General features: G+C 42.8%; 1 protein-coding gene across 1 annotated transcript; it reads left to right on the top strand.

Moving 5' to 3' along the window:
* Window positions 1-34944: 34944 nt before the first annotated feature.
* LOC140204662 (intestinal mucin-like protein) lies at window positions 34945-70558 on the top strand. Its single transcript, XM_072271355.1, has 13 exons — window positions 34945-35017; window positions 36126-36195; window positions 36308-36417; window positions 36775-36806; window positions 36912-37089; window positions 41691-41795; window positions 41915-41955; window positions 44056-44178; window positions 44258-44356; window positions 52461-52589; window positions 52677-52716; window positions 62422-62539; window positions 70256-70558. Exons 1-13 carry the CDS (start codon window positions 34945-34947, stop codon window positions 70449-70451), a joined length of 1314 nt encoding a protein of 437 aa, XP_072127456.1. The 3' UTR covers window positions 70452-70558.
* Window positions 70559-72089: the final 1531 nt, after the last annotated feature.

Here is a 72089-nt window from a genome sequence, read left to right as displayed (position 1 = left end):
CTTGTGATTCAGATCCTTCAGAGTACCTTTCGGTAACTAACCCATTACTGACGTCAGGATCACCAGCCTATAATATCCTGGCATATTCTTGGAGCCCTTCTTAAACAACAGAAGAACATTAGCTATACTCCAATCCTGTGGTACCATGGCTAAGGACACTTTAAATACCTGTGGTAGTGCCTCTGCAATTTCTGCAGTAGGGTTCCACAAGGTTCAAGATTATACATCGTCAGGCCCTTTGGATTTATCCACCCTAATTTGCCCAAGACAGCAAGCATCTCCTCCTCTGTAGTCTATATACAGTCCATGACCCTACTGCTGTTTTGCCTCTGTTCTATAGTTTCTGTGTCCATCTTCTGAGTAAATACAGATTTATCCACTTCAGATCTCCCCCCATCTCTTTCAGCTGCAAGGGAGATCACCAAGCTGATTTTCAAGCCCACTAATATTGTCCCATGCTATCCCTTTGCTCTTAATATATCTGTAGAAGCCATATAACCATATAACAATTACAGCACGGAAACAGGCCATCTCGGCCCTTCTAGTCCGTGCCGAACTCTTACTCTCACCTAGCCCCACCGACATGCACTCATCCCATAACCCTCCATTCCTTTCCTGTCCATATATCTATCCAATTTAACTTTAAATGACAACATCAAACTTGCCTCAACCACTTCTGCTGGAAGCTCTTTCCACACAGCTACCACTCTCTGAGTAAAGAAATTCTCCGTCATGTTACCCTTAAACTTTTGCCCTTTAACTCTCAACTCATGTCCTCTTGTTTGAATCTCCCCCATTCTCAATGGAAAAAGCCTATCCACGTCAACTCTATCAATCCTCCTCATAATTTTAAACACCTCTATCAAGTCCCCCCTCAACTTTCTACGCTCCGAAAAATAAAGACCTAATTTGTTCAACCTTTTTCTGTAACTTAGGAGATGAAACCCAGGCAACATTTTAGTAAATCTCCTCTGTACTCTCTCAATTTTATTGACATCTTTCCTATAATTTGGTGACCAAAACTGTACACAATACTCCAAATTTGGCCTTACCAATGCCTTATACAATTTCAACATTACATCCCAACTCCTATACTCAATGCTGTGATTAATAAAGGCCAGCATACCAAAAGCTTTCTTCACCACCCTATCCACATGAGATTCCACCTTCAGGGAACTATGCACCATTATTCCTAGATCCCTCTGTTCTACAACATTATTCAATGCCCTAGCATTTACCATGTACGTCCTATTTTGATTAGTCCTACCAAAATGTAGCACCTCACATTTTTCAGCATTAAACTCCATCTGCCATCTTTCAGCCCACTCTTCTAACTAGCCTAAATCTCTCTGCAAGCTTTGAAAACCTACTTCATTATCCATGACAGCACCTATCTTAGTATCATCTTACCAGCCACCTATCTTACCAGCCCTTGGAATTCTCTTTCATCTTGTCTGCTAGAGCAACCACATGCCTCCTTCTAAACCTCCTGATCTCCTTTGTTTTCGTGAATTTTTATCAGAGTCATATATAAAGTTAAAATCACCTATTATACTCCTCAAATACCTCATTTCTTCCTTGCTGCCTATATCTGATACGCACAACCTTCTTAACCAGGGCTTCAATCAGTCCCAGTAAGAGATCCGATATTGCACTCTCTCATTTGGAACTCTATACCTGTATATTGACGAAGAAAACTTCCCTGATCACATCTGAAAAACTTTGTCCATTGAGCTCTTTTACAGTATGGGAGTCCCGGTCAATATGTAGAAAGTTAAAATCACCTATTATCACAACCTTATTCTTCTTATAGTGTCTGTGGTCTCTCTGCAAATTTACTCTTCTAAATCCTACTGAGTTTCAGATGTCTATAACAATTCCATTAACATGGCCATCTGTTACTTATTGCAATGCACACAAAAATGCTGGAGGAACTCTGCAGCTCAAGCAGCATCCATAGAAATGAATAGATCGTCAATATTTTGGGCCGAGACCCTTCTTCGGGATATGAAGGGTCTCAGCCCGAGGCGTTGACTGTTTATTCATTTCCATAGATGCTGCCTGACTTCCTGAGTTTCTCCAGCATTTTCTGTGTGTTGCTCTGGATTTCCAGCATCTGCAGATCTTCTCATGTTTATTCATTACTTATTCCTCAGTTCCAGCCAAATAGCCTCAGTAGACTGTAATGACATTTCTTCTACCGGCCACTTTATCCTGTCTACAACAACAGAATCATGAAACGTTGAGCTGTCAGTCCTACCCCGCCTGCAGCCAAGTCTCACATATGGCTGCAATGTCATTATTCCATGTGGTGATCCATGCATTTAGCTCATCTGCCTTGCCTAAAATACTGCAATTTAGAATATTCCCATCATCATATCTTTGTGTGTACATTTAACAACATTTTTCCCCACAACGACTCCACTGTTTGCCCTGGCACTCTGGTTTCCAAATCCCTGCAATGCCAGTTTAAATCCCATCCCCCGGAGTAGCACTGACAAACCTTATATCGATTATAAATTATATCGATGTCCCTCCAGTTCAGATGAAAACCATCCTGTATGTACAGGTCCCACCTTCACTGAGAGAGGGCCCAATGATCCAATACATAATATCAGCAGTAATACTGATGCCTGAAGAATGAATACTGAAAGTGCCTTCTCTTTTTATAATATGACAGTTTTTTTCTTGTACAAACTTAATTCACATATAAAGCATAATTTCTGTTGCTTTGGCATGCAGGGCAGGTCATCGTGACTTCTGATGATAAATCAGGCCAATGCACTTATGTGCAATGCACTCCAGGTTGTAAGATTGTGACATCTTCGAGACAGTGTGACACTACCTCTCCATTCACTGCATCCAGTACAGCCAAATCCACAACAGTCGAATCTACAACTCTCAGTCCACCAGCTACATCAAGCTGCTTCTGCACAGTCAATGGGAAATTAATATTACCAGGTGAGTATATTGGTTGTTGATAAAATCTAGAATAAGTAACTAAGGAAAACAATCATTGAATCATACCATTCCCGTGACAATCCAATCCCTTTCAGAACTTGTGTCACACTCCATGACTGTTTTTAAGACGTTTATACAAGCTTGGCAGGTGAAATGATACAAATTACTGTTTCATGTAATTTCCACAGTTACTGTATGCATGGTCCAGAGCAGTAGAAGCGGGACTTACTGCTCTTCCCATGTGTGAAGTCATCTACCTCAGTCGTGTACTTCTCTTTGTTTATTATGACTTTTACTTTAGTTGTTTGTTTCCTGTTCTGGCCTTGTTCCCATAGAACACAGGCGTAAATGGACAGGTAGCACGTAAGTAACATCAGTAAGCATGTCTGGATCTTATTGTCAATGATGACATTCGAGAAGGGTAAGTTACTACATTGTCACACTGAAGCTGCCAGGAATTTGTTGGGAGCAGCTGTTATCAGGGAAGTCCACAGGTCTCATGCGGAAAATTGTTTAAAGACAGCTGATCAGAATTCAGGTCTGCCATGTTCCAGTTGGACAAGCAGCTGCTTCCCATTCCCATTCAGATATGTCCGTACATGTCCTCCTCTACTGCCATGATGAGGTTAAACTCAGGTTGGAGGAGCAACACCTCATATACCGTCTGGGTAGTCTCCAGCCCCTTGGTATGAACATAGAATTCTCCAACTTCCGGTAATTCCCTCCCCCTCCCTTCCTCTATCCCAGTTTCACACTGCCCCCTCTCAGCTGCCTATCACCTCCCTCATGGTTCCACCTCCTTCCACTACCCATTGTGTTTTCCCCTATTCCTTCTTCACCTTTCCTGCCTATCCACTCCCTGCTTCCCCTCCCCTACCCCTTGATCTTTCCCCTTACTGGTTTTTCACCCGGCACCCACCAGCCTTCTTCCCACCCTCCCCCCACCTTCTTTATAGGGCCTCTGCCCCTTCCCTCTACAGTCCTGACAAAGGGTTCCGGCCCGAAACGTCGACTGATCGTTTCCATGGATGCTGCTCGAACTGCTGAGTTCCTCCAGCGTGTTGTGAGTGTTGCTTTATGTAGACAGTGTCTGCTACCTGGTATTATCAGTCAACTTCATTATCTTCTCAAAATATATCAAAACTTTTCAAAAGCTGTGTAATGATCAGAATAGAAGAGAAGCTTTTCACTGTATCTTGGTATATGTGGTAATAATAAACCAGTACCAGTACCATTACTCAAGGATAAATGAGTACTTAAGGAAATTAGGAATGCACACAAAATCATGAAATATACTGAGAAATCTGAAGTCATTCCATGTTCATTAGGATCAAGAGAGCACCTGGGCAAAGTGTATAATGTCCATTGGAACCAGGAGAGCAAATTATAAGTGAAGCCAGGAGATGTGGGTGAGGTCCTAAGTGAACATTAGTCACGTGTGTTCACCAAGAAGGATATGGAGGATGCTGAATTCAAAAATGCAAAGCCAGCTCTATTGCAGTGATGATAACCCCTAACTCAGAGGGGCCCATGAACAATTGCTGCAGATAATGTTCCCTGGCAAATACAGTAACTATTAAAAGCTTGCAATTTTGTCCTCTCTACATACTATACCTGACCATAGTTATTCATGTCTCTGTCCTCACCGCAACAAGTAAAACAATTGGCCTGAAGAAGAGGTGCAATTCATAATTGTTGTGTGTGAGATTTGGATCCCAAATATACCAATTAATATTCCAATGTACAACATATAAATAGGTATTCCCTGTGATGCAATGTGTCAAATATAAGGGACTATATTTTTACCTAAATGCTGTAATGCAGTGTTTTCAGGACTTACAGAATTTGTGTTTGTATTTCTTTCCAGGGAAGAAAATCTACTATACCAGTGATAAAGCAGGCTGGTGTTATTTTGGGCTCTGTTCCAAGACCTGTGAAATTGTGAAACACACGATACCATGTGTAACCAGCACGTCATCTCCACCAGCCACAGAGTCACCTGTACCAACAACAACTCCGAGTGGTTGCTCAGCTCTCCACCCACCTAGAGCTGTGAGTAATCTTTGTGATATTAGTAATTGTCGTTAGAAGGAGGTGTTGCTGTATTGATGAATATTAAGGCTGGTAAGTCCCCAGGAACCCCTGGTGAGATGCACCCAGGTTTATTGAGTAAAGCAAGTGATAAAACTATTGGGGCCATGACAAAAATTTTGGTGTCCTCCCTGGCTACAGTCAAGGTCCCAGAAAATTAACAAGTAGCTTGGTTCAAAGAAGGAAATTGGGGTAATCCTGGAAACTAATAGACTAATGAATCTCGGGGTGGAGAATCTATTGAAACAGACTCTTAGGGACAGGATTCATGAGCACTTGTAAAACCATGGCCTAATTAGACAGTCAGCATGGCTTTGTACAGGGGAATTTGTGTCTTATGATCTTGTTTGCAGAAGGTTGCCAAAGGACACAGTGAGATATAGATCAATTGCCCATAAGGGTTGTTATAAGAATCACCACTTGTAACAATGATCAGATAGACACAGAGAGAATCTGTATTTACCGACAAGGATTCTTTATTGTCTGAACTAAGAAGTATGGGGTTCACCTGTCCTTGATTAATCTGAATCCACTAATTTGTAGACTGTAGTTCTTTCTGGCCAACAGGGTGGAGAAACGGCAGATGGAGGTTCATCCAGCCAAGTGTTTGGTGTTGGGAAATCAGATGTAAAGGGAACACACGTATATACTTAATGGCAGGACCCTTAACTGTGTTCATATACAGAAGTTTCTTGGGGTCCAATTCCCTTGCTGCCCGGTGGCGGCTATGCAGGTTGATAGGGTGGTAAAAGAAGGCATATGGCATGCCTTCAACCTTATTAGTTGAGGAACAGAGTTCGAGAGTCAGGACTTTTGTTGCAGCTTTATAAAACTCTGGTTCACCCTCATCTGAAGTATTGCATTCTGTTCTGGTCACCATTATAAGAAAGATGGAGTCTTCGGAGAGGGTGCAGAAGAGTTTTACCAGGATGCTGCCTGGATTAGAGGGCATTTGCTAGAAGGAAAGATTAGACAAACTTTGGTTATTTTCTCTGCGACAGTGAAGGCTAAGAGGCCGTAGTTGGTGTTTATAAAATTATGATAATACAAGTGCCAACTCAAGGTAACTTGATTTTTCAGTCCATATCATCTCTAATATTCTGTATTCTCAGCTTGTTTATTTGCTTTCTTTTTTCTCTCTGGAAGTGGAAGACATGCACAGCCTGAACATCTGAACATGTGCTCCTATCCGTATTTCACAACTATCACTTTATTCTTTGTTCTCACAATTTTACTGCTCCCACTCACACACTGACACCCATTACCTTGTTTGCAGCTTAACCCCGCAGTGACAACCATTTTACTTTGCCTGGGGCATGCCCATACCCACCCTTGGGTTTACAAACTTCTTTTCTCTCCTTTCCAATTCTGTTTCTCTTCCCATGGATGCATACTGACCTGCTGACTATGTCTAGCATCTTCTGCTTTTATTCTACTTGTTTTCCCTCTGATTCTTTGAGTTACAGCCAATGAACCTCATGGGTGTTCCCTCAAAGGTGCTGATGCTGGTTATTGATAGAATGGAAACCTGGATAGGCAACCAGCTGGCAATGAGCAAGTAAGACTGAAACTAGTAAATCAGATCTCCCTCCTCACCCGCCCAGCTCTCCCACTCCAAAGACAACAAGCACACCATTTCAGTCCGTCCTTGTAACCAAAGCATTGCATTCCACCCCAGGCAACATCCAGGTGAAGTTCCTCTGCATCTTCTCCAATGTAAACATGTCCTTACTGTTGTGCGATGACCAGAACAACTATGGCCTAACCAGTGTGTCATATAATTGTAATGTTACTTTCTATTCTATATTTCTATTTACTCTTTCCTCAACGCAAATAGATCCAGCCCCTCTAATCTGTCTTCATTGGTGTTGAAGAAGTTCGCAGATGACATGAGGGTGCAGTTAAGCCGCCTAACTAATTAAACAGATTAAATTAATTAATCATAGTAATTGCATTGGAGATGATGCAGAGGAGGTTCCCCTACATGATGCCTGGGATGGAATGCTTCAGCTACAGGGAGATACTGAAGTGGTCTGTTTGTTTTCTATCAAGTGGAAGAGCTAAGATCTAATCTTTGTGTTTCAGTTTTGCTTGCATTATTGCCGGAACCACAACTCCCAAAGTCCTCTGCATATATACCCTATACCCCTACACCACTTAGAACACAGAACAATGGTCCTTCATCCCTGCAAATGCTGTTATAATTCTTTTCGGGATCATTGCAGATGGCTTCATTTTCCTGCAATACAGTGCCCAGAACTAAGCACAAAATCCCCAGCTGAGGTTGCCCATCATTCACAACATGCACCTCCTTACTTGAGGTGATACCAGAAAGCCAGAGGGAAAAATCTCAAGTGCTGATTGAGGTTATAAGGTTTTATAACAGCATAAAAATATTAGCATGTTTTTCACCTATGGGTTCTTTTGCCTAGTCCAATTGGAGCATCAAAGAATCCTCTTTTTGTTTCAAGTTCATAGTTTTCTTGACCAATTAGTTTCAACGTACATGTCTTCAGAAAACTTTAATAAGCCATTTAGCCTAAGTCACAGTACAGTATTTCAAAGGAAATAGTTTTAAGGGAAATCCGGGAACATCTTCTTTCTAGCTCTCATCACAAAATTTTCTATCTCTTTCTCTTTATATCTATATATCTATCTATATATATATTTGGTTATCGATACTGTCTATACTGTTCTTAAAACATAGAACAGTACAGGACCTTCAACCCATCATGTTGTCCCCAAATAATTAAGCTAATTATTTAAACTGATCCTCACTGGCTGCACATGGTTCATATCCTTCTATTCTCTGCACATTCATGTACACATCTAAGAGCTTCTTCAACAGTTCTATCCTATCTGCCTCCACCACCACTCCTGACTCCTGGTAGCACACTCCAGGCCTCCACCAGAAAATATCCTCACATACCCTTTGAATTTAACCCTTCTCTCCTTAAATGCATGCCCTCTAGTTTTAGACATTAGAATCCTGGGAAAATGATGTCATCTTTTTATGTTATCTATTCCTCTCATTACCTTTTTTTTTATCAGATCTCCGCTCAGCCTCCACTGTTTCAGAGAAAACAATCCTAGTTTGTTCAAACTCTCTTTACTGCACGTTTGCTTATCCAGACAGTATCCTTGTAAACCTCTTGAGCACCCTTTTCAAAGACTCTACGTTCTTCCTGTAATGGGGCAACCAGAATTGAATACAATATTCTAGATGAAGACTAACATGGTTCAGGAAGCTATGATGTAACTTGACTGATGAAGACAAGTGTGCTATACGGCTTCTTTAGTACCCTGTCAACTTATTCAACCACGTTCAAGTAGTTGAACCAAGGTTTGACCTTGTGATCTGCTAAAATTCCTGCCATGAACTGTGTACTTTCCCTTAACAATTGATCTCCCAAAGTACAATATGTTATACTTCCCCAGATTAAACGCTGCCCGTTACTTCTCCACCCATATCTTTAATGATCTATGTCCTCCTGTATCCTTTGGCAATCATCTACATTATAGACAAAGCTACCATCCCACCCATGCACATTTTCATCCAGATCATTTATCTGTATATCACAAAACAGTAGATTTCCTAGTACGGATCCCTGCAGAACACCTCTAGTCATAGGCTCTGGCTAGAAGAAATTCCAACAACCACTCCCCTCTGTCTTCTATGGAAAGGGTAATTATGAATTTAAATAACCAAGTCACCATTGATTCCATGTATTTTATTCTTCTGAATAAGCTTACCATGTGGGACATTGTGGGGTCTTACAAAATTCCATGCAGATAACATTCACGCCTCTGTCTTCATTATCATCTTTGTCATCTCCTCAGAAATACTTAATCATAAGTAAGACATGACTTATCTCCCAAAAGGACATGCTAAATGACCTAATTAGTCCATAGTTTACCAAATGCTTACTGTATAAATCCTATTCCTAAGAATCTTCTCGGATAGCTCACTATCACTGACATGAGACTTGCTGGTCTATAGTTTCCAGGAATCCTTATTTTCCTGCTTGAGGAAAAGAGCAATCTTAGATTTTCACCAGTCCTTTGAGACCTGGCCTGTTGTTAGAGACTTCTGACCCTGCCTACAATTTAGAGTTATGATCTGAGTTAGTGGTTCCTGGCACAGTCAGCTTCAAAACTGATGGGTTTTATCTCCTCTTCAGCCACAGGAACTTGGTAAGTTCTTACAAATATTATTTTCTTCCCATAAATTACAGATGAATGAAACTTGGAAGATTGACAACTGCACAATAGGAATGTGTACAGGGAATAACACCATTTCAATAGTGCCAATGAAATGTCCAAAAGTTAAACCAGTCACTTGTCAAAATGGACTGCAACCCAGTAAAACCTATGACCAGTCTGGCTGCTGCTATCAGAATCATTGTAACTGTGAGTATTAAGGAAGAACATTCCTTAAGTTAAATGTGCTGTAATGTGTGGAGGGATGGAGGCAATATGTTGGAGGAGCACATTGTTAGTTATAGGCAAACTGAGGATTACAGTTCCTCAAATTAATGAGAATTCACAAATCACCACAGAGAAATTTGAGACATAGATTCAAATTCACTGAATTTATGCAAAAAAACCCACAAAACTTACTACTTAAAAATTTGCTTTTCTTGATGCATATGCATACGCATGGACAGTTTTATAGGAAAGCAATAGCCCTGTAATGCGAAGGTTGCCTGTATTCGCTGTGCTGGCTTGGTTTATGATGCACTGTCTGAACAGTTCCCACCAGCTGAATTACCTCAGCTTTATCTTTGAATGGTTTTGTCTATGTAACTCATTGCACTCCAACAAAACCTGGATTCAGACAGAGGCAGGGTGATGGGTGTACAGTAGGTAGGAAGTGGGGGTGAGGAATATTGAGAAAATAATCCTTCCTCCAGTCTGGAAAATCAGAGCACCATGTCCAAGGTTCAGAACATAGCCAGTGCGAATCTGTGATCGGAAGAGAGATTTTGTGGAATTATTTCACCAACCTGGTTGGTGATATTTAAGGAATTCTCTTGGGGATGAGTTGCTGATAACTTAACTACTTGCAAAATAATTTGCAAGTAATTAATGTGGGGATGCATCAAGAATTCCTTCTGAAGGGACCTAGATTTCAGTAGGTAAGAACTACAAGTTGCCAGATTGTGCTTGAACAGGTTGAAGCCGGCTCTTTCACTTTAGAGAACTCCTGCTCTACAGCTCTGAATCTCTCCTCTACAGAACAAGCAAATGTGTTTTAATTCAATGCTTGCTTAATGTCTCATTTTAAAGACACCACTTCTGCAGTATGATGTTCTCCCAGTAACACATTGGAACCTTGATTGCTGAGTGGGTCCTCAACCTCCACCCACAAAATGCTGGAGGAACTCAGCAGGCCAGACAACATCTATGGAAAAACATACAGTCAACGTTTTGGGCTGAGACTCTTTAGCAGGACCTTCAGAGACCCTTCTCCAGTCCTGCTGAACGTTCTTGGCTGAAACATCAAGCGTAACTCCTTTCCATAGATACTGCCTGGTGCGCTGCATTCATCCAGCATTTTCTGGGTGTTGCTTGGATTTTCAGCATCTGTAGATTTTCTCTTAGAACCATAGAACATTACAGGACAGAAACAGGCCTTTTGGCCCTTCTTGGCTATGCCGAACCATTTTACTGCCTAGCCCCTCTGACCTGCACCTGGACCATATCCCTCGATACATTTCTCATCCATGTACCTGTCCAAGTTTTTCTTAAATGTTAAAAGTGAGCCTGCATTTACCACTTCATCTGGCAGCTCATTCCACACTCCCACCACTTTCTGTGTGAAGAAGCCCCCCCAATGTTCCCTTTAAACTTTTCCCCCTTCACCCTTAACCAATGTCCTCTGGTTTTTTTCTCCCCTAGCCTCAGTGGAAAAAGCCTGCTTGCATTCACTCAAACTATACCCATCATAATTTTATATACCTCTATCAAATCTCCCCTCATTCTTCTACGCTCCAGGGAATAAAGCCCTAACCTATTCAACCTTTCTCTGTAACTCAGTTTCTCAAGTCCCGGCAACATCCTTGTAAACCTTCTCTGCACTCTTTCAACATTATTAATATCTTTCCTGTAATTTGGTGATCAAAATTGCAAACAATACTCTAAATTCGGCCTCACCAATGCCTTATACAAACTCATTATAATATTCCAACTCTTGTACTCGATACTTTGATCTATAAAGGCCAATGTACCAAAAGCTCTCTTTACGACACTATCTACCTGTGACGCCACTCCTAGGAAACTTTGTATCTGTATTCCCAGATCCCTCTATTCTACTGCACTCCACAGTGCCCTACAATTTACCTTGTATGTTCAACCTTGGTTTGTCCTTCCAAAGTGTAATACCTCACACTTGTCTGTATTAAACTCCATCTGCCATTTTTCAGCCCATTTTTCCAGCTGGTCCAAATCCTTCTGCGAGCTTTGAAGACCTTCCTCACTATCTACTACACCTCCAATCTTTGTATCATCAGCAAATTTGCTGATCCAATTTACCACATTATCATCCAGATCATTGATATAGATGACAAATAACAATGGACCCAGCACTGATCCCTGTGGCACACCACTAGTCACAGGCCTCCACTCAGAGAAGCAATCCTCCACTACCACTCTCTGACTTCTTCCATTGAGCCAATGTCTAATCCAATTTACTACCTCTCCATGAATACCTAGCGACTGAATCTTCCTAAATAACCTCCCATGCGGGACCTTGTCAAAGGCCTGACTGAAGTCCTTGTAGACAACATCCACTTTCCTGGTAACCTCCTCGAAAAACTTTAATAAATTGGTTAAACATGACCTACCACACACAAAGCCATGTTGACTCTCCCTAATAAGTCCCTGTCTATTCAAATATTTGTAGATCCTATCTCTTAGTACTCCTTCCAATAATTTACCTACTACCAACGTCAAATTTACCGGCCTATAATTTCCCAGATTACTTTTAGAGCCTTTTTTAAACAACGGAACAACATGAGCTATCCTCCAATCCTCTGGCACCTCACCCGTAGATACCGACATCTTAAATATATCTGCCAGGGCCCCTGCAGTTTCCACACTAATCTCCTTCAAGGTCCAAGGGAATACCCTGTCAGCTCCTGGGGATTTATCTACTCTGATTTGCCTCAAGATAGCAAGCACCTCCTCCTCTTCAATCTGTATAGGTTCCATGACCTCACTACTTGTTTGCCTTATTTCCATAGACTCCATGCCAGTTTCCTTAGTAAATACAGATGCAAAAAACCCATTTAAGATCTCCCTCATTTCTTTTGGCTCCATACACAGCAGACCACTCTGATCTTCAGGAGGACCAATTTTATCCCTTACTATCCTTTTGCTCTTAATATACCTGTAGAAACTCTTTGGATTATCCTTCACCTTGACTGCCAAAGCAACCTCATGTCTTCTTTTAGCTCTCCTGATTTCTTTCTTAAGCATTTTTTTGCACTTTTTATACTCCTCAAGTACCTTATTTGCTCCTTCTTTCCTATACATCACATACATCTCTCTCTTCTTCTTTATCAGAGTTCCAAAATCTCTTGAGAAAATTAAAATCCCCTACTATCACAACTTTATGTTTCCTATCTATAATGCAACCCCATTAATGTTTGTAATTGGGTCCCCATCCTACTGTCCTCTCAGCCAGCGGCATAAATTCAGCTGACAGAGCAATACTGCTAGTTTCATGGGAAGTTAGAAGCTCTTGCCAGCAGCTGGATGCTGTCTAAAACCTTTAGAAATGACCAATGAGGATAGCAGTCAAAGTTGGTTTGCAACATCAACAGTCTGGACTGATTTAAGCTAGAATTTTAAATTGCCATGTCCTTCTGCATTTCTAAAATGAAACTTCAGATTCTCTTTAAATTGCCAATCAATTGTATAATCTCAGTGAATATTTCACTGCATTTTCAGTTTCAGTAAAGAATTAATAAATTCTTATTCATTAACCTGAAAAACTAACTGTCCTCTCCCCACATTTGCTGCTTGACCTGCTCAATACCTCCAGCATTTTCTGATATTATTTCAGATATTCAGTACCTGCATTTTATTTTACCTCTTCATCTTAAATAATTATTCTTGGCAACTCCAAATATGACCTTGAAATTCCAGGTTTCTGCAACGGATGGGCTGGTTCTCACTACCGTACATTTGATGGAACAGACTATATATTCCACGGAAACTGCACCTACATTCTGGTGAAGCAAATCACAGAAAAAATCAAGAACTTCAAGATTTACATTGATACAATCAATACTGAACCAGATATGACATTTCCAAAAGCCATCAAAATATTCTACAAATCTTGGCAAATATCACTGGTTCAGGTGACTGTGAACAACTTGAAAAAAATCAAGGTACGTGGTTCTGTATTTTCTGTTCATTGACAAAGAGGTAGAAGGTTTCGTCATCCACTTATGGGCTCTCATACCATTTGTAAATAAAGCTGTCAGATTAAGGTTGGGATAATTTTTGGAGTTTTGGCCTCTACAACACTGAACTACCGTAGAAGAGGACTTTTGTTCCACCTCAATGCCCACTGATATAGAATTTGAGGGATTATCATTTCAGGTCAAAACAATTTAGAAACTGGCCATTTGACCCAATTGGTCTTTGCCAACCAAATGCCCATCCAAGCTAATCTTATTTGCCTGCATTTGGCACACATCATACTAAATCTTTTCAACCCATGTATCTGTCTTCTCAACCACCTACTCTAACAGTTCAGTCCACACACTGAAAACCTTCTGTGCAAAAATGAAATTGCCCTCATATTCCTCCCCTCTCACCTTGAATCTATGGTTTTTGGTTCTTGATGTCCCAAACCTGGAAGAAAACACTATTTACCTAACTTTGCCTGTGAAATTCTCCCTATAACTCAGTCCTTCAAGTCCAGAAAATGTCCTTATAAGTATTGTCTGCACTCTTACCAGTTTAATAACATCTTTCCTTAGCAGTGTGACCAAACTAGAACTCTATTATCCAAGTGCAGGCTTATCAGGGTCTTGTACAAGCCCACCTAACATTTGTACTCAAATGCCCTGACTAATGACAGCCATAGGATCGAAAGCCTTCTTCACCATCCTGTCGGCCAGTACCTCACTTTCAGGTAAACATTTACTTGTTCCACAATTAAACCTCAGTTGCCATGTCTTGGGTGACTTATTCATCTGATCAAGATCCCTCTGTAATTCTTGATAACCAAGAATTAATCCATTCATCAGACATCACACTACTAGTTACTACTAGCAGTTGAAATGTAGTCAATCAAAGGTGAAAAGTTAAGAAATAAACAAAGCACAAAACTAAAGATAATAAATTATCTAAGCTGTGTAGTGTTTAATTTCCTCCCCACACCACAATGAGGAAAACTAGATCACGTGCACCAGACATTTAATTCAGCTGCTTCGCCAGAACATCTCAGCAATTCTAGGTTTAGATCATTTCAAATGGAAGCCACTTTTAGTTGGAGATTGATTCCTGATACTGGAGAAAAGAGTCAACCGATGATGCATTCAATACTGTGTTGTCACAGACTTTTCCCACAAAAGGTGGGAGCGACTAGAACTAAGTCAAGTGTTTAAGGAGAACATGAGGGGGAACCTCTTTACTCAAAGGGTAGTATGAGTGTAAGTGAGCTATCAGCAGAAGTTGAATAGGTATATGGATGAGTGGGGTATGGAAGCCTTTGATCTGGATGCAGGTCAATAAGACTAGGCAGATTAATAGTTTGGCACGGACTAGGTGGACCAAAGGGCCTATTTCTGTGCTGTAGTGTTCTAAGAATCTATGATTTGTTACCACGTTATTAATTCCCTTATGTGTCATATGTGTCATCTCTGCTGAAGAATTATGTGCTGTTTCATATGATGCGTGGAATCATGGTCTTCCATCTGTTGACCACGATTGTTGTTATCAAATTTTTCGACAAAAATGGTTTGCCCTTGCCTTCTTCTAAGAAGTATCTTCATAAGACAGGTGAGCCCAGACATTAACAATGCTCCTCTGGTCACATAACCAGGAATTGTGATGTGCACCAGCTGTTCATGGGTCCATCCACCACCCGATCCCATGGCTTCACGTAACCCCGAACAGGGAGGGGGTAAGTGGTGCTACACCTTGTCAAAGGGTGACCTGCAGGCTAGCAAAGAGAAGGAATACCTTACACCTCCTTTGGTAGAGATGCATCTCCACCCTGCCATCCTTATTAGAAATATAGAAACATAGAAAACCTACAGCACAACACAGGCCCTTCGGCCCATAAATTTGTGCCGAACATGTCCCTACCTTAGAAATTACTAGGCTTACCTATAGCCCTCTATTTTTCTAAGCTCTTCTATCCAAAAGTCTCTTAAAAGACCCTATTGTATCCGCCTCTGCCACCGTTGCTGGCAGCCCATTCCATGCACTCACCACTCTCTGAGCAAAAAACTTTCCCCTGACATCTCCTCTATACCTACTCCCCAGCACCTGTGTCCTCTTCTGGCAACCATTTCAGCCCTGGGAAAAAGCCTCTGACTATCCACCTGATCAATGCCTCTCATCATCTTATAAACCTCTATCAGGTCACCTTTCAAACCTCCATCGCTCCAAGGAGAAAAGGCTGAGTTCATTCAACCTTTTCTCATAAAGCATGCTCCCCAATCCAGGCAACATCCTTGTAAATCTCCTCTGCACCCTTTCTATGGCTTCCATAGTCTTCCTGTAGTGAGGCAACCAGAACGGAGCTCAGTACTCCACGTGGGGACTGACCAAGGTCCTATAAAGCTGCAGCATTATCTCTCGGCTCCTAAATTTAATTCCATGATTGATGAAGGCCAATACACCATACGCCTTCTTAACCTCAGAGTCAAACTGCGCAGCTGCTTTGAACGTCCTATGGACTTGGACCCAAAGATCCCTCTGATCCTCTACACTGCCAAGAGTCTTACCATTGATACTATATTCTGCCATCATATTTGACCTACAAAAATGAACCACTTCACATTTATCTGGGTTGAACTCTATCTGCCACTTCTCAGCACAGTTTTGCATCCTATCAATGTCCCACTGTACCCTCTGACAGCCCTCCACACTATCCACAGCACCTCCAACCTTTGTGTCATCAGCAAACTTACTAACCCATCCCTCCACTTCCTCATCCAGGTCATTTATAAAAATCACAAAGAGTAAGGGTCCCAGAACAGATCCCTGAGGTACCCCACTGGTCACCGACCTCCATGCAGAATATGACCTGTCTACAACCACTCTTTGCCTTCTGTGGGCAAGCAAGTTCTAGATCCACAAAGAAATGTCCCTTTGGATCCCATGCCGCCTTACTTTCTCAATAAACATTGCATGGGGTACCTTATCAAAAGCCTTGCTTGAAATCCATATACACTACACCTACTGCTCTTCCTTCATCAATGTGTTTCGTCACATCCTCAAAAGATTCAATCAGGCTCCTAAGGCATGACCTGCCCTTGACAAAGCCATGCTGACTATTCCTTATTATACCTCTCCAAATGTTCATAAGTCCTGCCTCTCAGGATCTTCTCCATCAACTTAGCAACCACTGAGGTAAGACTCACTGGTTGATAATTTCCTGGGCTATCTCTGCACCCTTTCTTGAATAAAGGAACAACATCCGCAACCCTTCAATCCTCTAGAACCTCTCCCGTCCCCATTGATGATGCAAAGATCATCGCCAGAGCCTCAGCAGTCTCCTCCCTCACCTCCCACAGTAGCCTGGGGTACATCTCATCCGGTCCCGGCAACTTATCCAACTTGATGCTTTCCAAAAGCTCCAGCACATTCTCTTTCTTGATATCTACATGCTCAAGCTTTTCAGTCTGCTGCAAGTCGTCACAACAATCACCAAGATCTTTTTCCATAGTGAATACTGAAGTATTCATTAAGTACCTCTTCTATTTCCTCCAGTTCCATACATACTTTTCCACTGTCACACTTGATAGGTCCTATTCTTTCACGTCTTATCCTCTTGCTCTTCACATACTTTTAGAATGCCTTGGGGTCTTCCTTAATCCTGCCCGCCAAGGCCTTCTCATAGCCCCTTCTGGCTCCCCTAATTTCCTTCTTAAGCTCCTTCCTATTAGCCTTATAATCTTCTAGGTCTCTAACTTTACCTAGCTCTCTGAACCTTTTGTAAGCTTTTCTTTTCTTCTTGACTCGATTTATTACAGCCTTTGTACACCACAGTTCCTGTACCCTACCATAACTTCCCTATCTCATTGGAATGTTCCTATGCAGAACTCCACACAAATATCCTCTGAACATTTGCCATATTTCTTCCATACTTTTCCCTTAGAACATCTATTTCCATTTTAAGCTTCCGATTTCCTGCCTGATAACCTCATAATTCCCCTTACTCCAATTAAACGCTTTTCTAACTTGTCTGTTCCTATCTCTCTCCAATGCTATTGTAAAGGAGATAGAATTATAATCACTTATATCACACTATATCAGAAATCTTCTGAAAGTCCATGTACTGACATCTTAAAACATTGCCCTCATCAACTCTCTTTGTGAGGCAAGGAAACTTGCATTAGCCTTAAAGCCCAATGAGTTCTTTATGCCATTCTTAAATTTTACAGCTGATTTTACCTCAGCGATATTTTCCAGCATTAACATGATATATCTGGAATTCCTCAGTAACCTGAAATTCAGAATCAAAATCAAATTTATTATCACTGACATAGAAACATAGAAACATAGAAAATAGGTGCAGGAGTGGGCCATTCGGCCCTTCGAGCCTGCAACGCCATTCAGTATGATCATGGCTGATCATCCAACTCAGAACCCTGTACCTGCCTTCTCTCCATAACCTCTGATCCCTTTAGCCACAAGGGCCATATCTAACTCCCTCTTAAATATAGCCAATGAACTGGCCTCAACTGTTTCCTGTGGCAGAGAATTCCACAGATTCATCACTACCTGTGTGAAAAAGTTCTTCCTCATCTCAGTCCTAAAAGGCTTCCCCTTTATCCTCAAACTGTGAACCCTCGTTCTGGACTTCCCCAACATCGGAACAATCTTCCTACATCTAGCCTGTCCAATCCCTTTAGAATTTTATACGTTTCAATAAGATGCCCCATCAACCTTCTAAATTCCAGAGAGTATAAGACTAGTCGATCCAGTCTTTCATCATATGAAAGTCCTGCCATCCCAAGAATCAATCTGGTGAACCTTCTTTGTACTCCCTCTATGGCAAGGATGTCTTTCCTCAGTTTAGGGGACCAAAACTGCACACAATACTCCAGATGTGGTCTCACCAAGGCCTTGTACAACTGCAGTCGTACCTCCCTGCTCCTGTACTAGAATCCTCTTGCTATGAATGCCAGCATTCCATTCACCTTTTTCACCGCCTGCTGTACCTGCATGCCCACTTTCAATGACTGGTGTACGATGACACTCAGGTCTCGTTGTACCTCCCCTTTTCCTAATTGACCACCATTCAGATAATAATCTGTTTTCCTGTTCTTGCCACCAAAGTGGATAACCTCACTTTTATCCACATTAAATTGCATCTGCCATGAATTTGCCCACTCACCTAACCTATCCAAGTCACCCTGCATCCTTTTAGCATCCTCTTCACCCAGCTGTCGCCCAGCTTCGTGTCATCTGCAAACTTGGAGATGCTACATTTAATTCCTTCATCTAAGTCATTAATATATATTGTAAAAACTGGGGTACTAGTCACTGCCTGCCATTCTGAAAAGGTCCCGTTTATTCCCACTCTTTGCTTCCTGTCTGCCAACTAATTCTCTATCAACACCATACCCCCAATACCGTGTGCTTTAAGTCTGCACACTAATCTCCTGTGTGGGACCTTGTCAAAAGTCTTTTGAAAATCCAAATATACCACATCCACTGGTTCTCCCCTATCCAGTCTACTAGTTACATCCTCAATAAATTCTATGAGATTCGTCAGACATGATTTTCCTTTCAGAAATCCATGCTGACTTTGTCGGATGATTTCACCGCTTTCCAAATGTGCTGTTATCACATCTTTGATAACTGACTCTAGCATTTTCCCCACCACCGATGTCAGGCTTACCGGTCTATAATTCCCTGGTTTCTCTCTCCCTCCTTTTTTAAAAAGCGGGGTTACATTAGCCACCCTCCAATCCTCAGGAACTAATCCAGAATCTAAAGAGTTTTGAAAAATTATCACTAATGCATCCATTATTTCTTGGGCTACTTCCTTAAGCACTCTGGGATGCAGACCGTCTGGCCCTGGGGATTTAACTGCCTTTAATCCCTTCAATTTACCTAACACCACTTCCCTACTAACATGTATTTCCCTCAGTTCCTTCATCTCACTAGACCCTCGGTCCCCTACTATTTCCGGAAGATTATTTATGTCCTCCTTAGTGAAGACAGAACCAAAGTAATTATTCAATTGGTCTGCCATGTCCTTGTTCCCCATGATCAATTCACCTGTTTCTGACTGTAAGGGACCTACGTTTGTCTTAACCAATCTTTTGCTTATGTTCCCTGCCAGCTTTTTCTCTCTTATTTTTTTCCCCTTTCCTAATTAAGCCCTTTGTTCTCCTCTACTGGACTTTGAATTTCTCCCAGTCCTCAGGTGTGCCACTTTTTCTGGCTAATTTGTATGTTTCTTCTTTGGAATTGATACTATCCCTAACTTCCCTTGTCAGCCACGGGTGCACTACGTTCCCTGGTTTATTCTTTTGCTAAACTGGGATGAACAGTTGTTGTAGTTCATCCATGCGATCTTTAAATGCTTGCCATTGCATACCCACCATCAACCCTTTAAGTGTCATTTGCCAGTCTACCTTATCACATCTCATACCTTCAAAGTTACCCTTCTTTAAGTTCAGAACCTTTGTTACTGAATTAACTATATCACTCTCCATCTTAATGAAGAATTCCACCATATTATGGGCACTCTTACCCAAGGGGCCTCGCACGACAAGATTGCTGACTAACCCTTCCTCATTGCTCAATACCCAGTCTAGAATGGCCTGCTCTCTAGTTGGTTCCTCGATATGTTGGTTCAGAAAACTATCCTGCATACATTCCAAGAAATCCTCTTCCTCAGCACACTTACCAATTTGGCTCACCCAATCTATATGTAAATTGAAGTCACCCATTATAACTGTTCCTCTATTGCATGCATTTCTAATTTCCCATTTAATGCCATCCTCAACCTCACTACTACTGTTAGGTGGCCTGTACACAACTCCTACCAGCGTTTTCTGCCCCTTAGTGTTACGCAGCTCTACCCATATCGATTCCACATCCTCCCGGCTAATGTTCTTCCTTTCTATTGCGTAAATCTCCTCTCTAACCAGCAATGCCACCCCACCTCCTTTTCTTTCATGTCTATCCCTCCTGAATATTGAATATCCCTGAACGTTGAGCTCCCATCCTTGGTCACCCTGGAGCCATGGCTCTGTGATCCCAACTATATCATATTCATTAATAACTATCTGCGCATTCAATTCATCCACCTTGTTACGAATGCTCCTTGCATTGACACACAAAGCCTTCAGGCTTGCTTTTACAACACTCTTAGCCCTTATACAATTATGTTGAAAAGTGGCCCTTTTTGATTTTTGCCCTGGATTTGCCGGCCTGCCACTTTTACTTTTCACCTTACTACTTTTTGCTTCTACTCTCATTTTACACCCCTCTGTCTCTCTGCACTTGTTCCCATCCCCCTGCCACATTAGTTTAAATCCTCCTGAACAACAGTAGCAAACGCTTCCCCTAGGACATTGGTTCCAGTCCAGCCCAGGTGCAGACCGTCCTGTTTGTACGGCTCCCACCTCCTCCAGAACTGGTTCCAATGCCCCAGAAATTTGAATCCCTCCCCCTTGCACCATTTTTCAAGCCATGTATCCATCTGAAATACCCTCCTATTTCTACTCTGACTAGCACGTGGCACTGGTAGTAATCCAGAGATTATTACCTTTGTGGTCCTACTTTTTAGTTTATCTGCTAACTCCCTAAATTCACCTTTTAGGACCTTATCCCATTTTTTACCTATATCGTTGGCACCTATGTGCACCACGATCACTGGTTATCTGTTTAGGAGGGAGATGACCTCAGGGGACTCCTGCACTACCTGCTTACTGCTATGCTGTTTAGTGGCCACCCATATGTCATGAAATTTGTTGTTTTGCATCAGTAGTACAGTGCAATATATTAGAAATTCCCATTAGTTACAGTACAAAATTTAGTTAAAATAAATAAGTGCAAAAAGAGAGCAAAATGTGAGGTAATGTTCATGGGCTTGTAGTGATATCTGATGGTGGAGGAGAAGAAACCGTTCCTAAAACATTAAGTGTGTGTCTTCAGGTTCCTGTCCCTCCTCCCTGACAATAGCAATGGGAAGAGGACATGTTCTGGATGGTGAGATCCCTTAATGATGCATGCCACCTTATAGAGCCTATGGTGGCATGGAGCCTTTGGAGCCTATGTCACCCTATTAAAGATATCCTTAATCTCTGCCGTGAGGAGCTCAGTGGATTAAGGGTGACCAGGGATATCTAGTAATGAAGAAGGAAAGGCACAATGGGAAAGGACACAGAGTAATGTTATTACACCTCTTATGAGGGTAGAGTGTCTGGGAGAGTGGGGCTTGGAGTGGAGGGATGAATGAATTATGAAGTTACAGAGAGCACATTCCCTGTATGAAGTGGAGAGGAGAGGGAGGGAAGGTATGCCTGCTGGTGGAATCCTATTGTAGTTAGGAAGAAGAGTATATCAGGTGCAAAGGGTGGCCGTGCAGTAGGTGAGGACCAAGCAAAATCTGTCCACATTTTGTCTAGTGTGGGGATTTAGGATATTGTTTTGTGAGTTGACTTTGATAGATTGGAGAACAATAATTTTAGGATTGACAATGACAAGCATTTAAAGACCACATGGATGAATTGTAAAAAATATTCATTCCTGCCTAATGCAAAAGTGGAACAGAAAGGGAGGCTCAAGCATGGATTTTAAGAGATATTAACAGGAGAAATATAAAAAGTCAGAAAATGATTCATACTGCTTCATTCATATGAAAGATCCAAATGATAGCCAAGGCTGGAGGTCTACCAGGCCAAGTCTCCATGCAATTAGGGACATATCGCCAACAAATTGATCAAAAGCCTAAACGGAACTGTTTGCTACATGAATTCAGACTGATGTTGTGTCAAGCTTATGAAACAAGTCATTGATTTTCATTATACAGGCACTGGTTAATGATCAGGAGATTATCCAACCTTATTTCCATGATGGGATAAGGATCAGTTCTTCGGGGATCACTGAAAAGGTTGAGATTATTGCTATAAACACTACTATTACATTTGATGGCCTGGAATTTACAATTGACCTTCCTTACAAGCTCTTTGAGAGAAATGTTGAAGGACAGTGTGGTATGTATCATGGACCTTACTAACTCAGCGATCAGAACTGTAAGATGTTTTTTGATGAAATGTAATATCACTGTGCATGGATTGACGCTCTCGAAGTTTATTTTCCTTTCCTTCGGTCTAATGGAAATAATGTAACCCTGCTCTCCAACATAGCTCTGCAGTTTTTTCTTATTCATGTGCCTATAGTGGCCCCTATTGTATCTGCTGCTACCACCATACCTGGCAGAGCATTCCATGCACTCACCATTCTACGCGTAAAAAAACTTACCCCTGGCATCACCACCCCTCCTCCACATAATTTCCTTCAATTAACTTAAAATTATGGCCCCTCGTGTTAGCGATTTCTGCACTGGGAAATTGTCTCTAGCTATCCACTCAATCTATGCCTCTTATCTTTCTGCAAACCTATGTCAAGTCAAAATCAATCCTCATCCTCCAAAAAGAAAAGTCCTAGCTCAGTCATCCTATCCTCAAAAGATACACTCAGTGGCAGCGCCAGAGATTTTTTCTTGCTGGTGCTACTGTGGGGCTGAATTATTCAGTGATGGTGCTGAGGGATGTACTATATGGTAATATGTATTCGCAAGGCCAGACGCGTAGCATTCAAAAGTCAGTTTCAAGCATTACGTGCCTACTATAAATGCTGATTCACTATAATACTATAAATGTTGACTCACAAGCAACAGCAATTGATAGATATAATATAGGCATGAACTGTGACAGTGTCAACAGCATCGGAGACAACCCGGGCTACACAGAGCATAAACAAACAAACCAGCAGAACATCCAAACCACAGCGCACAACGTGAATCATGCACAAGTCCCACAATCAGCAGCAAATGCGTGCTTTTCAATTGAAAAACACAACACCATCCCACAATGTCCACTGCTATTTGCATTACATAGACCGACAATGCCAAAAGATACACCGGTATTAATGTCAAATAAGGCAAACAACAGATGCAAGTCTTTACCAGGAGTTGGACAAATCGTACTCTGACCATGCAATACCTCAATTAATTTGACTACTGAATTTAAAACAAAAATCAACAGAATCACCGCTTGGAAGTCTAAGCAAAACCAGTAGGCTTTATAGCAGTAAATGTAATATTTTAGGATTTGCAAGAATCATAAGGACTATGGGGTATCCACCACAAAATAATAAGCATCAGCATTAGTCTTGGCCCAAATTTTTAAAAAATCAACTGCACTCACCATTGATGTTTTGAGAGAAGCACAATTCATCTGTTGTTGTGATTGGTGGCGAAAGCATCAATGATTTTCTAGATGTCAAGTGCTTTGGTCCTCCGGCTGTTTATGGCCAACAGGGCCAAGTTGCTGTTCCGAGCATCACCGCTGCTATTCCTTAGGTAGTTTTTGAGGCATCTGAGGCAAAAGAAACTCCATTTGCATGAGGTAGATGTCACAGGTACAGTCAGTGATAATGCAGATTAATTTGTATAAATCTATGAATGCATTGCAGTAGGGTCTCATTAGAGCTAGAAATTCCACTGTGTAATTCGCTGTCTGCCCTTGTTTTGTTTCTAGCAGATGCTGAACCTGATGTAGCTCTGCAGTCAGGTTCACTTCAGTCACTCCATACTATTGGGCCATTGGCCAAAGACAATTCTTGTCTAGGAAGAACTTGTGTTTGGGACTCAATGCTGACACTCCAGTTAGAACACTCCCAGCCTCAACTAAGAACCGTCTTTTCATTTCAGTCAGAAGTCTGTCTATAACTGGATAGAAACAGTGCTTGCGAAGGTCATCAGAGGATGTGACAGGTGTGCATTCAGTTTGGGCCTCAGCAACAAAATCATGTAGGCGGCGAGGTGGCTGGGCCTGTCTCCTTTCATGTGGTCTGCTCTGCATACCGGCTTTGATGCACAGGTCCCTAGCTCTTGCCTGAATTTCACTCCATGATTTCTCTCCCCGTTTTGCTGAGAGTGCATCGATAATAGACTGAGCCAAGTCCACAGCGGATAAAAGCACCAAACTGGGAGATTGTAGCTGGTCTGACATGAACTTGGTGACTCGGAATAAATCCTCAGAGTGAGAAGTAAAGCAAACCGCTCATCAATCAGTTCATTTACAGCTCTTTTCCTCCCAGCATTTGGTTGACCCATAATTTCCTGCAGTGTGGCTAGAATGGCAGGGAGTAATTTGCTTATAGTCCACAAAGCTGTATACTGCCATGCCCAGCGTGTATCTGATCATTTCTTCAACTCCACGGGCTGTGCAGTTGGTTCCAGTTCTCTTGGTTTCTTCATGAAAAGATTGTGGGCAACTGAGTTTGAAAAGAAGTTATAAAGCGGCTGCACAGTTCAAAAAACTCACCTGCCCACTTGTTGTGCATTGCTCACAAGGTTAAGTCTGTGAGCATGGCAGTGTATATATAATGCCTGTGGGACCTCTTTCCTGAACCTCTCTTGTACCTCATTATTGCACCTGGACATCGCTGCCGCCCCGTCATAACACTGACCTATGCACGCACTCGTTCTTATCAATAACTCACTGGGCGAGTGTTTGTTCAATGTTTTTAAGAAGCGACTCTGTGTCCAACCCTTCTGCTGGAGTGAAGTGTAAGAAATCTTCAAGCACTGTTTCGTTATTCAAATACCGCACCACCACTGATATTTGCTCCTTTTTACTTGAGTCTTTACTTTCATCCACCATGATGGCAAAATGTCCAGCCTCCTCGATTTCTGCACTTATTTGATGTCTGACCATATCTGCCATAATACCCATAATTTCATTTTGGATATCGTGATGGGTGTTTTTTGCATTTCCAGGATTTTGCTCTATTTTTTAGCTACATTCTTATCAAACTGTCCAATTACACTGAGCAACTCAACAAAGTTTCCCCATTGCCAGATTCATCATCCTCCCAGTGACCTCGCTGGGCAATGCCTTGGCACGCAGTATAGCGTAGAGACTCAACCACTGCTCTTATATACTCGCGATTTTCTTGGACAATCTTTGCATGTCCTATGTCAAGCATATTTCCCAATCTTGAACCGTCTTGTTTTCTCAATCTTAATTCGGTCCATGCCTCCTTAGCCAACTTATGAGCTGCACTTACATGGTGGATTATGAAAAGGAAATGCCTGCATGCGAAGCAGAATGTAATCTCTTTCGTGATCGAATATTCCAGCCAGTCAAACCAGCCACGAATAAAACTCCTTTGCTGATTGCCAAACTGTTGCGAGCAGCGAAGGGTACTTTTTCAATGCTGGCCAACGGGGTCCTTCCTCAGGCTGCTGGCTAATATCGCTAACAGTATTCCCACGAGCACTAAGAGCAGGTTCATCCACGTTCTCTTCCGAATCCAGCTCCATTTCTTGTTCCTCTATTTCACTCTCACACTCCTTCAATGAACTGCTGTCGTCTTCATCCCCACATACTTCTTTCTGCATGTCCATAAGACCATAAGCCAAAGGAGCAGAAGTCAGCCATTTGGCCCATCGAGTCTGCTCCGCCATTTTATCAGGAGCTGATTCATTCTCCCATTTAGTCCCACTCCCCTGCCTTCTCACCATAACCTTTGATGCCCTGGCTACTCAGATACCTATCAATCTCTGCCTTAAATACACCTAATGACTTGGTCTTCATGTCCGCCTGAGGCAAAAAATTCCATAGATTCACCACCCTCTGGCTAAAAAAAATTTCTTCCCATCTCTGTTCTGAATGGGCGCCCTTCAATCCTTAAGTCAAGCCCTCTCGTGCTAGACTCCCCAATCATGGGAAACAACTTTGCCACATCTACTCTGTCCGTGCCTTTCAACATCCGAAATGTTTCTTTGAGGTCCCCCCTCATTCTTCTAAACTCTAAGGAATACAGTCCAAGAGAGGACAAATGTTCCTCATATGTTAACCCTCTCATTCCCGGAATCATTCTAGTGAATCTTCTCTGTACACTTTCCAACGTCAGCACATCCTTTCTTAAATAAGGAGCCCAAAACTGCCCACAGTACTCCAAGTGAGGTCTTACCAGCCCCTTATAGAGCCTCAACATCACATTCCTGCGCCTATACTCTATTCCTCTAGAGATGAATGCCAACATTGCATTCGCCTTCTTCACCACCGACTCAACCTGGAGGTTAACCTTAAAGGTATCCTGCACGAGGACTCCCAAGTCCCGTTGCATCTCAGAACTTTGAATCCTCACCCCATTTAAATAATAGTCTGCCCGTTTATTTCTTCTGCCAAAGTGCATAACCATACACTTTCCAACATTGTATTTCATTTGCAACATTGTATTTCATTTCATGTCACTTTCAATTAAGACAGCAGCATGCTGAGACACCACTGATTCCTCTGAATGAGGTCATTTTCTCACTAAAAATCTATCCATTTTTCACGCTGGCCAAAATAATGCATGTGCCAGGCCCACTCTAGCTTGTAAAAGCACAATGTCTGTGTGTGTGTGGCATCCGTTAGTCTCACGAGACCACGGATCGGTGCCTGGATGTATACTATCAATCTCTCGTGTGAGTGAGAGTGAGTGACATCACTACCTTAAGTTATCTTAGATCAGCTTAACTGATCTGAGGACAGCAACGGCAAGACACTGACAATGAATGAGTAAACAGAAGTGTAGAGTGGACACATTTCAGTTAATTTCTTGGTGGTGCTATTGTAATTTCTGCTGGTGCTATAGCACCAGCTAGCACCTCCTTAGTGCCACCCCTAGACACACTCTTTAAACCAGGTAGTATCCTGGTAAATCTCCTCTGCACGCCGTCTAATGCTCCCAACATCCTACCCCGATGAGGTGATCAAAAGTGAGCACAATATTCTAAGTGTTTTATAGAGCTGCAACCTCACCTCAAAGCTCTTGAACTCAATAATCCAACACACCATAAGCCTTCTTTAACAATGCTATCTAATTGTCATTAACCATGTAATTTTCCTTAAAATTCAACTTTCCAAAATGCATCACTTCACACTTTTCCAGATTGAAATCCATCTGCTACTATTCAGCCCAGCTCCGCATGCTATCAATGTCCTGTTGTAACCTGCAACAATTTTCTGCCATATCCAAACTTCAATAACCTTCATGACATCCGCAAACTTACTAACCCATTCTTCCATTTTCTCATCGAAGATATTTATAAAAATCACAAAGAGCAGAGGTCCCAGAACAGATCCCTGTGGAACACTGATTTCCAGGCAGAAAACACTCCATCTACAATCACACTCTGCTTTCTCTGACAAGCCGATTCTGTATCCACACAGCCAAGTTTCACTGGATTCCATGCCTCCTGACTTTCTGGCTTTCTGAATGAACCTAACCTCATCAAATAGAGTCATAGAGAAGTACAGCACAGAAGCAGTCCCTTTGGCTGATCTGGTCTACACCGAAAACCATTTAATTCATTTGGAGAGGTATAATATGATTAGGAATAGTCAGTATGGCTTCGTCAAGGACTGGTCATGCCTTACGAGCCTGATTGAAGTGTTTGAGGATGTGACTAAACACATTGATGAAGGAAGAGCAGTAGTGTAAGTGGATACGATAGGATCTTTTAAGAGACTTTTGGATAGGTACATGGAGCTTAGGAAAATAGAGACTATAGGTAACCCTAGTAATTTCTAAGGTAGGGACATGTTCGGCACAGCTTTGTTGGCTGAAGGGCCTGTATTGTGTTGTAGGTTTTCTATGTTTCTAAACCAACATCATAACCCTCCATATCCTTACTATCTATGTGCCTATCCAAACTTTTCTTAAATGCTCAAATCGAGTTTGCATGAACCACTTGTAGTAGCAGGTCACTCCACACTCTCACCCACCATAGACCATATGAAATAGGAGCAAAATTAGGCAATTAACCATATAACCATATAACAATTACAGCACAGAAACAGGCCATCTCGGCCCTTCTAGTCTGTGCCGAACTCTTACTCTCACCTAGTCCCACCGACCTGCACTCAGCCCATAACCCTCCATTCCTTTCCTGTCCATATATCTATCCAATTTAACTTTAAATGACAACATCAAACCTGCCTCAACCACTTCTGCTGGAAGCTTGTTCCACACAGCTATCACTCTCTGAGTAAAGAAGTTCCCCCTCATGTTACCCCTAAACTTTTGCCCTTTAACTCTCAACTCATGTCCTCTTGTTTGAATCTCCCCCACTCTCAATGGAAAAAGCCTATCCACATCAACTCTAACTATCCCCCTCATAATTTTAAATACCTCCATCAAGTCCCCCTTCAACCTTCTATGTTCCAAAGAATAAAGACCTAATTTGTTCAACCTTTCTCTGTAACTTAGGAGATGAAACCCAGGCAACATTTTAGTAAATCTCCTCTGTACTCTCTCAATTTTATTGACATCTTTCCTATAATTCAGCGACCAGAACTGTACACAATACTCCAAATTTGGCCTCACCAATGCAAATTCAGCCCATCGAGTCTGCTCCGCCATTCCATCTTGGCTGATTCCAAATCCCACTCAGCCCATACACCTGCCTTTTCGCCATATTCTTTGATACCCTGACCAATCAGGAATCTATCAATTTATGCTTTAAATATACCCATGGACTTGGCCTCCACCGCAGTCTGTGACAGAGCATTCCACAGATTCACTACTCCGGCTAAAAAAAATTCCTCCTCACCTCTGTTCTAAAAAGTTGCCCCTTAATTTTGAGGCTGTACCCTCTAGTCCTGGATACCTCCACCGTAGGAAACATCCTCTCCACATTCATCTTATCTAGTCCTTCCAAGATTTAGTAGGTTTCAATGAGATCTGCTGGCATTCTTCTAAATTCCAGTGACTACAGACCCTCTGAGTGAAGAAGTTTTCCCTCATGTTCCCCTTAAACTCCTCACCTTTCAGCCTTAACCCATGACGTCTGGTTGTAGTCCCACCCAACCTCAGTGAGAAAGCCTGCTTGCATTTACTGCATCTAAACCCCTCATAATTTTGTATACCTCTATCAAATCTCCTCAATCTATGTTCTAAAGAATACAGTCCTAACCTATTCTATTTTTCCTTATAATTCAGGTCCTCCAGACCCAGGAACATCCTTGTAAATTTTCTCTACACTCTTTCAACTCAATACTTCAGTCACAAACAAGAGAAAATCTGCAGATGCTGGAAATCCAAGCAACACACACAAAATGCTGGAGGAACACAGCATGCCAGGCAGCATCAATGAAAAAGTGTACAGTTGATGTTTCAGACCAAGACCATTCAGCAGGACTGGAGAAGGACCTCTGAAGGTCCTGCTGAAGGGTCTTGGCCCGAATCGCAACTTTACTCTTTTCTATAGATGCTGCCTGGACTGCTGAATTCCTCCAGTGTTTTGTGTGTGTTACACAATACTCCAGATTAGGCCTCAGCAGCGTCTTATACAACTTCAACATAACGTCCCATCTTCTGTGCTCGATACTTTGATCTATGAAGTCCAATGTGCCAAAAGCTTTCTTAACGACCTTATCTCCCTGTGGTGCCACTTTCAATGAATTCTGTACCTGTATTCCCAAATCCCTTTGTCTACCACACACCTCAGTGCCCACCATTCAAAGTATAAGACCTACCCTGATTGGTCCAACCAACGTGCAAAACTTTGTGCTTGCCTGCATTAAATTCCATCTACCATTTTCCAGCCTGTTTTTCCAGATGATACAGATCCTTCTGCAAGCCATGATAGCCTTCCTCACTGTCCACTACACCCCCAATCTTAGTGTCATCCGCAAAATGATAATTCTGTATACCACATTATCATCCAGATCATTCAGAGATTACAAGCAACAAAGGACCTGTGGTACTCCACTAGTCACGGACCTCTAGACAGAGAGGCAACCTTCTGCGACCCCCACAAAGCCAATGTCTATTCCAATTTACTACTTCATCTTGACTGCCGAGTAACTGAACCCCTGCAGGACCTTGTCAAATGTCTTACTAAAGTCCATGTAGAAGGCCTTGCCTTCATCCACTTTCCAGGTAACTTCCTTGAAAAACTCTATAAAACTCTATAACTCTACCATGCACGAAGCCATGCTGACTATCCTTAATCAGAGTATGTCTATCCAAGTACTTATATATCCTGTCCCTCAGAATACCTTCCAATAACTTTCCCTCTACTGAAGTCAGATTCACCGGCTTATAATTTCATGGTTTCTCTTTCACCTTTTTTAAACAGCAGAATAGCATTGGCTATCCTCCAAACCTCTGGTACCTCTCCTGTCGCTAAGGATGATTTAAATAACTCAGCTTGGGCCCTGGCAATTTCTGCACTTGCTTCCTGTAGGGTTCGAGGGAGCACCTTGTCAGACTCTGGGGATTTATCCACCCTGATTTGCCTCAGAGTAGCAAACACCTCCTTTGTAATTTGTACAGGGTCCATGAAGTTGATGCTACTTTGCCTCACTTCTGTAGACTCTTTATCTGTTTCCTAAGTAAACACAAATGCAAATAATGCATTTAAGATCTCCCCCATCTGTCTTAGCTCTGCACTGTGATTACTGTCCTGATCTTCCAGAGGACCAATTTTGTCCCAGCAATCTTCTTGGCTCTTAAACATACCTGCAGAACCCCTTAAGATTCTCCTTCGCCTTGTCTGCCAGAGCAAATTCATGTCTTCTTTTACTTTTCTGATTTCTTTCTTAGGTGTTCTCTTACATTTCTTGAACTTCATAAGCACCTCATTTGTTCTCTAAACCAGAGCCTCAATATCTCTTGAAAACCAAGTTTCCCCATACTTGTTATCTTTTCCTTTCATTCTGAAAAGCACATACAAGCTTTGTACTCTCAAAATTTCATTTCTGCAGGTCTCCCACTTTCCAAGTACACCTTTGTCAGAAACCAACCTGTCCAAACCAAATCCATACTTCCCAGACAATTTCTGATACCAGCAAAATTGGCCTTTCTCCAGATTAGAATCTCAACTTGCAGACCAGACCTATCTCTTTGCATATTTACTTTGAAACTAATGGACATTATCAGACTTTATCCACTGTTCTACCTTCATCAATGTGCTTTGCTGCATCCTCAAAGAATTCAGTCAGGCTCGTGAGGCATGACCTGCCCTTCATAAAGCCATATTGACTATCTATAATCAAACTATGCATCTTCAAATACTCTGAGGTCTCTTCTCTAAGAATCCTCTCAAATAATTTGCTCAGCAGTCGTCCATAATTCACATGGTTATCCCTACTCTCTTTCTTGAATAAAGGAATATTTGTGTGTGATCTCCAATCATGTGGTCTTACTCCTGGTGCCAATAACACAATGATCATTGGCAAGAGTGCCACAATCTTTTCCCTTGTTTCCCAAAAAAAACCTAATGGGTATGCCACTGGCACCCAGGATTTACTTAACCTTCTTATTTACAAAAGTTCTGGCACATCCTCTTTCTTAACATCAGCAGATTCAAGCATATCAGTCTGTTTTACAGTCATCAAGGAACCACACCCTGGTGAACACTGAAGCAATTTATTCACTAAGGACCTCCTCTACCTCCTCCAACTCCAATCACATGTTTCATCTTCTATCCCTTAATCAGTCCTACCCTCACACTAGTCATCCTCATTGTCCTGTTCTTCACGTAGTGTAGAATTCCCTGAGGTTTTTCTTAATCCTTCCTGCCAAAGCCTTCTCATGCTTTCTTCAGCTCCTTCCAGGCTACCTTATAACTCTCCAGAGCCATGAATGCCCCTTGCTTCCAAAGCCCTAAGTATGTTTCTTGCTTCCCCTTTTCAGCCCTCTTCATCCTCTTTTCATCTCTCATCAGCCATGGTTTCTTCGCTCCACCACCTTACCTTGCCCTAATAGGACATACCTATCCAGAGCCCCATTCAAATGCTCCCTAAACAACTTCCACATTTCTGTGATGCATTTCCCTGAGTACATCCATCTGATCCAAGTTTATGCTCCTAAATTCCTGCCTAATAGCTTCATAACTCCTCCTCCCCAATTAAATTATTTAGTTTAATAAAGTATAATATTTTTAATATGCTCTAATCCATCTCCAAGCCTATGGTAAAGGTTAGGGAGTTGTGGTCACTCTCTGAAATGCTCATCTATGGAGATATCTGACACTATCGTGCACTCAACCCAGTATGGCCCCTCCTCTAATCAGCCTGGATGCACGTAACAAATTTCACCTCATCTAAACTTTTGCACTAAGAAGGGGCAAATCAATATCACATAAGTTGAAGTTACCCATAACAACAACCCTGTTATTTTTGCATCTTTTTAAAACCTGCCTCATGATCTGTTCCTCAGTGTCTCTTTCATTATTGGAGTTCTATAGAATACTCCCTGTAGTATGGTTACTCCCTTCCTATTTCTGACTTCTACCCAAACTGTCTCTTCCACAAGCTCCTCTCTTTTTGTTGCTGTGATAATTCACTGATTAGCAATGCCACTTCCCACCTCTTTTACCTCCCTGTCTGTCCTTCTTGAAACATCTACAGAATATCCAGCTGCTTTTCCTGCCCTTGTGACAGCAAGACTCTGTAATGGCCACAAGGTCACAGTTCCATGTACCAACACATGCTCTAAGTTTGTTCCTGATCACCTTTGTTCCTGATGCTTCTTGCTTTAAAATAGGCACACTTCAACCCATCCCACTGCCTATCCTTTCTCACAGCCTCTGTACACATTACGTTTACCTATACATCAACTGCCCCATCCTCTGTCCTATTTCTCTTGTTTCTATTGAGGACAACAGCCACAGCGATATTCTGCACTGTCTGATTATTCTCTTTTCCTCTTCTGACAGTCACTTAGCTACATGCCTCCTGCAACTTAAGGTAACTACCACCCTATACCTCTTATTTATCACCTCCTTGTTTTCTCAGATGAGCCGTATGTTAACCTGCTGCAGTGCCAGTTCCCTAATATGATCTGAGAGGAACTGCAGCTGGATGCACTTCATGCAGATGTAGATGTCAGGAAGATTGAAGGTCTTTCAGATCTCCCGTATCAGACATGAACAACACACCACTGACCATCCATCCATTCTTCCTACTCTAGCAAGACACCAATAGACAAATAAAAAAAGAAACTTACCTTAGCCTCCACTTCTTCTTCCCAAAGACCCTTAAGCCAAAGCCTCAAGCTCTCCATTCTAATAATGCCTGCAAAATTTCCTTATGAAATTTACTAAATTAAGAAAAAAATATTGTTTATCATCATGGTCAGATCTTCTACTTAGTGAGGCTTTTTTCTCACTTTTCCACTATCACTGGTTTCCCAGAATGTTGTTTGTTTGAGAGAAAATACAGCAACTGAGGTATGATCTCGTGGAAGTGCCTCTCCCAATGTATCTGACCTTCCACTTTGGGATCAACATGTTCAAACCAGAGCCAGGACTGCAAGTAAACAGATTATGAAATTCTTCTTAAAACAATGACATATACATTGAATATCAAAAAGAGACGCTCACTGGACAGGTGAGGACACTAGACACTAGACCTGGATGGATGTGGAAATGGAGTGGAGCAACTTCTTCAGTTATGACTATCTTACGATGTTGTAAGTACATTTGGAATAATGTCTCAATTTTCAATTCTCACTTGCATAGGTACCTGTACCAACAACAAGACAGATGACTGCAAATTGCCTGATGGAACCATAGCATCTTCTTGCTCTGATTCAGCTGTTCACTGGAAAGTTACAGACAAGAACAAGACATTTTGTGAAACAGGAACTACAACCCCAGTGCCAATTCATCGTTCAACTACACTGCCTGCGGAAAGCACATTCAGCCCTATAACAGTACCGCCTAGCCCTTGCGCAGCATCAAACATCTGCATGATTATTTACGGCCCGTAAGTATATCCGAGCATGAAGGTCAAGGGTTGGATTGTAGTCAGTGGACAGCAATAATTAACCATCTACTTCTTGCCCTTCATGTGGCCACCTAGTCAGAGATATTTAGTAATTTTAACAAACAGAATTTTATTCTCAAAGATGAGTCGCTGTCGTCTCTTTGTGTTCTTCATAAGTGGATAGCCCCAGATGAGATCAATTAGCGATGTCTCATGGTCCCCAGCTTGAAACAGTTGCCCACGAGCTCCAGCTAACCTCAGTGACCAATGTTTGTAACACCCACCACAAACTCTCTAGCTACCAATATTTGTTCACAAATTTCTAGTTTCTTCAGGGATTTCTGCCCTATTATATGTTTTACAAGCATCTCTGTTGACTGGGGTCTTATAACATTTTATCAGGTGTCAATGAATGGTCTGAATACTAATACTCAGAGAGTAAAAGAAATGGATCAGTAAAGGGAACAGTGGGCTTGGGATGGAGGGACAGAGCAGAGGGAGATGGACATTGCATGAAGGTAGACAGTTACAAGCAGAACCTCTTGGATTCTAACATCATTATTCTTCCCTTAGCATCTTTTCAAAATGCCACGACAAGGTTCCTCCAGGCCCATACTATGATGCATGTGTATATGATGGATGCCATGCCAAGAATGATACAATAATATGTTCCAGTATAGCGATGTATGCTAAGATGTGCAAGAGTAAAGGTGATGTCTGTGTGAACTGGCGAGATCACACCAATGGAACATGTGGTAAGTAAGTAGTAATGTCTTCATAGAAGGAGCTTTTTCAGCTCAATCTTTCCATATCCAGACCACTGTTCTCTCTTTATGACCTTGCTAAATAAATTCCTTGCATGTAGTTTTCCAAATTCTTTACAAAAGTTATTGTTGCATCTGCTTTTGTCATCCTTTGCAACGGTACGTTCCAGAGCAAAATAATTCAGTTTTGAAAGATGGTACAACTAGAAATTTTATTGCTATTTAGGTTTCATGCCATGTAATTTTAAACATATTTTCTAAAACACGGCAATAGTTGTTTTATGTCAGCTCAGAAACTGGACCAACCCCTTGCAGGTTTCAGTCATACAACTAATGATCTACATGAGATACACACAAGAGATTAAATTCTTTGCTGTGCAGTCCTCCTTTTGGAGAACAACAGGACAGCTTGGACTGCATTGCCTTTGCAGTGGTTGTTGGGCCAACCAGAGCAATGTAATCTTTCCTGTGCAGGGTTGACCTGAGTCTTACAGTACATCACCTCCTGCCTTCCCAAGACTCCACTACCACTTTAAAAACCGGCACATCTTGACTTCAGGGCCAAATACTCATGATCTTCAGATCCTGTCTCAATTCTCTGATCTCTCACTCCATCCAAAATACTACTACCACTTTATCATCTTCCCTTTACTTCCCCTTCAACTGACCCATAAACATCATATAGTTCATCTCTGAACTTCATCTCTCACCGCATCTCTTAGGAAACAGACCTCCTGCTCTGACTGTTTACCCTCCTTCTACCACTGTGAGAGTATAGCATATCACCCCACATTATCCCCCACCCTACTAACCTCCATCATTTCAACACATGTTTCCCCACCCATGGGATGCCTTTCCAGCTTGTGATTCTTTTGTCATTTCTTAAAACATTTCTCCTTTGGTGATCAGTGTGTTTGCCATGGGAAACTAGCTTCCTCCCTTGCTCCTCTGCTACATTCATGTTCTGAATCTGGGTATTTCAAGTGTGGTGGAGTGCCAGACATTGCAACCATTGACAAAAAGTGTTGTGTTGTGTAATAGTGCAATCTTATGTAGATCTAATGTTTAATTTCGTGTATTCTTGTTCACTTTAATCCAGTATATCACTGCCCTGGAACAATGGAATATAAACCATGTGCATCAAAGGAACAGCCAACTTGTAGTTTGAGGTTTGTTGTGTTTATTTAACCAAACATTCCTAATGGCTATTCAAAATATTATTTTCTTCACCTTTCTCTCCTTTACTTCATATATTATAATTTTCACACTCTTTTTGATTAGGCATGCTGACAGCAATGCACCCGTTGATAACAGTGATGTTGATGAAGGCTGTTTCTGTCCCGATGGAAAGTTCCTTTTTACGCCATCAGACATCTGTACAGATAGCTGTGGTAGGTGTTTTATTATGCAACCTTAAAGTCTGTGAAGTTCAATCAACAGTACCTTGCTTTCAACAACAGAAGAAATATCTGTTGCTGAAGACAAGGTACTATTCATAAGATAAAAGTAGGTAATTGAAATTGAACAATGCACACTGAGAGGGTTAGAATGCATTGTACAAGAAAATCAAGGGACACAGCTCAGCTCAAGCTGCACTGTATTGAGCAGACCAATTTGCGTGATAGTATTATGCTGGACTGAAATATGTTGACCCATCTGATCAGCATTCACTTTATTGTATCATTCACCTCTTTCTTCATTCATTCAATAATAACAATAATAATGATTTTACTTTCTGCCTGTTACAGACTGTATTGGGCCTGATGGAAAGCCAAGGCAGGTTGGTATTTCAGATAAGCAGGCGAGATCTATCTTTGAGATTTATATTAATTTCATCTTTCATCTTTATAGAAACCTATTGCATATCACTGTGTGTTTGTGACAGGTTGGTGAAACATGGCAAAGCAATTGTCAAGACTGTTCTTGCAACAATGTAACATTGAGTATTGTCTGCAAACCACATAAATGCCCACCATCACCATCAATCATATGCAACGATCAAGGATACGTACCAGTTGTTCAAAGAAATGAACATGACTTGTGTTGTACAGAAACCAAGTGCAGTAAGTAAATATCTTATAAATTATAAAAACAGAAAATGCTGGAAATATGCAATAGATCAGTCTAAGAAATACAGTTAACACTTCAGTTCTTTGATCCTTCATTAAAATTGGAAATAACCTATCATCAAAACTTTTCTAATTCTGTGGAAGGATCATTGACCTGAAAATATTCTGCTTCTCTTTGTAGTTTTTGATGATCAATCTTGCAAGTTACGGTGTATATGAATATTTAATTTTCCAATACCAGGATGAATTGTTCTGTTATCTTCATGTGCATTATGAGTTTGCCTGTTTGACTGGAGGGAGTTTTGTTTATTGATATCATTCTTAGGAGATATGAATTTCAAAATCAGGATGGCAACGTGGATGCGTTTAAATCAATTAACTTCAGAAACTGTCATTGTGTAATATATACTTGTACTAAAGTTGGGTTTGCAGTCCTATACAGAAGTACATGCATGCACAGGTGCAATAGACAACTCACAGCAACATCACAGATACTCTACATAACATCAGATACACAATATTCACAATTAAATCAACTTAAATTGTACATATTTTTATAAAAAGAATATCATTATAACACAGAAAAATAAAGTTAATTGTAGTGCAAAGTGATCCTAGTGTTGCTAATCACAAACACAAGGAAGTCTGTAGATGCTGGAAATCCTGGGCAACACACTTAAAATGCTCAACAGGTCTGACAGCATCAATGGAAGTGAATAAACAGTCACTGTTTCGGGACAAAACCCTTCTTCAGGACTGTACTGAGATATTGATTGGAGTTTTGCTGGTTAGTTCAGGAGCCAGAACAGTCACCTATATTATTATTTTATTGGAAAGTAGGCTGAATTTCACTTCATTCTGCTTATTCATGAAAAAAAAACAGGAGAGCACAAAAGGAAGTCATTTGGACCTTTCTGTCAATGCAGCACTGTGTAGAGCTATATTCTGGCCTTTTCCCTTGCTGTATTCTCATTCAGTGTCCTTCTGAACTCATTAAACATTTGCACTCCCTCACCCTTGTCAGTGAGTTGTAGGTCACTAGTTCTAACTATGTAATGGAGTTACTCCTCGTATCCCAGCCTATCTTTTGCACAGAACATAAAATCTTTGTTCCCTCTTCCCTTGGTGTTTGGTTAGTATCTGTGCATTCACTGATCCTTCTTCCCCATAACCCTCATACTCAAGGACCCTGCTGAAATTAGTTAGCCCAACAACTGGGTATTTACCTTGAAAAAGAGTTAGCTCGATAATAAATCTTTTTTACCTTGAAGAACAGTAAAAGTTGGGAAGAGGTATGTGGAAAAGGAGAAGATGAAGAAGACTAAATTTAAAGCCTTGAACTTGCTGGAGGAATTCAACAGTTTGTGAACCAACTGTGGGAAGAAAGGAATTGCCAGTGCTTCGCCTGTTGTTCTGGGTTCCTGCATGTTTCAGTCTCTTGCTTCTCAATTTTTGAAGCATGATGTATATAAAACAGAACATACTTTTAGGTAAAATAAAGTGAGAAAGACGATATTGAAAGGCACAAAGCTTACACAAAAATAGCATGGGTACAATTAAACCTGCAAATTATTCTTGTAGGATATTCTTGTAGGATAATCAATCTGAGTGTGAGGTGGGTGGAGTTGAGTGGCTGTAGTGTATCTGAAATTTCCGAAAGCATTTGAGAGCCATTCCTCTTCAAGATTCAGCATGGTTTCATGTTATGACCAGTCAACATTCCCTCTAAATAATTTACAGCTGTGTAAACCAAGCATAAAACTTTAAATGTTTTTCTTTTGTAATATGCACATCAAAAAGACCCAGACCATAAGTAAACAATGTCAGGCAGTCAAACCAACTGACAGGCACAATGGCAAAAGTAAAATGTTTTGACTGGTCAGTGGACCAGCTGTTTACTAACAATGAGTTACTGACATTCAGTTGGTATTTATTGTTACAATTTATAACAATGTTTTAACTTCCACATCCTTCTTGTAGTGAGGCGACCAGAACTGAGCACAGTACTCCAAGTAGAGTCTGAACAGGGTTCTATATAATTGCAACATTACCTCCCGGCTTCAAGATTCAATTCCACGATTGATGAAGGCCAATACACCATACGCCTTCTTAACCACTGAGTTAACCTGCGCAGCTGCTTTGGGCATCCTGTGCGCTCAGACTACAAGATCCCTCTGATCCTCCACACTGCCAAGAGTCTTACTATTAATACTATATTCTGTCATCATATTTGACCTACCAAAATGAACTACTTCACACATATCTGGGTTGAACTCCATCTGCCACTTGTCAGCCCATTTTTGTAGGCTATCAATGTCCCGCTGTAACCTCTGACAGCCCTCCACACTATCTACAACACCTCCAACCTTTGTGTCATCAGCAAACTTACTAACCCATTGCTCCACTTCCTCATCCAGGTCATTTATAAAAATCACGAAGAGTAAGATCCCAGAACAGATCCCTGAGGCACACCACTGGTCACTGACCTCCATGCAGAATATGACCCGTCTACAATCACTCTTTGCCTTCTGTGGGCAAGCCAGTTCTGGATCCACAAAGCAATGTCCCCTTGGATCCCATGCCTTTTTACTTTCGCAATAAGCCTTGCATGGGGTACCTTATCAAATGCCTTGCTGAAATCCATATACGCTACATCTACTGCTCTTCTTCATCAATGTGTTTCGTCACATCCTCAAAAAATTCAATCAGGCTCATAAGGCACGACTTGCCCTTGACAAAGCCATGCTGACTACTCCTAATCTTATTATACCTCTCCAAACGTTCATAAATCCTCCCTCTCATGATCTTCTCCATCAACTTACCAACCACTGAGGTAAGACTCACTGGTCTATAATTTCCTGGGCTATCTCTACTCCCTTTCTTGAATAAAGGAACAACATTCACAACCCTCCAATCCTCTGGAACCTCTCCCGTCCCCATTGATGATGCAAAGATAATTGCCAGAGGCTCAGCAATCTCCTCCCTCACCTTCCACAGTAGCCTGGGGTACATCTCATCCAGTTCCGGCAACTTATCCAACTTGATGCTTTCCAAAAGCTCCAGCACATTCTCTTTCTTAATATCTACATTCTCAAACTTTTCGGTCTGCTACAACTTATCACTACAATCACCAAGATCCTTTTCCATCGTGAATACCGAAGCAAAGTATTCATTAAGTACCTCTGCTATTTCCTCCGGTTCCATACATACTTTCCCACTGTCACACTTGATAAGTCCTATTCTTTCACATCTTATCCTCTTGCTGTAGAATGCCTTGGGGTTTTCCTTAATTCTGCCCACCAAGGCCTTCTCATGGCTCCTTCTGGCTCTCCTAATTTCCTTCCTAAGCTCCTTCCTATTAGCCTTATAATCTTCTAGATATCTAACATTACCTAGCTCTCTGAACCTCTTGTAAGCTTTTCTTTTCTTCTTGACTCAATTTATTGCAGCCTTTGTACACCACGGTTCCTGTACCCTACCATAACTTCCCTGTCTCATTATCCATACAGAACTCCACACAAATATCCCCTGAATATGATGGCAGAATATAGTATTAGTGGTAAGATCTTGGCAGAGTGGAGCATCAGAGGGATCTTGGGGTCCAAGTCTAAAGAACGTTCAAAGCAGCTGAGCAGATTGACTCTGTGGTTAAGAAGGCATACGGTGCATTGGCCTTCGTCAATTGTGGGATTGAGTTTAAGAGCCGAGAGGTAATGTTGCAGCTATATAGGACCCTGGTCAGATCCCACTGGAGTACTGAGCTCAGTTCTGGTGGCCTCACTACAGGAAGGATGTGGAAACCATAGAAAGGGTGCAGAGGAGATTTACAAGGATGTTGCCTGGACTGGCGAGCATGCCTTATGAAAAAAGGTTGAGTGAACTTGGCCTTTTCTCCTTGGAGTGATGGAGAATGAGAGGTGACCTGATAGAGGTGTATAAGATGATGAGAGGCATTGATCGTGTGGATAGTCAGAGGCTTTTTCCCAGGGCTGAAATGGTTGCCACAAGAGGACACGGGTTTAAGGTGCTGGGGAATAGGTACAGAGGAGATGTCAGGGGTAAGTTTTTCACTCAGAGAGTGGTGAGTGCGTGGAATGGGCTGCCGGCAACGGTGGTGGAGGCGGATACGATAGGGTCTTTTGAGAAACATTTAGATAGGTACATTTAGCTTAGTAAAATAGAAGGCTGTAGGTAAGCCTTGTAATTTCTAAGGTAGGGACATGTTCGGCACAACTTTGTGGGCCGATGGGCCTTTATTGTACTGTAGGTTTTCTATGTTTCTAAAACAGAAGCTGACTAAATTTCCACAGAGTGAACATTGGTTATCAGATGTAAAACAGAGTAGGTATAAACAAATCACTTCCACATTCATCACTGTCCACCAGAAACTTTGGCCTCACCATTGAATGATATAAAGGAGACAGAAAGAGTTAATCATGGTCGAAATTCAGAATCCTCTGGTGAATCAAGAACTGGTCCAAAGGACTAGTATTGGGGGAAAAATCTTGTTCAACCTGTAATTGAAACCTCTCTAATTAATATCTCTCACAGTCAAAGAAGTTGTACTTAACAAGAGTCAATTGTTTCTCATTCAGAATGTAATGTGACTCACTGTCCTGCTGTGAAACCTCTTTGCAAAACTGGATATGCACCAGTGATCCATATGCGTGAAGGCAGATGTTGCCCAGGATATACTTGTGGTAAGCACTTCACTTTTCTCAATCTGTAGCTTCACATTCATTACCTTGATGATCTGAATCAACATACTTCGTCTGAAGTAAATGAACTGTTAAGGTAATGCTTACTATTTTATTTTCAGAACCAAATGCCGTCTGTGTGTACAATGATACTGAATACAAGGTAAGATATGCTGACGTACACTGAGATATTAGTGAGATCATCATTGAATCACAGAACCATCTAGCATGGAAACAGAGCAGTTAGCCTATACCAGTCTTACTCCAATCACACAGCATGTAGTCCATACTCCTCCATGTAGTCCATATCCCTCCATGGTCCATAACTCCCCAGGTAATCCATACCCCTCCATGTAGACCATATCCCTCCATGTAGTCCATATCCCTCCATGCCTCAAGAATTAAAGCACTCAGCCTACCTTCCATTACTTGGTTTATATTTTTCATGTTTCTGTCTCATCTTCCAGTTCATGAATCTGCAGAGATAATATTCATTTTAATGCAGAAGAGGATAAAATGTCAGAAAAAAATGTGAAAATGTAGTGAGATGAAATTGGAATAGAGCTACGTTCATGAGGACATTAGTTGAAAACAAAGGAGTTTGAAATTGTGGTCAGCATTTAATTAATGGGTAAAGGAAGTTGTGAGGAAGCTATCAAGAAGATAGAGTGACATTGTTTGGTTCAGTGAAGAGAGAATCTGCAGATGCTGGAAATCCAAGCAACACACAAAATGCTGGAGGAATTCAGTAGGCCAAGCAGCAACGATGGAAAGGAGTAAACAGTCGATATTACAGGCCAAGACCCATCATCAGGACTGGAAAAAGAATAAGATGTTGGAGCAAGAAGATGGGGAGAGGGAGAAGAAGTACAATTGATAGGTGAAATCAGGAGTGGGGAGAGGTAAAGTAAAGAGCTGGGAAGCTGACATGTGAAAGAGATAAAAGGCTGGAGAAGGGGGAATTTGATTGGATGGGGTAGAAGACCATGGAAGAAAAGAAAGGGGGAAGAGCACCAGAGGGAGGTGATGGGCAGGTAAGGAGATGAGGTGAAAGTGGGAAATGAGAATGGAAATGGTGAAGGGAGTGGGGCAATTACTGGAGATTCAAGAAACTGGTGTTCATGTCATCAGGTTGGAGGCTACCCAGATGGAATATAAGGTGTTAATCCTCCATCCTGAGTGTGGCCTCATCATGGCAGTAGAGGCAGGTGGCGGGAGGATGGGATGAGGGCAGACTTGCGCGAGATGGAAGATATGTAGGTGAGGGCAGTGTTGATGGTGGAGGATGGGCAGCCCTTTTCTTTGAAGAAGGAAGACATCTCTTTAGTTCTAGAATGAAAAGCCACATCCTGAGAGCAGATACGGCAAAGATAGAAGAAACATAGAAAATAGGTGCAGTAGTAGGCCATTCGGCCCTTCGAGCCTGCACCGCCAATGAGAAAACAATGAGAACTGAGAAAAGGGATGGCATTCAGATAGGTTGAGTGAGCGATCAAGGATGTAGTAAATGCAATGTAACAAGGAAAATGGTCTCATTCAACAAAGAAAATAAAGCACATTGTCTGAATGGTAAATTATTGCAGAGTTCTGAAATTTCCAGAGATGCAGTTGTCCAAGTGCAAGATTCACAGGAGGCTAGCAGGAAAATCAGCAGAAAATGAAGAAGCTAACATTGTATTGAAATTTATTGCCTGTTGAATGGAAAATGGAATTGGAGGAATTATGCTTCAGTTACAATGGGCATAGTTGTGATCGCATGTGTACAGTATAACTTGCTGCTGGAAGGATGTTACTGCTTTGGTAATAGTTTATTAGACTAATCCCCGGAATAGTAGGGTTGATAAATGAGGAAAGTTGGACAGGTTAGACTGGTAACTAGGAAAACTTGACTAGGACATATAAGACCAAAAAGTAAAGAATCACTCATTTAAGGCAAAAGTGAGGTATTTTTCCTTTGCCAGAGTCACATATCTTTCCAATCTGCAGAGTCTGAATATTGCTAAGGCAGCTTCTCCATCAGCGAGGGGATGAAAGATAAAAGTGTTGATTTACAATCAGAGTAGCTGTGACATTTTTGAAAAGTGGAGTAGGCATGATGGCAAGCTCCTGTTTCTGACTTTTAAACTAATAACTCTGAATTTCACACAATACTTGAGGACCAGGATATATCTAATACTCCAGAGGCTTATTACTTTGTGAAATCTAACAGTTCCACAGCACAAATTGAAAACATATCTCTACATAAACTTTACTTGCGTTCCAGCCAGGAATGATTGTTCCTCAGGATACCTGCAAGAATTGCAAATGTACTGATAAAGTGGATCCATCTACCAAGCACAATATTATTGAATGCACTGCTGTGAAGTGTGATACTCACTGTGCAGAGGTAACTATCCACTCCTCAGATCTTTAATTATTCTATTTATAGTCAAAGAAAGGAGACTAATTATTGATGTCTTCCTCAGGGCTTTGAGTATAAGATGAAGGAAGGACAATGTTGTGGAAATTGTACACAGGTTTCCTGTATAATTGAAATGCCAAACAAACCACCAATTATTCTTCAGGTATGTATTACACACATTGAAAGTTGATTACCATAATTATTTTCATCTGCTAAAGTATGTGAGGAAAAGATGAACTAGAAATAAATTAACTTGATTTAGAAGACCAAGATGTAGAATCGTTAGGATGAAGAAAAGAAAGATGTCTATAGCGCCCCCTTCCCCCCCACCCAAAGTTCAGCAAAGTGTATTTCAGTATCTATGATGGTTTAAGGTAGTTGCTACAATAATCATGAGTACCCTTAAGCTTTACACAGATTAGGCAAACCAAAGTAGCAAAGCTAGTGTTAGAGACCAGTTCATTAAGTACATTTGGGACCAAAAGCAAATATGAAAGCAGAAAATAGGAGCTTCTTCAATTATATCTATAAAAAAAGATATAATGTAATTATTACTTCCTTACCAGTTAAAATTCTGGAATTATCAGGGGAATAAAAAAATGGCAGATATGCTGAATAAATAGTTTACGAAAAGGAAAAAAATGTAGAAAACACTAGAAATAGCCAACAGTAGTAGAATATCAGGGAAATCGAGTATAATCACTGTTCCTTAAGGGTTCAAAAAACTAATAGGACAAAGGCTGCCAGTCTTCAAAGTCTGAGGATATAATGGATCTTGAAAAGAAATGATCACAGAGATAGTGGATGCGTTGATTGTGATTTTCCAAATTTACAAATCTCTATAAGGTGCCAGTGTGGTAGAAAACAGCCAAAGTAGTATCTTTACTAAAGAAAGGTGGAAAATTAACCTAACAGCAATAATCTGTAAAATGTAGAATCTGTTATAAAGGAAGCAGCAGACAGATATAGAGAACATAGTGAAACAGGCATTATGAAAAGGAAATTGTCTTTAATAGTTTTATTGGACTTCGTAGAGAATGCAGCCTCTAAAATGAGGTACATTAAAATCTGATTATACAGCATGTTGGTACTTGGCTAGTTCTCAATGGATGGATTCTATGGATTATTGGATTGATGCACTATCAATTACTCCAAAAGACCAAGTAGAGTAAATACTGAAAGGCTTTTATTAACAGTAAATGGATCCACGTCCATGCACAATATCTGTCCTAGACTGAGGGAGGAGCAGTGACACAATCGCCTTTATTCAGGGGTCTGTGGGAGGAGCCACAGGAGCAGTCAGCAGAGGGGCGTATCCAGACAGGTAGCCCAGTTACAACCTATATACATGGTTTACCACATTCACCCCTCCTTTGTAAAAAAAAAAGGAGAGTCCCGCGGGGTGAAGTGATTGACAATATTTAAAACAAGTATACTTACAGGTCAAGACTATCAGGTGGTCGAGTCCGTCGCTGTGATCCACGTAGCACCGGTGGTGATTGTACCGGCAACGGTGGTTGTGCTGGCTCCGGCCTGACTTGAGGTGTCAGCATGTTAGGCGTCAGTAATCCCTCGTGCGTGTGCGTCCCACCGGGTATCGGAGTGTCGTGTGGTGTCTGTGTAGGGCTTGGAGTGCGCGGTGTCTCATGGATATATATATCGGTGGGTACGGGGTTAATAGTCACTATGGAGTGTTCGGGGTAGGGGCCCGGTGCTCCTGCGGGCGCCAGGTCGCGGATGGAGACCGTGTCCTCCCGCCCATCAGATAAAACCATGTAGGCTCACTGGGGGTTCGCATGAAGTAAGTGAACCCTCTCGACCATCGGGGAGTATTTATTGCTCCTCGCATGTTTCCGGAGCAGCACTGGCCCCCGGGATGTCAGCCAATTTGGTAGGGTTGTCCCGGTGGTCGACTTCCTGGGAAAAGAAAAGAGTCACTCATGAGGGGCGGCATTGGTGGACGTGCATAACAGGGAGCGGATGGAGTGGAGTGCCTCGGGAAGTTTCTCCTGCCAGCGGCAGTCCTCTTAACCTGAGGGCTAAGAGTGTGGCCTTCCACACTGTGGCATTCTCCTTCTCCACTTGTCCTTTGCCCCAGGGATTATAGCTCATGGTCCTACTAGTTGCAATACCCCTAGCCAGCAGGTATTGGCGCAGCTCGTCACTCATAAACGAGGACCCTCTGTCACTGCAGATATAGCATGGGTATCCGAACAGAGTGAAGAGCTTGCGCAGGGCTTTTATGACTGACATGGTAGTGGTATCGGGGCAGGGGATGGCGAAGGGGAACCGCGAGTACTCATCGATTACGTTAAGAAAGTACACATTGCAGTCGGTGGAGGAAAGGGGGCCCTTAAAGTCAACACTCAGTCGCTCAAAGGGGCGGGCGGCCCTGATTAGTTGTGCCTTTTTGGTCAATACAAGTGCGGTTTGCACTCTGCACAGACTTGGCAGTCCCTGGTCATCGTCCTGATCTCCTCAAGAGAGTAAGGCAGGTTCTGGGCTTTCATGAAGTGGAAAAGCCGGGTGACCCGCGGGTGGCAAAGATCTGCATGTAGGGCATATAGCCGGTCGATGTGCGTGCTGGCGCACATTCCCCGGGATAGGGCATCGGAGGGCTCATTTAGCTTCCCAGGCCTGTACATGATGTCATAGTTGTAGGTGGAGAGTTCAATTCGCCACCTCAGAATTTTATTATTTTTGATTTTGCCCCACTGTTGGTTACTAAACATGAATGCGACTGAGCGCTGGTCAGTCAGGAGGGTGAGCTTTTTGCCGGCGAGATAGTGCCTCCAGTGCCTAATAGTTTCCACTATGGCCTGGGCCTCTTTCTCCAACGCGGAGTGCCGAATTTCAGGGCCTTGAAGGGTACGGGAGAAGAACGCCATGGTCTTCCCATCTGGTTGAGGTTAGCAGCGAGCGCGAAGTCAGAGGCGTCACTCTCTACTTGTAAGGGAATTGTCTTGTCCACCGCATGCGTTGCTGCTTTGGCAATATCCCCTTTTATGCAGCTGAAGGCCACGCGGGCTTCAGCTGAGAGGGGAAATGTGGTGGACTTTACCAGGAGGCAGGTCTTGTCTGCGTAGTTAGAGACCCATTGGGCATAATATGAAAAGAAGCCCAGGCACCTTTTGAGGACTCTGAGGGTGTTGGGAAGAGTGAGTTCCAACAGGGGATGCATACAGTTGGGGTCAGGGCCAATGACTCCATTTTCCACGACACACCCAAGGAAAGCAAGTCGGGTGGTTCTGAACACACACTTGTCCTTGTTATGGGTGAGATTGAAAGCTCTGGTTGCTTGGAAAAATTTTCGGAGGTTGTTGTCGTGATCCTGCCGGTCGTGACCGCAGATGGTGATGTTATCCAGATATGGGAACGTGGCCTTCAGTTGGTACTGGTCCACCATCTGGTCCATTTCCCTCTGGAAGACAGATACACCATTCGTGACACCGAAGGGGACGCGCAGGAAGTGATAAAGCCTGCCGTCCACCTCGAAGGCAGTGTAAGGGCGGTCATCCCGACGGATGGGAGCTGATGGTAAGCGGATTTTAGGTCTATGGTCGAGTACACATTGCATTGTGCTATCTGATTGACCATATCCACGATGCGGGGTAGAGGGTAAGCATTGAGCTGCATGGACCTATTGATGGTCTGGCTATAGTCCACGACCATCCTATTTTTCTCCTCGTTCCAAACAACGACCACCTGTGCCCTCCAAGGACTTGTGCTTGCCTCAATGACCCCCTCCCTGAGCAGCCGCTGCACCTCCGATTTAATGAAGGCTCTGTCCCCCGCGCTGTACCTCCAGCTTTTAGTTGCCACAGGTTTACAGTTGGAGGTCAGGTTGGCAAACAGCTGTGTGGGAGGGATCTTGAGGGTGGAGAGGCCACAAGTGGTGTCCGTAGTGCGGCTGTGGCATGGTGTTGGGTGGGATGTGCGGGTCAGTGTGTGGAGGTAGTCAGTAGTGGGGTATGTGACGTATTCCTACAAAACTGAGGATTTCTGACAGTGATTGGTGGGAGGGGCCAGTCATACTCCATTGTCACGCTTTTCAGGTGGCTCTGGAAGTTGAGCCCCAATAGCACAGGGACGTACAGTTGAGGCATGACCAGCAATGTAAAGTCTCTATATTCTGTGCCCTGCACCACTAGCGTCACTACACAACTCCTCCCGGATGTCTGCTGTATGCGACCCGGAAGCCATGGCAACCCTCCGGCTTACCAGCCATATCGCAAGTCTGCAATGCTGCACCATGTCTGGGTGGATAAAACTCTCTGTGCTGCCCGTGTCAAACAGGCAGCTTGTCCTGCACCCCTCCACCAGGATGTCCATCATTGACCTTGCGAGCTGGTGGAGAGCGCTTTGGTCGAGGGTCATGGAGGCCAGAGTTGAGTCGCTGTTTTGGTCCGGCGCGGTGGGGTGCCTGGTGAGCACCCATAGGTCGTAGGCGGTGTGAGGTGGCGCCGACCAAGATGGCCGCCCCTATGTCTCGCACATGGTGGTGGAGTGTAGGCAAGATGGCAACCCACATGCCTCGCACACGGCGCTACTCAATCCCGCTTGCGGTTTGGACTTACAGGCCTTGGCGAAGTGGCCCTTCTTTCCACAGCTGGAGCAGGTAGCTTCTCGGGCCGGGCAGCGTTTCCAGGGGTGCTTCTCGAGTCTGCAGAAGTAGCACTTTGCGGATCGCGACTGGCAGCAGCGGTGGTCGATTCGCCAGCGTCTTGCAGGGTCTGCTGCGTCCACGAGGCCGTCGGGAGATCGCATGCCTGGAGAGCCTCAGAGTTGTGCAGAGCGGCCTCCAGCGTGTCGGCCAGCTCAATAGCCGAACGTAAGGTAAAATCGGCGTGTTCCAGCATCCCCTGGCGCACATGCACTGACCTGGTCCCTGTGACGAAGGTGTCTCTTACTAGGAGCTCCGCATGCTCTTTGGCCGTCAGCTCCTGGCAATCACAGGCCCGCACGAGTGTCAGTAGGGCCCGGACGAATTCAGTGCTCAACTCTCCGGGCCACTGCTGCCGCATCGCCAAGCAATGTCACGCATAGACGGTGTTTACTGGCCACCGATATTGTCTTCTGAGGGCACTCATCGTGCCATTGTAGCTCGGCTGGTCTCTAATCATTCAGTAGACCCGTGGACTGGCCTTGGAGAGGAGAACTCTGCACTTCGCGGCGGACTCAGTCACTTCAATCTTCTCCAAGTATGATTCAAAGCAGGCCAGCCAGAATTCGAAAGGGGTTCCGGCTCCAGGTGTTTACGGGTCGAGGTCTAGCTTGTCGGGTCTTAGAACGTGTTCCATGCTTTAAAATTACTGTTAATAAAATTGATGAACTATCAATTACTCCAAAAGACTGGAAGTAGAGTAAGTACTGAAAGGCTTTTATTAACAGTAAATGGACCCACGTCCATGCTGAATATCGGTCCTGGACTGAGGGAGGAGCAGTGACACAATCGCCTTTATTCAGGAGTCTGTGGGAGGAGCCACAGGAGCAGTCAGCAGAGGGGCGTGTCCAGACAGGTAACCCAGTTACAACCTATATACATGGTTTACCATATGGATGTTCTTCCATCTAGTACTCCAACAACTGTGGAAGATCAGAGGGATCTTGGGGTCTGAGTCCATAGGACACTCAAAGCTGCTGCACGTGTTGACTCAGTGGTTAAGAAGGCATACAATTGGCCTTCATCAATCGTGGGATTGAGTTTAGGAACCGAAAGGTAATGTTGCAGCTATATAGGACCCTGGCCATACCCCACTCAGAGTACTGTGCTCAATTCTGGTCGCCTCACCACAGGAAGGATGTGGAAACCATAGCAAGGGTGCAGAGGAGATTTACAAGGACTGGATCAGGGAGCATGCCTTATGAGAATAGGTTGAGTGAACTCGGCCTTTTTCCTTGGAGCGCTGGAGAATGAGAGATGACCTGATAGAGGTGTATGAGATGATGAGAGGCACTGATCGTGTGGATAGTCAGAAGCCTTTTCCCAGGGCTAGTATGAGAGGGCACAGTTTTAAGATGCTTGGAAGTAGGTACACAGGAGATGTCAGGGGTAAGTTTTTTTACGCAGAGAGTGGTGAGTGCATGGAATGGGCTGCCTGCGACGGTGGTGGAGGTGGTTACAATAGGGTCTTTTAAGAGACTCCTGGACAAGTACATGGAGCTCAGAAAAATAGAGGGTTATGGGTAACCCTAGGTAATTTCTAAGGTAAGGACATGTTCGGTACACCTTTGTGGGCCAAAGGGCCTGTATTGTGCTGTAGGTTTTCTGTGTTTCTATGAGTCATTGTGGAAGGAAGCTCTTTGAACATGTCCCATGAGAAGCCCTACCAGCATCCCCCCCCCCCCCACCACTCTAAAACTATGAGAGAGCCAGGCTGCATTTTCATTTGTCCAGGTATCTCTCAGTGTGGGAACTGTGAATTTGGTGGACTCCCTAAAGTCATTGATGGGTTTCAGTAATGAACACAAATGTAAATCCCACCTGAATTGCACTTATGCGTTGACTACTTCGGTCTAGACCCGCAGCAATTCCAATCCTGGGGTCCACAGACCCTTTGGTTAATGGCAGGGGTCCATGGCATAAAGAAGGTTGGAAACCCCTGGTGTCGAGCATTCTTATGGTGATTTATCAGAAGTTCCTGATAGAGAGCTAGAACATGAAAACAGGCTTTCTGCCTCTCCAAGTCCACGGCAGGCATCAAACCCCCATTTACAATAAAACTACACTAACCTAGTCTATTCTTACCAAATTCTACCAACTTCTCCCAGAGTCTCATCTCAAAAATGAGATCTCACTTGGAGTATTCTGCTTAGTTCTGTGTGCTCTGCTGTAGGAAAAATGTTTAATAAACTGAAAAGAGTGTAGAAAAAGTTTACAAGGATGTTGATATGGCTTGAGGAACCAAGTTATAGAGAGAGTTTGGACAGGCTAAGACTTTATTCCTTGGAGTGTATGAGACTGACGAGTGATCTCATGAGGGTCATAGGTAGGATGCCCTTTTCTCAGGGTAGCGAATCAAGAACTAGAAGGCATAGGTTTTAGGTGTTAGAAGAAAGTTATAATAGCTACATCGTTATGCATATGTTAGTATGTGTGTGGAATGAGCAACCAGAGAAAATAGTCGAGGCAGTTACAATAACAATTAGATAGTTAGACAGGAATATGGAAAGGATGAGAAGGTTATAGGAAAATTGGACTCGCTTGGATTAGATACCTTGGTTAGCGTGGGTCAGTTGGACCTAAAGACATGTTTGCATGTTGTATGACCCTATAATTCTTTGACTCACCCACACGCCAGGGGCAAGTCATGGTGACTGGCCACAGGACTTTGGGAATGGGGAAATGCCCATCAATCACAGAGTGCCATTGGCTCAGGCATGACCTGATCTGCTGGAGATTGTCCATGGCTCCACATTTCACAGTTTACATATTCTCTCTCCCTCTCCTTGTTAACCCAATGAATAGATTGTCACCATGCCAACCCAGATTCACCCAATCACAGATATTCTGTTTGTCAAAATGCAGTTCTATTTTGTCTCTTCTACTGTCTTGCTGAAGGGCCTTTGATCTAGGACATGAACAGTTTCACTTTCCATAATACGTACTGCCTGACCTTTTAAATATCACTAGCTTTTTGTGTTTTTTTTTCGGTTTTCCAGCTCTTAGGGTTTTCAGTGGAAGTGGAATCAGTTTGAATGGAATGAAGACTTAGCACAGGGCCCCAAATAGCAACGTTACAGGGAGATGGAAATACATGTGTTGTAATAAGGGTACACAATACACTGGGAGACATCAATTTATTCGACAGACCAGAAAAGCAGGGATAATGCTGGATTTGTGACTTTTCGGAGTGTAAATGGAATGGATATTTGGATTAGGATATAGAGAAACATAGTAATTCATATTTCTTTCCTCACCTTTGATATTCCATCATAGACTTGACCAAATTTTAGCTTTTATTTTCTATGTATTTTACTCCAACTATTCACTTCCAAAATCAAATTTCTGTTCTGCAGCATTTGTCCTGAGCAGATGGATAATACAAAAAACTGAGCTGAACAAATACTGTAACTAGTCTTTTAATGAATAGCATTCATATATTAACGTGTACTCATTGTTTTTTAGTATCATTTAATGTTTGGTATGTGAGGGCCAGGGTGAAAGTGAGCAAATGAAGGAGAGGGAATTTTACATTGAAGTCCAAAGCTCCAAAATGTTATGTTATTTCCCATTTAAAACTCTTTTCTTTTCTGTTATTGCACAGCCTGGAAAGAAAATGCCAGATGGAAAAAACAACTGCACTATGTATGAATGTGAGAAAATAAGGGGACACTTTGTTCCAAACATCTATAACCAATGGTGCCCACCCCTAGATTACGATAACTGTGAGCCCGTAAGTTCAAAACATACAGATAATGAATTAATATCTATTCAATGCCTCCAAATATGCTTGTTTTTAATGATTTATTTTCTGTGACAGGGAACAATACATATGGATTCTGATGGCTGTTGTCAAACATGTAAGTACTTGACTTAGACTATTATAAAATATCTCCCTACTATTGAATTGTGAAGTACTCTAACATAAATGTGGTTTGTAAATTCTGGATGAAGTTATTGCAATTAACTTAGTCCTAGCTCAATTACAAAAACATAAGCTCATGAAAGTTCATATGACCTTCAGACTGTTACTCCAGACTGCCCTAGGTTCTGTATTTCACTGGTAAAAGTAAAGGCATTTGTTAGGCAGATGTTTTTAGATATCCAATAATCCTGAATAATCATTGATACTGCTGAGCTCAGCAATCCATAGAGCCACTTCAGGGCATACATTCTCAATGAGTGTGATCCTCACACACACACACATCTTCAACACACTGTCAGAGCAATTCAGATGCATTTCATATCTGAGGCATCACCTTGAATTTGTGACAGGAAGTTGCAGACAAAAGGCAAGTCCTGACAGAGTGAAACAGTTGAGTTAGACCACTTGAACGAGATAGCTTTGTAGAGCAGCTTGTGGTTGAGCCCACCAGGGAATCAACTGTTCTGGATTGAATGTTATGCAGTGAACCAGAATTGATTACAAAGCTTAAGATAAAGAAACGCTTAGGGGACAGTGATCATAGAATTCCCCAAAATTTTGAGAGGGAGAAACTAGAGTCAGATGTATCAGTGTTACATGTATCAGAAGGTTCACTAGATTGATTCCTGGGATGGCAGGACTTTCGTATGATGAAAGACTGGATCGACTAGGCTTATACTCGTTGGAATTTAGAAGATTGAGGGGGGATCTTATTGAAACATACAAAATCCTAAAGGGATTGGACAGGCTAGATGCAGGAAGATTGTTCCCAATGTTGGGGAAGTCCAGAACGAGGGGTCACAGCTTGAGGGTAAAGGGGAAGCCTTTTAGGATCGAGATTAGGAAAAAACTTCTTCACACAAAGAGTGGTGAATCTGTGGAATTCTCTGCCACAGGAAACAGTTGAGGCCAGTTCATTGGCTATATTTAAGAGGGAGTTAGATATGGCCCTTGTGGCTAAAGGGATCTGGGGGTATGGGGGGAAGGCTGGTACAGGGTTCTAAGTTGGATGATCAGCCATGATCATACTGAATGGCGGTGCAGGCTCGAAGGGCCGAAAGGCATACTCCTGCACCTATTTTCTATGTTTCTATGTTACAGTGGAGTAAAAGGAATTACAGAGATATAAGAGAGGAGCTGGCCAAAGGGGACATTAGTAGGGCTGATGACTGAGCAGCAGTGGCTGGAGTTTCCGGGAGAAATTCGGAGGGCACAGGATAGATATAGAAACATAGAAAACATACAGCACAATACAGGCCCTTCGGCCCACAAAGCTGTGCCAAACATATCCCTACCTTAGAACTACCTAGGCTTTACCCATAGCCCTCTATTTTTCTAAGCTCCATGTAGCCATCCAGGAGTCTCTTAAAAGACCCTATTGTTTCCGCCTCCACCATCGCCGCCAGCAGCCCATCCCACGCACTCACCACTTTCTGCATAAAAAACTTACCCCTGACATCTCCTCTGTACCTACTTCTAAGCACCTCTCGTGCTAGCCATTTCAGCCCTGGGGAAAAGCCTCTGACTATCCACACGATCAATGCCTCTCATTATCTTGTACACCTAAAGAAGATATATCCTAAAGAAGAAGTATTCTAAAGGCAGGATGAAAATAGTGGCTGACAAGGGAAGTCAAAGCCACCATAAAAACTGAAGAAAGAAAATATAATGGAACAAAAATTAGTGGGAAGCTAGAGGATTGGGAAGCTTTTAAAAACCAACAGAAGGCAACTAAAAAAGTCATAAAGAGAGAAAAGATGGACTATGATAAGCTAGCCAATAATATTAAAGAGAATACCAAAAGTTTCTTCAGATATATAAAGAGTAAAAGAGAGGTGAGAATAGATAGTAGACCATTGGAAAATAATGCTGTAAAGGTCGTAATGGGGGACAAGGACAGACTGAATAAGCATTTTGCGTCATTCTTCACTGTGGTGGACACTAGCATAATGCTGAAAGTTTGAGAGGATCAGGGCAGTAATGAAGAAAGATACCATTAATAGAGAGAAGATGCATTAGAAACTGAAAGGTCTGAAGGTAGATAAATCACCTGGACCAGATGGTGTACACCCCAGGGTTCTAAGAGAGAAGGCTGGAGAGATTGTGAAGGCATTAGTAATGCTATTTCAACAATTGATTGCAACATAGTTCCAGGGGACTGGAAAATTGTATATGTTACTTCACTCTTCAAGATGGAGAGAGGCAGAACAAAGGAAATTAAAGGTCAGTTAGTCTGACCTCAGTGTGCAAGGATGTTTTGGGCCATAAGATATAGGAGCAGAATTACACTATTTAACCCATCGAGTCTACTCCATCATTTCTTCATGGCTGATCCAATTTTCTTCTCAGCCCCAATCTCCTGCCTTCTCCCCGTATCCCTTCATGCCCTGACTAATCAAGAATGTATCAACCTCTGACTTAAATATACATAAAGACTTGGCCTCCACGGCTACCTGAAGCAAAGAATTCCACAGATTCAGCATTCTCTGGCTAAAGAAATTACTCCTCATCTCTGTTCAAGAAGGGCACCCCTCTACTGAAGCTGTCTTGCTCTTACTCCTACCACAGGAAACATCCATCTATAACCACTGTATCAAGGCGTTTCACCATTCAATAGATTTCAATGAAGTCAACCCTCATTCTTCAGCATTCCAGTGAATACAGGCTCAGAGCCATCAAACACTCTTCATACGACAAGCCACTCAACCCTGGAATCAATTTCGCAAATTTCTTTGAACCTCCTCCAGTTTCAGCACATCCTTTCCAAGGCCCAAAACTACTCACAATACTCCAAGTGAGGCCTCACCAGTGCTTTATAAAATTTCAACATTACATCCTTGCTTTTATGTTCTAGCACTCTTGAATGTGAACATCACATTCACCTTCCTCAGCACAGACTCAACCTGCAAATTACCTTTAGGGAATCCTGCACAAGGACTCCCAAGTCCCTTTGCGCCTCAGTTTTTTGCATTTTCTCTCCATATAGAAAATAGTCAATCCTTGCATTTCTTCTACCAAAGTGTAGGACCATACACTTACCAACACTGTATTTAACCTGCCATTTCTTTGCCTGATTCTCCTAATCTGTCTAAGTCCTTCTGGAGCCTCTCAACTTCCTTAGAACTACTTTCCCCTCCACCTATCATCTACAAACTTTACAACAAAACCATCAATTCCATCATTCCATCATTCAAATTATTGACATAAAAAGAATTGGTCCCAACACAGACCCTTGTGGAAATCCACTAGTCACCAGCAGCAAGCCAGAAAAGGCTCCCTTTATTCCCACTCTTTGCCTCCTGCCAATCAGTCACTGCTTTATCCATTCTAGATAATCTTTCCTGTAAAACCAAATACTTATAGCTTGTTAAACAGCCTCATGTGTGGCACCCTGTCAAAGGCCTTCTGAAAACCCAAGTACACAATATCAACCAATTCTCCTTTGTCTATCCCGCTTGTTATTTCTTCAAAGAATTCCAGCTGATTTGTCGATAAGATTTTCCCTTGAGGAAAGCATTGTGATGATAGCCCATTTTATCATGTGTCTCCAAGTACTCTGAGATCTCATATTTAATAATCGACCCCAACATCTTCCAAATCACTGAGGACAGATTAACTGGCCTATAGTTTCCTTTCTTCTGCTTCTCTTCCTTTTTGAAGAGTTGAGTGATATTTGCAATTTTCCAGTCTTCTGGAACCATTCCAGAATCTAATGATTCTTGAAAGATCATTACTAATGCCTTCACAATCTCTTCAGTCACCTCTTCTGAACCCTGGGGTTTACACCATCTGGTCCAGGTGACTTTATCTACCTTCAGACCTTTCAGTTTCCAAAGAGACTTCTCTGTAGTTATGGTAAATTCACACACTTCATGCCCCCTGACACCTGGAACTTCCACCATACTGCTAATACCTTCCACAATGAAGATTGATGCAAAATATTTATTCAATTCATCAGCCATTTCCTTGTCCCCCCATTGCTACCTCTCCAGCGTCATTTTCCAGTTCTCCAATATCCACTCTCACCTCTCTTTCGTATTTGAAGAAACTTTTGGTATCTTCTTTAATATTATTAGCTAGTTCACTTTCATATACCATCCTTACCTTCTTAATGACTTCTTTTGTCATCTTCTGTTGGTTTTTAAAAACTTCCCAATCCTCTAACTTCCCATTAATTTTTGCTCTATTATATACCTCCTCTGGCTTTGAATTCTCTTGGCAGCCATGGTTGTGTCATCTTTCCTTTAAAATACATCTTCCTTTTTGGGATGTATATATCCTGTCCCTTCCAAATTGCTTCCAGAAATTCCAGCCATTGATCTGTACAAGACCATCAGTACAAGACCTTCAGTACTGTATTCACCTTTTTCGAATTTGTCTGCCTTTTACATTGCAACTCATGTTGACTGCAATTTTGCCCTATCAACAGCCTCTCCTTACTACACATTGCCTCTGTTTGTAAAGCAGCTACCTCATTCTCAGCAATATTATCTGCCTTTCCTATGATACTTCTTGCATTGAAGTATTTGCAGCTCAGGACACTGTGTTCGTCCATCGTCGACGTGGATGAGAACCTTGATACCATTATAATGGTGTCGAGACTAGCGTGTGATTTGGATTAAGTGAGGGAGAGTTGCGCAGCGTCAGCCTCACTCTCTCTTCCCAATTCCCATCTGGATCCAGTGCCAAGACAGAGTCAAGACGGCTGGAGGTGGGACTAGGCGCAGTGGATGACCAGGATGTCTTCTGTGTCTTGTCCTGCTCTACACATTCCAAGACGCTTGCAGAGACCGCCTTCTTGACTGTTGGACCTTCCATTGGTCTCATCTGCTCAATCCGCCGGAGTCTGTCTTCACAAGCTGGGATAGACAACTCTCTATCTCACCGAGGGTTTGAGACCCGTCGGCTACCCTCACCTGGTTTAGCCGGCTTGTCAAAGCCATTGCCCTGGGTGTGGCCGCTGTTGCATGCAAACAGCTACGAGGAGCCACAGGTGAGAGCTGAGTGCCAGGTGGGGACCAAAGATGGACTAACCGCCTTGAAAAGGTTGCGACATGTTCCCCCACCAGAGCTGCTACCCCTCCCTGACACCCCATACACCCCAGGACACTAGTTACACAATGCATAACCTTTTGATTCCTAACTTTGTCTGAGGCCTCCACAATTTCTCCACGAACTCTTCTGGCACTCTGGTTCCCATCCCCTTGCAACTTCAGTTTAAACCCCACCGTGCAGCATTAACAAATCTTTCTGCTAGGAAATTAGTCTCCGTCCAGTCCCCACCTTCCCTGGAAGAGAGCCCAATGATCCAAAAATTTTATGCCCCCCCCCCCACCGATACACAACTACTTAGCCACGTATCAAAATGTATAATCTTCCTAGTTTTAACCTCACTAGCGCGTGGCACAGGTAGCAATCCTGAGATCACAAGCCTGAGGTCCTGCCCTTTAACTTAGCATGTAATTCCCTGAACTCTATGCTAAACCTTGTCACTCATCCTACCCATATCATTGGCATCTACATGGATCATGACTTCTAACTGTTCACCCTCCCATTTAAGAATGCAGAGGACTCAAGCCAAGATATCTCTGACCCTGGTACTCGGGAGGCAACATACCATCTGCGAATCTTGTTCTCGCCCTCAGAACCTGCTGTCCGTTCCCTGAACAAATGAATCCCCCATCATGTTTTTTTAAGGGAACATTGTGCAAACAAATCTGTTGGAATTCTTTGAAGAAATACCAAAGAGGATAGACAAAGGATAATTTGATGGATGTTGTGAACTTCGATTTTCAGAAGGTCTTTGACAAGGTGCCACACATAAGGCTGCTTAACATGTTAAGAGCTCATGGTGTTACAAGAAAGTTGCTCATGTGGATAGAGTATTGGCTGATTTGTAGGATGCAAAGAGTGGAAGTAAAGTGAGCCTTTTCTGAATGGCGACCCATGTCTAGTGGTGTTTCACAGGGGTCCATGTTAGGACCACTTCTTTTTACGTCATATGTCAATGATTTGGATGGCAGAATTGATGGTTTTGTGGTCAAGTTTGTAGACAATATGAAGATAAAGGGTCGTGTTGAGGAAGCAGTGAGGTTGTGGAACAGGAGTTCTGACCTAGGGTCCGAGGACCCTTCTGTTAATGGTACTGAGTGCTGACATAATGAAGGTTGGAAACCCCTGTTGTAGAAGGACTTTACCAGTTTAGGAGATTGGGCAAAGCAGTGGCTGATGGAATACAATGTCAGGAAGTGTATGGTCATGCACTTTGGTCAAAGAAATATTGTCTACATGGAGAGAAAATTCAAAAATCTGAGCTGCAAAGTGACTTGGGTTAACGTGTAGGTTGAGTCAGTAGGGAGGAAGGCAAATGCAATAACATTCATTTTAAGAGGAAGAGAATATGAAAGCAAAGGTGTAAGGTTGAGTCTTTATAAAGCACTGGTGAGGCCTCACAGAGTAATGTGTACTGTTTGGGCCCCTTGTCTAAGAAAGGATGTGCTGACATTGGAGAGGATTCAAAGGTGGTTCATAAATATTATTATTCTGGAAAATTATTATTCTGAAAAAATTATTCTGGAATTGAAAGACTTATCATATGAGGAGCGTTTGATGGCTCTGGGCCTGAAATTCAGAAGAATAATGAGGGGATCTCATTGAAACCTATCGAATGTTGAAAGGCCTTGATAGTGTAGATGTGGAGAGGATGTTTCCTATGATGAGGTAGTATAGGACCAGGAAACAGCCTCAGTAAAGAGGAACATCCTTTTAAGAACAGAGGTGTAGAGAAATTTCTTTGGCCAGAGCAACACGCACAACACACTGGAGGAACCCAGCAGGACGAGCAGCATCCGTGGAAACGAACAGTCAACGTCTTGGTCCGAGACCCTTCATCAGGACTGGAGAGAGGGGGCAGGGGCCCTATAAAGAAGGTGGGGGGAGGGTGGGAAGGAGAAGGCTGGTGGGTGCCAGGTGAAAAACCAGTAAGGGGAAAGATCAAGGGGTAGGGGAGGGGATAGGCAGGAAAGGTGAAGAAGGAAAGTACAATAGAGGGAGGCAGAACCATGAGGGAGGTGATAGGCAGCTGGAGGAAGGGGCAGAGTGAAACTGGGATGGGGCAAGGGAGGGGGAGGGAATTACCGGAAGTTGGAGAATTCAATGTTCATGCCAAGGGGCCGAGACTCCCCTATTCCTTCTTCAACTTTCCTGCCTATCCCCTCCCTGCTTCCCCTCCCCCACCCCTTGATCTTTCCCCTTATTGGTTTTTCACCTGGCACCTACCAGCCTTCTCCTTCCCACCCTCCCCCCACCTTCTTTATAGGGCCCGTGCCCCCTCCCTCTTCAGTCCTGATGAAGGGTCTCAGCCCGAAACGTTGACTGCTCATTTCCACAGATGCTGCCCGACCTGCTGAGTTCCTCCAACATGTTGTGTGTGTTGCTTTGACCCCAGCATCAGCAGAGTATTTTGTGTTTTCTTTGGTCAGAGATTGGTAAATCTCCAAAACCTCCACCACCTCCAAAGGGATCCCACCACCAAGCACATCTTTCCCTCCCCCTGACCTTTCTGCTTTCCGCAGGAATCGCCCCCTATGCGACTCCTTTGTCTACTCGTCCCTCCCCACTGATCTCCCTCCTGGAACTTATCCTTGCAAGCGGAACAAGTGCTATACCTGACCCTACACCTCCTTCCGCACTACCATTCAGGGCCCTAAACAGTCCTTCCAGGTGAAGCAGCACTTCACCTGTGAGTCTGCTGGGGTCATTTACTGTGTTCGGTGCTCCCAATGTGGCCTCCTGTATATCGTGAGACCTGATGTAGATTGGGAGAACACTTCACCAAGCATCTACACTGCCAGAACAAGCAGGATCTATCAGTGGACATCCATTTTAATTCCACTTCCCATTCCCTTGCAACTTCAGTCAAGCTCTGTCTTCTGTCTCTTTCATCAATCAACTTCCCAGCTCTTTACTTCATCCCTCCATGGCCAGGTTTCATCTATCACCTGGTGCTTCTCTCTCCCCTTCCCCCGTCTTTTAAATCTACTCGTCAGCCTTTTTTCTCCAGTCCTGATGAAGGGTCTCAGTCCGAAATGACGACTGTACTTTTTTCCACAGATGCTGCTCAGCCTGCTGAGTTCCTCCAGCATTTTGTGTGTGTTGGTTGAATCTGTTGCCTCAGGCAGCTGTGGATGCCAAGTCTTCATGTGTATTTAAGGCAAAGCTTGACAGGTTACTAATTAGTCAGGACATGAAGGGTTATAGGGAAAAGGCAGGATATAGGTGCTGAAAGGAAAATGGATGGCAAAATGGCAGGGAGTAACCAATGGGCCAAATAGCCAAATTCTGTTCCTATATCTTATGGACAAAGTAACTTGTTGCATTTCAGGGGCCTGTCACAGAAGACAGTGATGAATGAAGCCCCTGTTAAGGACTAGTGAAGTGGATTGCCCAATCAGGCATTCATTCTGGCACAGATCACAGATCTCACCACGGTTACAGCAGCGATTAATGTTGAGCATAGGCAGGTTAAAATGTGGGCATAACATAGTAGCATGAGTCTGTTCAGATTTTGTGCTTGATTTCCTCAATATCACGTGGTCAATGTGTGCAATGAATAACAGTTAGCGAACATGGCCAGGACTTTCAGTGGTAAAAACATACACTTGGATATAATGGTGCCTATTCCCAATCCCCAGCAATGTTTTTTTCATTTGAAATATCCAATGCCATTATTGATGAAACATGTGATCAACATTTATACATCGATCAATATCTCAGTTGAATGCAAATTGTCCTCAAAATAGTGAATGCAGTTTACAAGTTATTAAATGGCTGTGAAACTATCAAGACTATTATGAAAGTGCATTTTTTAATTGTAACACTTTGGTGATTTTTTTCAATACAGGAAAGTAATTAATATTGAAAGATTAGTTGAAAGAAAACCCCTTATAAAAAGATAAGGTTGTGCAAATCTATTTCAGGAGTGGTCATGCAAAAGGCAGTTCATTAAAGGTAGAAGCTAAGACTCTGCACAAATAATGAAGCATTTTTGAAGTATCAGGAGCTGTGCCGACAATTTTGCACACATCAAGATCCAAATACTGCTATATGATAACAACCAGATCTTCAGTTTTAGAAATCTTGATTGAAAAATAACATTGACCCATGATCCTCAGATAACTGAGAGCTTGTGTATTTTGTTAAATGCAAACGAGTTCTGCCATTAGTAATAGTACCCAGTGTGTATTTTTCCCTTCAGCTTCTTGTAATAATTACTGTAACAATTCTTGTAACAACTTTCGTACTTGTCCTTTAATTAAATCTCAACCAAGATATTGAGAGAGATAATTATAACAAAATAAATACTGCTAGTCTGCTCCAAAGACACTATAACCTTTCCTTTCTGTGGAGTTGCATCACTCCGGGCTACCAGAAGATCTCAGTGTGAGTAGATATCAATGAAAGAGAAATGGATTTCTTATGCTTCTCCACAAATTAAATCTCTACAAAGTAATGCACCAAACCAGTATAAAATCAGATAATATTCTGATTACAAAACTCTTCCCTGCAATGGATGAAATAATTTGAAAATCTGACTGAAGTTCACTGATCTTTAACAAATTCAATTCTGATTCATTTTCAGGTACTCCAAAGGCATGCAGTGTTACCAAGAACATCACCTACATCACTCACCAGGGATGTCAATCAAAACAGCAAGTGCCAATGACCTCTTGTGGTGGCCACTGTATGACCTCTTCAGTGTACGTATAAACCGCAAAACTCAGCAACCTTACCTCCAGAATTGCCGCACCACCATTCAATATGATCAGGGTGGTCTTCCCTACACCCCATCACTTTTCTGTGTCAGTTCCCCAGAACCTTAATTCCCCGATGTTGCAAAGGATTAACAATATCTACTTTAACTTCTAATCCATATACAGTTAATGTGTCCAACTTCTGAGTCGATACAGATGCAAAAGATCCCCAACTCTTTTGGCTTCATGACCATGGTGAAATTCAACAGGACCAATTTTGTTCCATGCTATCCTTTTGCTCTTATTTTATCTGTTGAAGCCCTTGGAATTCTCCTTCACCTTGCCTGCTAGAGCAACTTCTTGCACCTTTTGATTCTGATTTCCCTTGCATTTTTTATACTCTTCAAGTAACTTAATTGTTCCTACTATTCTTCTAATTCTTCTTACTCAATATCTCTCAAAAACCAAGGTTCCCTATTTTGACAGGAACATACAAACTCTGTATTCTCAAAATTGCCCTTCTGAAGACTTCTTACTTACCAAGCTCCTCGTTTGCTGAAAACATCCTGGCACAATCCATACTTGCAGTATTGTCCTTCCTGATAGCATCAGAATTGGCCTTTCTTCAATTTAGAAACTCAAACTAAGGACAAGACCTATCTTTCTCCAAAATTACATTTAAACTAAAGGAATTTGATCAGCTGATCAAAAGTGTTTCCCTACGCAAGCGGTCACCTGTCCTGTCTCATTTCATAATAGGAGATCTAGTATCACACTCCCTCTAGTTGGGACTTCTATGTACTGTTGAAGGAAACTTGGCTGAACATAGATTCTATCCTATCTAGTCATTTTACAGTATGAGAGTCCCAGTCAATATGTGGAAAGTTAAAATGACCTACTATAACGACCTTATGTTTCTTAAAACAAACTGTGATGTCTCTACAAATTTGCTCCTCCAAATCCTGCTGACTATTTGGTTGTCTGTAATATAATCTCATTAATGTGCCCATTCCTTTCTTATTCTTTAGTTCTACCTGTATAGCTACTGTAGACAAGCTCTCCAGCCTGTCCTGTCCAAGCCCTGCCGTGACATTTTCCCTGACTAATAATGCCACCTTTCCCACTTTAATCCCTCCTGCTCTATCATGTCTAAAACAACAGAACCTTGAGCCATTGAGCTGCTAGTCCTGCCTTGCCTGCAATCAAGTCTAACAAATTGCTCCAATGTCATAATTCCAGGTTCTGATCCACACTCTAAGCTCATCTGCCTTACCTAACACTGAAATAAGCACAACTCAGAACATTATTTATATTATGCTGAATGTTTTAATGCCTGTCATTGTATTTAGGCTTAACAGCAACTTTCCCCCAAAATACTCAATTATCTGCCCTGGCACTTTGGTTCCCATCCCCTGCAGCTCTAGGTTAAACCCCCCCAGAGCAGCATGAGCAACTTTTCACAAAAGGATATTAGTCCTCCTCCAGTTTTAAAATGCTGTTGAACACATCTCAACATCCCTTGGGATCTTTTATGATTCAATAGGCTCTGTACTCCATCCAGAGAGTGTGGGCCTAATGTTTTAAGCGTCTCTGACAAAACAACTCTCCCACCTCTGGAATATTACTTCTGGCCTGACTCCTACCTCATGTATCCTTTCTCAAAAACAGGGACCAAACTTGTGCATAGTCCTTCGGGTGCAACCGCAACAACACCAGCTCCCACCCCTTGCAACATAAGCCAACATGCCATTTTCTTCCTCATCTGGAGGAGCTGGTTTGATCCTGGCCTCAGTTGCTATCCATGTGTACTTTGCATATTCCCTAGTTAACCCAATGCACTTCCCTGGGGTGCTCCAGTATTGGTTAAATTGCCTATTGCGAACTGCCCAACAAAAATGCAGAATAAGGAGTCAGAGCACGCGCGCGCACACACACACACACACACAGCCACACACAGTGAGCATTCGAGTGCTGATTCAAGGGGGAGCATCTTACTTGCAATGAAAGTTCTGACAATATGAGAGTTTGCTGTCAGTGTGGACAAAGTGATAAGATCAGTGAGACTACTGGGAAGAGCTTTGAGTTTGGAGTTGCATGTGTGTATTTACCCAAAAGAAACCAACTAAAGGCAGAGAAATGGCGAGATTAAAAAAAATGGGTAAACATGAAGTGCAGCTGAGTTTAGATGGTTTAGATATCCCACAATCCCTTTGGAAGTACCCTTAAAATAGAGACTCTTGTTTGTGGTTGGCTTCCACAAAACCTGAATTAGTGCTTTTGGTATCGTCATTGTGCATGCTGTCACTGCTAGAGTGGAAAATCATTTTAGAAAGCAAAAGAGAGTAATCAGTAAGAATTTGAAATCTGAGGTAGTCTACAGCAGATCAGCTCAACTCTCGATTCAGAGTTTTTTTACTTGGGTTTGCATTGTCCTCATTTTTGCATTAGTTATCTTGTCCCAGATTCTGTTGTTAGTCTTCCAACAGCAGTAGGGTCACACACTCCAATAGCGGTAGGGTCACACTTTCTAACAGCGGTAGGGTCACACACTCTACTTCTTCGAATGTCCATCAAAATCTGATGACGGAGTCCACTCATTTAACGGTGAGATCTTTGATAACTATACAGTCCTATACTGGACCCACAAACTCTGTTGCAGGTGGAACATGTATATGTGGTAGTGGTGGCAACCATGGCTGCATTTCTCCTGGCTCTCTTCTGGTTGTTCTTTTCATCTCTGGAATACGAACCCCATCGCTGCACAACTGTCGCCAAGTGGTACTGTCAGCCACTCCAGGTCCTCGGGGCTGATCTTGCACTTCCTTAAAACATTCTTCATCTGATCCTTATAGCGCTTCTTCAGCCCTCCAGTTGAGCGTCAACCATGATGTAGCTGGCTGTATAACACTCTGCAGGGTAGCTGACATGGGGGCATCCTTATCACGTGCCCCAGCCACTGCAGCTGACGCTGGGTGATCATGGCCTCAATACTTCTGCAGTTGGTCTTTACAAGTATTTCAGTGTGAGATACCCGCTCACACCAGGTAATTCCCAGGATACGCTAGAGGCAGCTTATGTGGAAGCGCTCCAAAGACTTGATGTGATGGCTGTAGGTTACCCAAGTTTCACAGCTATAAAGGAGGGTGGTGACACAGGCCGCTTGGTATACGGCTCCCGTTCTGAAAGACTCTACACCAAAGTCTCCCAAAGCAGTTTAATGCGGCTCTGGATGTCATTGTCAATACCGCTATCCTCAGAGAGAATGCTCCCCAGATATTTGAAAGATGGCACTACTGACAGCTTTTCATCACCAACAGTGAAGGCAGGTAGAGTGGTACTCCATAGGCAAACCACTTCTGCCTTGGTGGTATTGACAGTCAGCCTCATCCTGCTGTACACTCTCACTGCCACGGCAAGGACAGTCTGAAGACCCTCCGGAGTATGGGCCACAAGAGCACGGTCGTCTGCATACTGCAGCTCTCTACGGAGTTGGTGGTTGCGTGGAGCCTCCTTCTGTCAAAGAGGTTGCCATCTAATCTGACGTCCACTGCCACACTGCTGCTGTCTTTAATCTCATTGTGGAGAAGCTTGGTAACACACAAGAGGAAGATGTTACTGGCGTTAGTACACACCCCTGCCTCACCTGTGTGTACAAGGAAGGGCTCGGACTCTTGTGCTCCTATAGTCACCCGAGCAGTCACCCCATCGTGGAACTGACGGAGGATGTTAACAAATTTATTGGGACAGCCAAACCTGAGGAGGACATCCCATAAGAGCTCTCTTTGCACAGTGTCAAATGCTTTGGAGAGGTCAACAAAGGCCATAAAATGATGTTGTTCCCGACACTTTTCCTGAAGCTGCTGGGCTGTGAAGATCATGTCGATTGTGCTCCTGTTCTTCCTAAATCCACACTGCGATTCAGATCTCTGAGATGTTGCTGATGAGTCGCTAAAACATCACCTTAGCTAGGACCTTTCCAGCAAAAGAAAGGAGTGATATGCCCCTACCACCCTACTATTGCCGCAGATAGCCTTGTCACCCTTATTCTTATAAATGAGAATGAAGTTTGCATTTCTCCATTGCTGTGGGATGTTTTCATACATCCAGGCCTTGGTGATGTACTGGTAGAGGGTGCGTATACACATGTACCCTTCATTCCTCAGTAACTCAGCAGGGATATTGTCAGTGCTGGAGGACTTGTTGTTCTTAAGGGAATGGACAGCTGATAGAACCTCCTGGAAGGCTAGTGGTAGACTAAGGTCGTGGATAGGAGGAAGTTCAGGCAGTTCATCCAGGATGGTGGAGTCTGCGTCAGAGTCCTGATTAAGCAGAGTGTTAAGATGCTCAGCCCACCTCAGCAGAATGGCATTCTGATTCTTCAGAAGTGTTAGACAATCTGCTGTTTTTAGGGGAGTAGCGCATCGATTTATTGGGCCGTAGATGGTTCTGACAGCATTGTAAAAATTATGCATGTCATTATTATTGGCAAAGGACTGGATTTCATGTACCTTTTCAGTCCACCACTCATTTTGTACGGCCGATATTGCCTTTTGCACTTTCCTCCGAGCTGCCTGCCATTGCTGCCTGTTGCTGGTGGATGAAGGGTTGTCTAAAGTTGCCCAGTGTGCTTTGTGCATGTCCTTAAGCAAGTTCTGGATGGTGTCTTGGTGGTTACTGCTCTTATGGCCAATGGATTAGGCTGCTGCCTCATGGAGCGCAGAGCTGATATAGGTCCACTGTTGTTCCATGGTACTTTCTGAGCTCAGACAAGGTTCCAGCTCCCTTAGTTTCTCAGCTAGGATGTGTCGAAATTCACTTCTTGCTTCTGTGTTTCTCAGGCGGTTGCAATTTAGCAGTTTTTTATTGGGTTTTTGCAGCTGCGGAGGGGGGAGGGGATGCACTGTCATATGGAGCTTGGCCATAATCATACGGTGGTCAGTCCAGCACTCTGCACCTCTCATGGCATGGGTAATGAGAACATCCTTGATGTCACTACGTCTCACAATAATGAAGTCAATCATGTGCCAATGTTTAGGGCGAGGGTGCATCCACGAGGTCCTATATTTTGCCTTTTGCTGGAAGATGGTGTTGGTTATAGTAAGGTTATGCTCAGAGCAAAGAGTAAGTAGCCTCATGCCATTTGCATTCACCTTACCAATACCACGCCTACCTAGCACTCCACTCCATATCCTGTTGTTTTGTCCCACACTAGCATTGAAGTCCCCAAGCAAAAGGATTTTATCATTCTTAGGGATCTGGCAAAGAGCTTCATCCAATGTCTAATAAAAGCATTCCTTGGCCTCGTTCTCAGATGGCAAAGTTGGTGCATAGGCACTGAGAAGCATGGCATAACATTTACTTGCCAGGGGGATACGGAGGGTCATATGTCTTTCACTAATGCCAACAGGTGTTTCTGCGAGACTTGGTAGAAAGGTGTTCTTGATGGCCAATCCTACTCCGTGGAGATGTTGTCCACCTGGGCAGAAACCTTTCCAGAAGAAGGTGTAACCCATCCCTTCCTCTGTTAAACAGCCTTCATTCAGGAGCCTGGTCTCACCCAGGGCAGCAATGTCAATGTTGTAGCGCCTCAGCTCAGCAGCGATCAAGGCTGTTCTCCGGTGAGGTCCGTCAGAGATGCCATACGATTCCAGGAGAGTCCTTACATTCCTCGTTGCCAGTTTTATGTTATATTGCTTCTTATTTTGACTGCAGTAGTGGAATAAACCGATAGGCCCATTCAATCACTATCCAGGTGAGTGATTGAATGGGCAATTTTTAGGCCACCTTTTCTAGGCCCTTCCCCAATTGGGGTGAGCAGTGCGGTTCCCAAATAGGACTGCTCAGTCGCACAGAGGTCTGCCGAAAACAGCTGCCACTCAATCCAGCTGCTAGCGACCAAATACCCTGTGCCACTGCCATGCAGGGTTCTGACTAGGAACTCCCAGTCCACTCATACCAGCTCCTGTTGCCAGATGCCCCATCGCCATCAGACTTCAACCAAAGGTAAAGTCCAGGTATTGTTCACCGTGGTCAGAGGTGGAGACCTGCGCAAGGAAGATTTTAAAGTGCCACAGGGGGTGCGCCATTCCCAGTAGCACTATCTTCACCATGATGAGGTAAATCCTGTTGGCAAGGGTGACCCCAGGACAACCAGTCCCACATCTTGGCTGCAGGAGGCTGCCGGATCCTTTGTCTGTTAAGGCCCTTTGTCTATTGCGCGCCGCCAGTGCATTGCTTTTCCGTCAGGGTGAGCCTTGTCTCAACAGACTTACTACAAAGGCAGTGGGGCTATTTGCCCATAGCTGGGATAGTGGTTGACGGGCGCCAGGGTGTGCCCACACAGTCTCTGGGGTCGACTGCTGCTCCGAGATTCCCTGTAGTTTAGCCTGGGACCATAAGATACCCAGTTTCCGCGTGTGGCCCCGAGGAGGCACTGCAGGAGTCTTGGTGGTGGAGAGGCTCTGTGCTGGCAGGAGGAGGCTTACACACTCGGCTCCCCTTTTCACCCTCTATTAAGAAGGCGAGCCAGTGGCAATAGCTGTAAGCAGAGAGCACTATGCAGCATACAGCATGCAGCGTGCACTAACTACAGGCACTACTACACTACTGCACTAGATGCTTCACACACACCCTGTGAGCAAATACTCCCACCCACACACTCACTCACTCTAACAGTGGTAGAGTTACACACTCTAACAGCGGTAGGGTCACACACTCTAACAGCGGTAGAGTTACACATTCTAATTAATGTTCGTGGGGAATGAAGCAAGTCATCTGTTAGATGTATAATGTGAGAACTGGAGTAAGAGCCAGGATGTCCCACAGGGCCGCTGACATTTTGTGTATTTGACAATGATGAAAGTGCAGCACAAGCAACTTTAGTACATGTATAAAGAATTCTTGCAGGGAAGTTACAGCACTAGAGCAGATCCTTCTGTCACACTGTTAACATAGTCATAGTCATACTTTATTGATCCCGGGGAAAATTGGTTTTCATTACAGGTGCACCCTAAATGATTAAATAGTAATACAACCATAAATAGTTGAATAGTAATATGTAAATTATGCCAGGAAATAAGTCCAGGACCAGCCTATTGGCTCAGGGTGTCTGACCCTCCAAGGGAGGAGTTGTAAAGTTTGATGGCCACAGGCAGGAATGACTTCCTATGACGCTCTGTGTTGCATCTCGGTGGAAGAGAGTTTGGAAGAGTGAAGTTTTAGATAGAAAACTGGGTTAAATGTAAGACCATAAGACATAGGAGCATTATTAGGCCATTTGGCCCATCAAATCAAAAACAAAATCCCTATGACCTGGGCCACAGCCATCTGTGGCAATGAATTCCACAGATTCACCACACTTGAGCTAAAGAAATTATTTTCTATTCTATTCTATTTTCTATTCTGTGCCCTCTGCTTTTTTGGCAAAACCAAAAGTCATGAGTTTCACCCACAATCTCTAGTTTGCATTTGGAATATCATTGGGTGCACAGTTGGCACCAAGAAAATGTTAGAATCATTAAGAGTAACAGTGAACTGATTTACCAGGACAATTTCTTATTCGGTGTAATTTCACCCAGAAATAGTGAAAAATAACTTGTGCATAAAAGAGCCAGTAATGGATCTAATTTCTAGACCAATTTTATAGTACTAATGGATTATTTGATCATCAGTTGTTCAAGCAGACTTGAATTCTGACTACTCTTTCCTCTTGGTTTTACACAGGTATTCTGCTGAAGCAAACATGATTTCACACAAATGCAGCTGCTGTCAGGAGTTGGAAACCAGCAAGAAAAATATCACCTTATTGTGTCCAAGTGGTGCAACAACTGAGTTTACCTACACCTACGTAACCAAGTGTGGCTGTGTATCAACAGAATGTGAACGCCTCACAAAGCAATTGGCAGAGCCTCAGGCTTAGGATGTGGCCCACAGAATACTACAGAAAAAGAATAAGGGCAAAGGTTTCCTTGGTAACCATCAAAAATCAATTAGAACTTACAGTAGAAAATATTTATGAGATGTGACACTAAGACACTGTTTCAACCTTCTTTAAATAGACATTATAATGTGGTTTATTCATAATTTTTTCAATCCATTCTATAGGGCCCATTAAGCCAGAAAGAAATTAAACTTTATTTCTGAGCTTCTGTCTGAGTTACAGAACCACTCATGTATTTGCTGAGTAATGGGATAATATGTTTTTTTCTTGGCCATTAATAACCTCCCACAGTCAGGCCACCTGTGAATGAAGTGCCATCTCATCTTTAGTGTTTCTGCATTCATTTTGATTACCAAAAAAATCTTTTATTTCCTTGTGTTTGCAATAATGATCAACAATAAAAAAATGTCTGCATTTGATGTTCACATTTTCATTGACTGGTTTTAATTCAATGCCACATTCTACTTGACAAACTGAAGAGCTTAAACCAGAGACCAAAGACCATAGATATTAGGCCAGAGACCACAAACCACAGACTGTAGAACATAGTCCATAGAACTGGGGTCTGCGATCATAGAGGACAGATCATATAGCACAGACTGTAGGGTGATCATTGACCACAAGCCACAGAGCTTCTGCAAAGGACCATAGACTACAAACCATAGAATACAGATGGTAGAGCTAGGGTGAGAGATCACAGGCCACAGACTGCAGAGTATAGTTTGAAGAGTTTAGGCCAGAGGCCATAACCAACAATCTGTACAGCAGAGACTGACAAGCTTCAGCTGAAGACCATGGATCACGAACTGTAGACTTAGGCCAGTGACCATAGACCAGAGATCGCAGAGCTTCTTCAAGAGACAATCGACTCTGGGCAGTAGAGCTTATGCTAGAGACCATAGTCCACAGACTACAGATAACAGTTCAAAGAGTTGAGGCCACAGACCATAGACCACAAACCGTAGAGCATAGAACGACAAGCTTTGGCTAGAGAACATAGACCACAGACCATAGATCTTAGGCCAGAGACCACAAACCACAAACCATAGAGCACAGACCGATGAGCTTCAGCTAGAGAACATAGACTACAGACCGTAGAGCTTAGGCCGGAGACCATAGACCACGCATCATGGAGCTTCGGCCAGAGACCACAGACCACAGATCATACTGCTTATGCCAGAGCCAATAGACTACAGTCCGTATAGCACAGATCATAGAACTTGGGCCAGATACCACAGCCCACAGCATGTAGAGCATTGTCATTAGAGCTTTGATTAGAGACTATAGACAACAGAACATAGTGCACAGACCATAGAGCATAGGCAGTAGAGATAAGGCTAGAGACCATAGACCACACACTGCAGAACACTGTTTGAAGAGATGGGCCAGAGATCATAGACTACAAACCGTAGACAACAGATCGAAGAAATTCAGCTGGAAACCATAGACCATGGAGCTCAGGCCAGACAGCACAGACCACAAGTTGTAGAGTATAGCCCATAGAGTGTGGGTCAGAGACCATAAACAACAGATTACACAGCACAGACAGCAGAGATTCGGCCAGTAACCAAAGACCACAGACCACAGAGCTTCGTCGAGAGGCAATAGACTACAGGC

Source organism: Mobula birostris, chromosome 11 (assembly GCF_030028105.1).
Source record: "Mobula birostris isolate sMobBir1 chromosome 11, sMobBir1.hap1, whole genome shotgun sequence".
Classification (NCBI taxonomy): Eukaryota; Metazoa; Chordata; class Chondrichthyes; order Myliobatiformes; family Myliobatidae; genus Mobula; species Mobula birostris.
This window is presented reverse-complemented; position numbering and strand designations above follow the sequence as displayed.

Bases quoted from the DNA above. Each gene is read 5' to 3' on its own strand.
- LOC140204662 (XM_072271355.1), top strand. From the start codon at position 34,945: ATGTATGCTAAGATGTGCAAGAGTAAAGGTGATGTCTGTGTGAACTGG. The intron at 41,796-41,914 runs GTAAGCACTTCA...TTTTATTTTCAG, and splicing joins TTGCCCAGGATATACTTGTG to AACCAAATGCCGTCTGTGTG. The intron at 41,956-44,055 runs GTAAGATATGCT...CTTGCGTTCCAG, and splicing joins ACAATGATACTGAATACAAG to CCAGGAATGATTGTTCCTCA.